This window comes from Adiantum capillus-veneris, chromosome 7, assembly GCF_014529385.1.
Source record: "Adiantum capillus-veneris isolate H3 chromosome 7, ASM1452938v2, whole genome shotgun sequence".
NCBI classification, from domain to species: Eukaryota; Viridiplantae; Streptophyta; class Polypodiopsida; order Polypodiales; family Pteridaceae; genus Adiantum; species Adiantum capillus-veneris.
In genome coordinates, this window is record NC_140937.1 from 166,468,673 (window position 1) to 166,540,761 (window position 72,089).

Below are 72,089 nucleotides of genomic sequence, written 5' to 3' on the forward strand. Positions count from 1 at the left end.
GCGGATAGTTTAAAATTTAGGCGGGATATTAAGATTTGGGAGGGATATTTTAAAATTTAGGCGGGAAGGTTTTGAATTTATAGCGAGATCTCCCTTACATAAGAGAGTATAGGTTGGACAAGTGGTGGACCTTCAAGCTAGAGCATCCATGCTACTGGACATGATAGGTAGGGAATCTAGTTGAATATTGTATGTATAATATATATGTAATAGATCTAGCTTGGACAAGTGGTGGACCTTGGAACCAAACCCCATGTAAAACATATCATGCACATTCCAAGTGGTCAAAAAAAATATCATTTAAGAATGTAGCCTTATAGGTTGGACAAGTGGTGGACCTTAACACCCAGATATTCTTCATATAATGACATAGAGTGGAAAACTGGTGAATCTTGAGACCAAACCATGCTACTAGCGATAATAGCTTGGACAAGTGGTGGACCTTGAATGTAAACCCCCCATCTACGAAATATCGTGGGTTTAAGGTATTTTCGATGGAGCCTAGCATCTTGGAGACATGGTGCACTTGCTTCTCTTCATGTTTCAATGGAGCCTATCTTGGACAAATGGTGGAGCATCCTTCTCTCCATGTTTCAATGGACCCTAGCTTGGACAAGTGGTGGACCTTTACTTCTCTCTATTTTCAATAGAGTTAGCTTGGACAAGTGGTGGACCTTGGAACCAAACCCCCATGTAAAACCTATCATGGTCACTCCAAGTGTGAGAAAGAATAACCTTTAAGATATAGCCTTATAGGTTGGACAAGTGGTGGACCTTAACACCCTAATATTCTTAATATAATGACATAGAGTGAAAAAGTGGTGAATCTTGAGACAAAACCACTCATGCTACTAGCACTAATAGCTTGGACAAGTGGTGGACCTTGAACGTAAACCCCCCATGTTTCAATAGAGTAGCTTCGACAAATGGTGGAGCATCCTTCTCTCCATGTTTCAATGGACCCTAGCTTGGACAAGTGGTGGACCTTTGTTTCTCTCTATGTTTCAATAGAGTTAGCTTGGACAAGTGGTGGACCTTGGAACCAAACCCCCATGTAAAACCTATCATGGTCACTCCAAGTGGTAATAAAGAATAACCTTTAAGATGTAGCCTTATAGGTTGGACAAGTGGTGGACCTTAACACGCGCATATTCTTAATATAATGACATAGAGTGGAAAAGTGGTGAATCTTGAGACCAAACCACTCAGGCTACTAGCAATAATAGCTTGGACAAGTGGTGGACCTTGAATGTAAACCCCTCATCTACGACATATCGTGGGTTTAATGTTTTCAATGGAGCCTAGCATCTTGGAGACATGGTGCACCTTGCTTCTCCTCATGTTTCAATGGAGCCTACCTTGGACAAATGGTGGAGCATCCTTCTCTCCATGTTTCAATGGACCCTAGCTTAGACAAGGGTGGACCTTTGCTTCTCTCTATGTTTCAATAGAGTTAGCTTGGACAAGTGGTGGACCTTGGAACCAAACCCCCATGTAAAACCTATCATGGTCACTCCAAGTAGTAAGAAAGAATAACCTTTAAGATGTAGCCTTATAGGTTGGACAAGTGGTGGACCTTAACACCCACATATTCTTAATAAAAGTGGTGAATCTTGAGACCAAACCACTCAGGCTACTAGCAATAATAGCTTGGACAAGTGGTGGACCTTGAATGTAAACCCCTCATCTACGAAATATCGTGGGTTTAATGTATTTCGATGGAGCCTAGCATCTTGGAGACATGGTGCAGCTTGCTTCTCGTCATGTTTCAATGGAGCCTATCTTGGACAAATGGTGGAGCATCCTTCTCTCCATGTTTCAATGGACCCTAGCTTGGACAAGTGGTGGACCTTTGTTTCTCTCTATGTTTCAATAGAGTTAGCTTGGACAAGTGGTGGACCTTGGAACCAAACCCCCATGTAAAACCTATCATGGTCACTCCAAGTGGTAATAAAGAATAACCTTTAAGATGTAGCCTTATAGGTTGGACAAGTGGTGGACCTTAACACGCGCATATTCTTAATATAATGACATAGAGTGGAAAAGTGGTGAATCTTGAGACCAAACCACTCAGGCTACTAGCAATAATAGCTTGGACAAGTGGTGGACCTTGAATGTAAACCCCTCATCTACGACATATCGTGGGTTTAATGTTTTCGATGGAGCCTAGCATCTTGGAGACATGGTGCACCTTGCTTCTCCTCATGTTTCAATGGAGCCTACCTTGGACAAATGGTGGAGCATCCTTCTCTCCATGTTTCAATGGACCCTAGCTTAGACAAGGGGTGGACCTTTGCTTCTCTCTATGTTTCAATAGAGTTAGCTTGGACAAGTGGTGGACCTTGGAACCAAACCCCCATGTAAAACCTATCATGGTCACTCCAAGTAGTAAGAAAGAATAACCTTTAAGATGTAGCCTTATAGGTTGGACAAGTGGTGGACCTTAACACCCACATATTCTTAATAAAAGTGGTGAATCTTGAGACCAAACCACTCAGGCTACTAGCAATAATAGCTTGGACAAGTGGTGGACCTTGAATGTAAACCCCTCATCTACGAAATATCGTGGGTTTAATGTATTTCGATGGAGCCTAGCATCTTGGAGACATGGTGCAGCTTGCTTCTCGTCATGTTTCAATGGAGCCTATCTTGGACAAATGGTGGAGCATCCTTCTCTCCATGTTTCAATGGACCCTAGCTTGGACAAGTGGTGGACCTTTGTTTCTCTCTATGTTTCAATAGAGTTAGCTTGGACAAGTGGTGGACCTTGGAACCAAACCCCCATGTAAAACCTATCATGGTCACTCCAAGTGGTAATAAAGAATAACCTTTAAGATGTAGCCTTATAGGTTGGACAAGTGGTGGACCTTAACACGCGCATATTCTTAATATAATGACATAGAGTGGAAAAGTGGTGAATCTTGAGACCAAACCACTCAGGCTACTAGCAATAATAGCTTGGACAATGGTGGACCTTGAATGTAAACCCCTCATCTACGACATATCGTGGGTTTAATGTTTTTCGATGGAGCCTAGCATCTTGGAGACATGGTGCACTTGATCTCCTCATGTTTCAATGGAGCCTACTTGGACAAATGGTGGAGCATCCTTCTCTCCATGTTTCAATGGACCCTAGCTTAGACAAGGGGTGGACCTTTGCTTCTCTCTATGTTTCAATAGATTAAACCCTATGTAAAAACATATCATGGACATTTCAAGTGGTGAGAAAGAATAACCTTTAAGATATACCCTTATAGGTTGGACAAGTGGTGGACCTTAACACCTAGATCTTCTTTATATAATGACATAGAGTGGAAAAGTGGTGAATCTTGAGACCAAACCACTCATGCTACTAGGGATAATAGCTTGGAAAGTGACTGGCCTTGACGTTACAACCCCACATGTAAACAATATCGTGGGTTTAAGGTATTTCAATGGATCCTAGAATCTTGGAGACATGGTGTAACTTGCTTCTTTTCATGTTTCAATGAAGCCTATCTTGGACAAATGGGGAGCATCCTTCTCTCCATGTTCAATGGAGCCTAGCTTGGACAAGTGGTGGACCTTTGCTTCTCTCTATGTTTCAATAGAGTTAGCTTGGACAAGTGGTGGACCTTGAAACCAAACCCCCATGTAAAACATATCATGGTCATCCAAGTGGTGAGAAAGAATACCCTTTAAGATCTAGCCTTATAGGTTGGACAAGTGGTGGACCTTAAAACCTAGATCTTCTTAATATAACGACATAGAGTGGAAAAGTGGTAAATCTTGAGACCAAACCACTCATGCTACTAAGAATAATAGGTTGGACAAGTGGTGGACCTTGAATGTAAACCCCCATGTACGAAATATCATGGGTTTAAGGTATTTCAATGGAGCCTAGCATCTTGGAGACATGGTGCAGATTGCTTCCCTTCATGTTTCAATGGAGCCTATCTTGGACAAATGGTGGAGCATCCTTCTCTCCATGTTTCAATGGAGCCTAGCTTGGACAAGTGGTGGACCTTTGCTTCTCTCTATGTTTCAATAGAGTTAGCTTGGACAAGTGGTGGACCTTGGAACCAAACCCCATGTAAAACCTATCATGGTAACTCCAAGTGGTGAGAAAGAATAACCTTTAAGATATAGCCTTATAGGTTGAACAAGTGGTGGACCTTAACACCCATATATTCTTAATAAATGACATAGAGTGGAAAAATGGTGAATCTTGAGACCAAACCACTCATGCTACTAGAGATAATAGTTGGACAAGTGGTGGACCTTGAATGTAAACCCCCATGTTCAAAATATCATGGGTTTAAGGTATTTCAATGGAGCCTAGCATCTTGGAGACATGGTGCAGCTTGCTTCTCTTCATGTTTCAATGGAGCCTATCTTGGACAAATGGTGGAGCATCCTTCTCTCCATGTTTCAATGGACCCTAGCTTGGACAAGTGGTGGACCTTTGCTTCTCTCTATGTTTCAATAGAGTTAGCTTGGACAAGTGGTGGACCTTGAAACAAAACCCCCATGTAAAACATATCATGGTCACTCCAAGTGGTGAGAAAGAATAACCCTTAAGATATAGCCTTATAGGTTGGACAAGTGGTGGACCTTAACCAAATATTCTTAATATAATGACATAGAGTGAAAAAGTGGTGAATCTTGAGACCAAACCACTCATGCTACTAGCGTTAATAGGTTGGACAAGTGGTGGACCTTGAATGTAAACCCCCCATGTTTCAATAGAGTTAGCTTCGACAAATGGTGAGGATCCTTCTCTCCATGTTTCAATGGATCCTAGCTTGGACAAGTGGTGGACCTTTGTTTCTCTCTATGTTTCAATAGAGTTAGCTTGGACAAGTGGTGGACCTTGAACAAACCCCATGTAAAACCTATCTGGTCACTCCAAGTGGTGAGAAAGAATAACCTTAAGATATAGCCTTATAGGTTGGACAAGTGGTGGACCTTAACACCCAAATATTCTTATATAATGACATAGAGTGAAAAAGTGGTGAATCTTGAGACCAAACCACTCATGCTACTAGAGTTAATAGGTTGGACAAGTGGTGGACCTTGAATGTAAACCCCCCATGTTTCAATAGAGTTTAGCTTCGCCAAATGGTAGAGGATCCTTCTCTCCATGTTTCAATGGATCCTAGCTTGGACAAGTGGTGGACCTTTGTTCTCTCTATGTTTCAATAGAGCTAGCTTGGACAAGTGGTGGACCTTGGAGCCAAACCCCATGTAAAACATATCATGGACATTTCAAGTGGTGAGAAAGAATACCCTTTAAGATATACCCTTATAGGTTGGACAAGTGGTGGACCTTAACACCCAGATCTTCTTAACTTAATGACATAGAGTGGAAAAGTGGTGAATCTTGAGACCAAACCACTCATGCTACTAGAGATAATAGTTGGACAAGTGGTGGACCTTGAATGTAAACTCCCCATGTACAAAATATCGTGGGTTTAAGGTATTTCAATGGATCTTAGCATCTTGGAGACATGGTGCAGCTTGCTTCTCTTCATGTTTCAATGGAGCTATCTTGGACAAATGGTGGAGCATCCTTCTCTCCATGTTTCAATGGACCCTAGCTTGGACAAGTGGTGGACCTTTGTTTCTCTCTATGTTTCAATAGAGTTAGCTTGGACAAGTGGTGGACCTTGGAGCCAAACCCCCATGTAAAACATATCATGGACATTTCAAGTGGTGAGAAAGAATACCCTTTAAGATATACCCTTATAGGTTGGACAAGTGGTCGACCTTAACACCCAGATCTTCTTAATATAATGACATAGAGTGGAAAAGTGGTGAATCTTGACACCAAACCACTCATGCTACTAGAGATAATAGGTTGGACAAGTGGTGGACCTTGAATGTAAACCCCCATGTACAAAATATCATGGGTTTAAGGTATTTCAATGGATCCTAGCATCTTGGAGACATGGTGCAGCTTGCTTCTCTTCATGTTTCAATGGAAGCCTATCTTGGACAAATGGTGGAGCATCCTTCTCTCCATGTTTCAATGGACCCTAGCTTAGACAAGTGGTGGACCTTTGCTTCTCTCTATGTTTCAATAGAGTTAGCTTGGACAAGTGGTGGAACTTGGAACCAAACCCCCATGTAAAACCTATCATGTCATTCCAAGTGGTGGTAAAAAATACCCTTTAAGATATAGCCTTATAGGTTGGACAAGTGGTGGACCTTAACACCCAGATCTTCTTAATATAATGACATAGAGTGGAAAAGTGGTGAATCTTGACATCAAACCACTCATGCTACTAGTGATAATAGGTTGGACAAGTGGTGGACCTTGAATGTAAACCCCCCATGTACAAATATCATGGGTTTAAGATATTTCAATGGAGCCTAGCATTTTGGAGACATGGTGCAGCTTGCTTCTCTTCATGTTTCAATCAAACCTGGCTTGGACAAATGGTGGAGCATCCTTCTCTCCATGTTTCAATGGAGCCTAGCTTGGACAAGTGGTGGACCTTTGATTCTCTCTATGTTTCAATAGAGTTAGCTTGGACAAGTGGTGGACCTTGGAACCATACCCCTATGTAAAACCCATCATGTGCATTCCAAGTGGTGGTAAATAATACCATTTAAGATATTGCCTTATAGGTTGGACAAGTGGTGGACCTTAACACCCAGATCTTCTTAATATAATGACATAGAGTGGAAAAGTGGTGAATCTTGAGACCAAACCACTCATGCTACTAGGGATAATAGGTTGGACAAGTGGTGGACCTTGAATTTAAACCCCACATATACAAAATATCATGGGTTTAAGGTATTTCAATGGAGCCTAGCATCTCAAAGACATGGTGCATCTTGCTTCTCTTCATGTTTCAATGGAGCCTATTTTGGACAAATGGTGGAGCATCCTTCTCTCCATGTTTCAATGGACCCTAGATTGGACAAGTGGTGGACCTTTGCTTCTCTCTATGTTTCAATATAGTTAGCCTATATTAGACAATTAGTAGACCTCGAATCTCTCCATGTTGTCTAGAGCTGAGCTTGGACAAGTGGTGGACCTTACTTCTCCCTTCCCTTAGTTTACTAGCTTAAATGATCACTATGTATACTTGCTTAGATCTAGCTTGAACAAGTGGTGGAACTTGTATTCACACAAACTTAATCCATTACAAAAAAGTATATGTTAAAATAACATTTGGTTTTTTTTGTTTCAGGAAAGATGGCTCCAAAAAAACAGGTTGCAAGGGTTGCTGTCTCAGTTGACTATACTTGCAATGATCTTAGGAAATGGTATTTGGACATACATGGTATAGAGGGTGCACAATTTCATAAGGTGCATCTATTTATTGCCAAAAAGGAGAATGACAGCTTGTTTGAAGATGTTGGACAAGTTGTGGAAGCATCTGTCTCTGTAGTTGATAGTCATCCAGAGGTGGAATGCATTGACATTCTAGTTCCAATGAATCTAGAATTTCAACTATCTCCAGGAGCATATGCATTGGAGCGCATGTCTAGAAACAAAGAAGAGACAATGTTTTCTCGAGGATGGAAGTTTGCAGAATCAAATCCAAATATCACAGCAGATCAACTTCAAAGCTCCATCATTGCCACACTACAACGAAAAAAGGTGAAAGCTTCACGACCACCATCCACAAAGAAGCAAGCAAAAGTGCAGAAAGTAGAAGCTAAGCGAACTAGTTCCATTTTGGATGTAGACAAGGCATCTTTGGCATCCTCATCAACAGAGGGTTCAATGTCAAAGATGAGAATTGTGGATCCAATGTTTTAGAAGCTGAGGCCATGAAAGGACAAGAAAAAGATACAGGTGGAATGAATAAGTACATAAATTATTTTCCTTTCCAATATAGGGAATTTGATATCCCTATTCAAAATTGTTGGCTTGCTCCTGATCACTATAATGCACGTATTATGGATAAAAAACACGCTGAAAGTGTGTTATTTGGATTTTCACGGAGTACGACCAAGCCTGCAGCATGTGCATATTTGATGCCTGTTCGAAATGCAAAATCAAAGAAGGGGACTCCTTTGGCAGTAGAAGAGGTAGAGGAGCAAAAAATTAAAGATTATCATTATTGGATTCTTGATGGGCAGCATTCAATCTATGCTGCAAAAGTTTTGCTTCACAATGAACAAAACAACAAAGAGATCTTTGAAAGACTGATTAGCGTGTATAAATTTAGAAAGGCTCGCATTGTTGTGAATGCTCCTCCATTTGTTGCAACTGCTATATCTGCCATTGCAAATGAGGAGGCTCAGGCATTGTATGTCAAGCAACCTTACAGCCAAATATTGAGACATTTACGGAGTCAATGGATCTTCTCAGGACGACCACCAAAGGTAGCAAGTGGAATTGCAGAGGGACATGCATCTCGTGCCGGATGGGATGTAAGTTATTTTCTTTGTCTTTTTGATAGTGTTTAATTAACAAATCTTGCTCAATAGTTTAATTATTTCTCTATTTCTTTTTAGGCTTTTCTTCGATTGGCAAGAATGAGTGCAGCAGCAAGTTGGATTGCTAAACAGGCACACATGGTCACGCACTCTGATTTAGTTTATGATTGCTGGATAGAAATCATTGAAAATCTAGAAGAGGAGAATAAGAAACCCCCAACAACTGTATTTAGATACCTTTGTGGCCTTGAAAAATCAGAGGTAAAGACTATTCAAGAAGAGATTAGAGATGAGAAGATTTTACTGTCAAAGAGTGAAAAGGATGGTGATGCAACTGACATGTATGATCGAATCAAGCAGTTGAAGCAAGACAAATTGATTCAAGATGCACTTCTTGAAGGCTTCAACAATTTGAATGAGTCTTCACCATGTAAAGACTGGGAGGAGGTGGTCAAAATGTATAACATCAATGATGTTGTTTATAAAACAATTTTAATGCTATGCGAGGAATGGATCAGATCTAGTTTGACGCGTGGAACAAAGAAAATGGCTTTTCCAGATGGAGCAATAAAATACATGCAATGGGCAATTCACCTTCAAAAGGAGAAAACTGAGCCTAGAGATTTGCCATGGTCAATCTATGTGGTGAGCCTACAAATGGAAGGCAATCTCTACTTGATGCGCCACTTCAATAATAAAGTGCCTATTGGCTTATGTGTTTTAGATATGACAAAAAACGTTGGAGGCAATTTGAAGTGGAGTGAGGAGACATTTAACAATGCTTTGGATGGGATCTTGGCTATTGCTGGAGGGTCAACAGATCCTGGATTTGTCTTTCTTGCATTTGTGGATTTCACTAACTTCACAAAATTGCAATGTGCCTTTGACGCCATGGGAGATAATCTGAGCTACCATTGTTGTGGTGCATTGCATCACTTTCCATCAGCTCCTTGCAAAGGAGCAATTCAATTCCTAACAGTTATTGCCTTCTTGGGACAAGGCAATGCATTTGAAGACCTGAGAAGAAGATTAGAGGAACATCCCATGCCAATTGATTGTTCTCTTCTTCAAGTAGCAGATAACGATATGTCAGATTTGCAATATTTGGAGGCCAAAAAAAGAGCTTTGGTCAAGCACTACATTCGTACATATTGTTTTGAAGACCGCAAGCTTGTTGATGTTTTTGGTGATGGCTCCTTGGTTGCACAAGAAGGAATACAACAGAAAAAAGAAGTTATCTGCTTAATTGATAGTGTGGAGGAGGCAAAAAGCGTGGAGACCATGCTGCTAGACTTTGTTAAGTCTCATGAAGATATAGAAAAATGGGCTGGACTTCAACAATCCACTTCGCAATCAGGCGACATTGTGCCTGTTACAGAGGAGTGCTCTCCACAAAGAGAAGAAGAACAACAACAACACCATCCTCTGTCAATGGAGGACTTTTTGGAAATGGAGACACGTATGTTTTGAGTTTCTTGTGCATGTTAGTGTTTCTTGTTACTGATTTGATACTCTTAATGTTAGATTTTGCTTTATATAGTATTGATTGAGTTTGTATTTTGTATCTCAAGCATTCAAGGTTTGAATGTAAATAGTAAATTACTTGAGTTTTTGAATGGTGGATCTGTAGACTAAAACTATAACATTTAATACTCACAAAGACTTAATTACTTAAGAGCTTGAACTCAATAAGTTTTGGACCTTTTATCAATACCCCCTTGATATGATACATTAGATCGTAGCATGGTTAAATGGTGATGCTTCATAAATTGAACCTAGCTTAGACAGGTGCTCGAGCCTAAATTTAAACTAACCTTGCTAGAAGGGAGCTTATGTTTGGACTTTGAGAACTAGCATAAGTAATCAATTAGAGCATAGATTAGACATGTGGTGGTGGCCGGCCTTAGAGACCAAAATCTTAATGAGCTTGGAAAGGTATTTAAGTACTGCAATTTACTTAGTTTTAGTACTCATTAAATGCATAGCTTGACAAAAGGTGGACCTTACATGGATCCTAATTTCAAGAGGTGTGGTAGACCTTCAAAACAAGCTCATATAGCTTGGACATGTGGTAGACCTTGCATGAAGACTAGTTTAGTCAAGTGTGGTACACCTTGTAACCAACACCCATTTGTTATATTAGCTTGGACAAGTGGTGGACCTTGCTTTTATGTTTCAATGGAGCATATTTTGGACAGGTGGTAGACCTTGTTTCTCTCCATGCTTCAATGGAGAGAAACTTTAGCTTGGACAAGTGGTGGACCTTGTTTTTATGTTTTAAAGGAGCATATTTCGGACAAGTGGTAGACATAGTTTCTCTCCATGGTTCAATGGAACCCACCTTAGACAAGTGAAGTACCTTGAAACCAAACCCCCATAATACAACCTACTAAATAGGTTGGAAAATTGGTGGGATATGAAACCATCCATGATAGAGCATAGTATAGGTGAAAACGTAGTGGTCCTTATATCAATTACCCATGCATAGCTTGGACAAGTGGTGGACCTTGATTCTCTCTATGTTTCAATGGATCCTATCTTGGACTAGAGATATATCTTACTTAGTTCCATGCTTCAATGGATTGTAGCTTGGATAAGGAGTGGAACTTCAAACAAAACTCCACAGCATAGCATATATTAACAATTCATGGGTTTTATAGAGATTGTCTTGCCTATTTTGGAGAGTTGGTACACCTTTATTCTCCATTCTTCAATGGATCTGAGGTTGGACAAGCGGAGCTGGAGAAGTGGTCAACCTTAAAATGAAACCTCCCATGCTACAACCCATCATAGATCGTATATGTAGTGGACCTTGAAACTCTTTTATGTCCCTAGCTTAGAGAAGCATTGCACTCTTGATTATCTCCATACATGAAGGCAAGGTTGGACAAGTGGTGGACCTTCAAACCAGAATCTCTATGCAATAATAGGCAAGTGGTGGAGCTTGTTTTCTCCATGTTCCAATGGAGCCTAGCTTAGACAAACAATGGAGCTTGCTTCTCTCCATGTTTCAATGGATCCTAGCTTAGAAAAGTGGTGGAGCTTTGCTTCTCTCCATGTTCCAATGGACCATAGCTTAGACAAGTGGTAGACCTTGAAAAACACCCCCCGTATACAACATATTATGGGGTTTTCATGTTTCAATGGCTCCTAGCTTGGACAAATGGTAGAGCTTGCTTCTCTTTATGTTTCAATGGATCCAATCTTAGCCAAGTGGTGGACCTTGAAACAAGAATCCCCCCCCCCCCATGTACAACGTATTATGGGTTTTGAAAGCACTGGGAGAAAATAATAGCTTTGATAAGTGGTGGACCTTGCTTCTCTCCATGCTTCAATGGAGCCGAGGTTGGACACATGTTGGAGAGAAGATGGTTGCCCATGAAATAAGACCATGCATGCTATAATCAATCATATGTTGTACACATGGTGGACCTTGCAATTGTTTTATATGCCTAACTTGGACAAGTGGAGGACCCTTGATTACCTCCAGATATCAACAACAAGCCAAGTTTGGACAAGTGTAGTACCACCAAACCAGAATCTATATGCTACAATAGAGTATAGGTAGGACACGCGATGAACCTTGATATCAAACCATCCATGCTACTAGAGATGATAGGTTTCACATGTGGTGGAACCTTGTATCAATGTTCTATGTGTAGTTTTTGACTAGTGATAGACCTTGAAACTAATCCCTCTAGGCTACAAGAAAAAAGAGATGGATGAGGAGGCTAGACTACTTTTGTTGCATCAATGCATCCCATGTTACCACATATACTATAGGGTTCTTGGATAAGTGTTGGATCTTGTGTCAATGCTCCATGTCTAGCTTGGACAAGTGGTGGACCTTGGTTCTCTCTATGCTTCAAATGGGCAATAGATTGGAGACACAGTGGCCTTTTTTTTCCAATGATTTTATTTTTTGGAAACCTTGGAGGCACCATGTAAGAGGCACTCTAAGTCTTCCATACAATGGACCTATTGGACTATAAAATAATGATATCTTTCTTTGATATTGTCATTATTTTATGCATAATATTTTCTTCTTTTTGCAGACACAAAGGAGTTAAGTGATATAAAAACTAGATGTATTTCACACTATGATTGGCATGAAGATCCTTTTGGGACACCAACTTTTCCTATTCCCAAAGATGTAATTTTCCATATTAACGGTGTGGATTTTGAAGTGCGACTTTCATGTATTGAAGGAGCTGGTTATGGGCTATTTGTGCATACTACCCTGGAAAGTGGTTTGACTATTCTAAACTATGGAGGGCATAAGTATAGATTTCAAGACTGGAAAAAGATATGCAAAATATTTCCAAGAGCTTATAAATATTCTCTTCTAGAGGATCCAAACATAGAAGAAGAGGAAGATCAATCATACATTATTGGTTGTGTAGAAGAAGGAAACGTGTCGGGCTATATAAATAGTTCTCACAGTACAAATGTCTGTCCCAACGTACGCTATACATTTGATCCAAATTTGCCACCTTGGCATAAATGCACCTCTTCACACATCAAGTCAGAAGAATATGGCCATGTATGCATTGAGACTATTTGTCAAGTTGAAGCAGGAGAAGAGTTGTTTGCTGACTATAACTTTACTTGACATTGTAAAGTATTGTACATGGATGGAAATCTCAAGTACATGCATCATTTTCATTTTTCATGGATGAAATCTCAAGTAAATATAACATTTGATTATTGTTTAGTTTATGCTCAACGAGAATCTAGAGTGCTCTTATGCTTTGTGTGTTGTCTAACATATTTGACTACCTTGGCCATAGAATCTTGATTCTACTCTAGATTTGTGATAAATCTTACCAAAATTTAATCAATGTCTAGGTTGGACAAGTGGTGGGGCTTCAAACATTACTGTCTTAAACAAGTGGAGTTATCTTACTTGAATAAGTGGTGGCCTTTGAATCCAAATCTAAGCCAAATCTCTAATTATTTTCTTGTAGTCTAGGTTGGACATTTGGTGGACCTTGTATCCATGTTTCCTCAACAAGGGTGGCTTTTAGTTTTCACTTTAAGTACTCATCTTTAATAAAGTGTAGGATGGAAAATGTTGAGTTAGTAGATTGTATTTTAGACAAGTGGTGTTTGGTGTACGAATGCTGAAAATGGTTGCAAGGATTCTAACAACGACTTTACCTTAAATAAATTTCTTACTAGGAGTTCTACATATAAATATGGTGAATAAAATTCTAGTGGTTTTGAGATACCATTTGTGTGTGTGTTTTCTTAGATTCACAAACTGGGATGGATAATGCTCCTATGGTTCAGTCAACAACTATAGAATCCATAGATTCTATGGTTTCTAAAGTGCCCAAGATGGATGATATTTCTATACTAGAGTCTAGTGTTGTGCAACTTGAGCAAGCTTCCAATAATGAGAACCAAGAAATCGATGCTTCAAAAATGCAACATACATCAAAAGAGACTGAAAAGTCCACTCACGAGCTATTGCCAATTGGTACTACGTCATGTAGCGTAGATGTTGAGAAATCCATGCTTACAATTATATTGGATTTAAATGGTCTATTGTTGAAACGTTCCCCTCAACCATCCTCACACCACAACTCAGTGCAAATGGATTCAAAAAGATATATTATACTCAGGCCAGGTTGCATCCAATTCTTGAAGACTATTTTACAAAGGTTTAATGTTGCAATTTGGTCGACAGCTACTAGGAATAATGTGTATCAAATCCTTGCAGCACTAAACAACTTAGCTGAGGATACATTGCCTTTCTTTGCAATTTGGTCGCAAGATGTTTGCTACACCGCTCAAACTCAAAAATTGTTTAGACCCGACAATCCAAACGTTGAGGCAATGTTCAAGCCTCTAGCCAAAATTGCCATGGGGTTTGAATGTGATCCACAAAGAACAGTGCTTATTGATGACTCTCCTTACAAGGGATGTATTTCACCAGCAAACAATTGCATTTTTCCACCACAATTTGATGCTGAGAAGATGGTTGACAATATGCTCTTGGAGGAGCTACTGCCATACTTGATTCAGCTTGATGAGAGAAGGGATGTGCGTGATTTAATTGCTTCTAATCGTTATGGACAACCTATAGTGACAAATGATAGTGAATACAAACAAATCATGGAGTATTGGAAGCAGAAAAATGATGTTTGGTCAGCTAAGGTGTTCTTTACAAGAAGAATACCACCTGCAAAAGGTGACAGAGATGAAACTATCATTGAAGATGCAAGTGACACAAGCCACCGCAATGAAATGAGAAGAGCCCAAATACAAGAGATCTTGGCAAAGGAGCGTACACCCATTGAAAGCATGAAGGCGTCACAATTGACCACTTTAGCTAGGCAATTGGGTTGTAACACAAAAGGAGTTTTGAAGGCAACCACAGCAAAGGCTTATATAAATAAGGTGAAAGCTGAGAACAATCTTCTAAGGCTGGATAGAAAGCAACCCTAAGGTACTAGTGACATGTCATATATTCTTGATACACATGCTTGAACACTCATGTGCATGGTATCTAACAAATCTTTCTTTTTATTCCTTCTTGCAGGATCTTACAAAGGATACTACTAGATGGAGCTCAATCAATAGAGATTTTGATATTTTTGCTCAAAATAATGAAGCAGTCACCTACATTTTTTGTTTATCAATTTCTTGAGAGACTTTATTTTAGTTTGTAATCATCAAATGAAATGAAAAGTATCCTTCTTATTAAGATTGTTGATCTTTTTCTTGTTCAAACCTTTCAATTGTGATTTATAGTTTTGTTAGCATGAGATTGTGCTTTTTTAGTTTGAAAAAAACTGTCAAAGATCCAAGTCTTTTTGGCTTTACTTAAGTTATTAATTGTGAAAGATCCAAGTCTTTTTGCTTTACTTAAGTTATTGATTGCCTATGTAATAGTCCTTAAAACAATATCGGATGGCTTTCTTGCTCCCATGTCTCACATTGGTCTTTAGGTAAGACAAGTGGTGACCTTGAAAGTATGGTCTCATATCTCGATCAAGTGAAGAGACATGAAGCTTAAATATCACTACTATGTATCTAGTGTTAAACTCCATCGAGACAAAGACTAGATAGCCAAATTGCAGTCGAGTTTAAGTGAAAAATCCATTTGAGCTAAGGTAAAACTTATAGTGCCTCATTTTTCTAGGATTCTACCCCATCAAGGAAGTTAGAATCTAGCACAAACCAATTAAGACTCTTTTGGAGCCTAGATAGGACAATTCGTGGAACTTATGAAACTTATTATTGAGTTAGAGTCTAGTTTAGATAAGCAAAAGATCTTCAAACCAGCACTTGACTTTCTTACTATTCAATATTCAAAGTCCCTTGAGGCTAACAAATTACATACCCACTTGTAACCTAACTAATGAGTAATTATATAGATCTAAGCAAGTATATATAATGAGTCTTCAAACTAATAATCCAAGGGAAGAGAGTAGCAAGGTCCACTACTTGTCCAAGCTCAGCTCTAGACAACATAGAAAGATGCTAGTTCTACTAATTGTCTAATTATAGGCATGGAGAAATGATAGAAGGTTGACCACTTGTCCAACCTATCATCTCTAGTAAGATGGGAGGTTTGGTTTTAAGATTCACCATGTAACCAACCTATACATCATTGTATTATGAAGAGTAAAAAAGCAAAGCTCCACCACTTGTCCAAGCTAGTTTTAAAATCCACATGGAGATAAGCAAGCTCCACCATTTGTCGAATCTCTCTTCCATTAAAACATGAAAAAACTCATCTATGTTGTATAGGGGGACTTTTTTCCAAGGTCCACCACTTGTCCAAGCTAGGATCCCTAGTAGCACGAGTGGTTTGGTCTCAAGATACACCACTTGTACACTCTATGTCATTATATTAAGAAGAACTATGTATTAAGGTCCACCACTTGTCCAACCTATAAGGTTATATCTTAAATGGTATCCTTTCTCACCACTTGAAATGCCCATGATATGTTTTACACGGGGGTTTCATTCCAAGGTCCACCACTTGTCCAAGCTAACTCTATTCAAACATAGAGAGAAGCAAAGGTCCACCACTTGTCCAAGCTAACTCTATTCAAACATAGAGAGAAGCAAAGGTTCACCACTTGTCAAAGCTAGGCTCCGTTGAAGTATGGAGAGAAGTAACCTCCATCATTTTTCCAAGATAGGTGCCATTCAAACATGGAAAGAATCAAGATCTACCATGTCTCCGAGATTCTAGGCTCCATTGAAACACCCTAAAACCATGATATTTTGTACATGGGGTGTTTACATTCAAGGTCTACCACTTCTCTAACGTATTATACCTAGTAGCATGAGTGATTTGGTCTTAAGATTCACCACTTATCCACTCTATGTCATTATATTAAGAATAACTGGGTGTTAAGGTCCACCACTTAAAGGTCCACCACTTGTCCAACCTATTATCCCTAGTAGCAAGAGTGGTTTGGTATCAAGATTCACCACTTGTACACTCTATGTCATTATATGAAGAAGAAATATGTGTTAAAGTCCACCACTTGTCCAGCCTATAAGGTTATATTTTAAATAGTATCCTTTCTCACCACTTGAAATGCCCATGATATGTTTTACATGGGAGTTTCATTCCAAGGTCCACCACTTGTCCAAGCTAACTCTATTAAAACATATAGAGAAAGAAAGGTCCACCACTTGTCCAAGCTATGCTCATTGAAACATGGAGAGAAGGAACCTCCACTGTTTCTCCTAGATAGGCTCCATTGAAACATGGAGAGAAATAAGCTCCACCATGCCTCCAAGTTGCTAGGCTCCATTGAAATACCCAATACCCATAATTTTTTGTACATGGGGGGTTTACATTCAAGGTTCACCACTTGTCCAACCTATTATCCCTAGTAGGTTTGTTCTCATGATTCACTACTTGTCCACTCTATGTCATTATATTAAGAGGAATTAGGTGTTAAGGTCCACCACTTGTCCAACCTATAATGTTATAGCTTGAATGGTATTTTTTCTCACCACTTGTAATTCCCATGACATGATTTACATGGGGGTTTTGTTCCAAGGTACACCACTTGTCCAAGATAAATCTATTGAAACATAGAGAGAAACAAAGGTCCACCACTTTTCCAAGCTAGGCTGCATTGAAACATGGACCTTAATACCAAATTATTTCTAGTAGCATGAGTGATATTTTGTACATGGGGCGTTTACATTCAAGGTCCACCACTTGTCCAACCTATTTTCCTAGTAGGTTTGGTCCCAATTTCACCACTTATCCACTCTATGTCATTATATTAAGAATAATTGGGTGTTAAGGTCCACCACTTGTCCAACCTATAAGGTTATATATTGAATGGTATTTTTTCTCACCACTTGTAATGCCCATGATATGTTTTACATGGGGTTTTTGTTCCAAGGTCCACCACTTTTCCAAGATAACTCTATTCAAACATAGAGAGAAACAAAGGTCCACCACTTGTCCAAGCTAAGCTCCATTGAAACATGGAGAGAATGATGCTGCACCATTTATCCAAGATAGGCTGCATTGAAACATGGAGAGAAGCAAGCTTTACCATGTTTCCAAGCTAGGCTCCATTGAAACACTCTAGGGGGTTTTATTTCAAGGCCCACCACTTGTTTAACCTATTATCCCTAGTAGCATGAGTGGTTTGGTTTCAAGATTCACCACTTGTACACTCTATGTCATTCTATTGTGTTAAGGTCCACCACTTGTCCAACCTATAAGGTTATATCTTAAATGGTATCCTTTCTCACCACTTGAAATGCCCATGATATGTTTTACATGGGAGTTTCATTCCAAGATCCACCACTTGTCCAAGCTAACCATATTCAAACATAGAGAGAAACAAAGGTCCACGACTTGTCCAAGCTAGGCTCCATTGAAACATGGAGAGAAGGAACCTCCACCATTTCTCCTAGATAGGCTCCATTAAAACATGGAGAGAAGTAAGTTCCACCATGTCTCCAAGATGCTAGGCTCCATTGAAATACGCAAAACCCATGATATTTTGTACATGGGTGATTTACATTCAAGGTCAACCATTTCTCCAACCTATTATCCCTAGTAGGTTTGGTCTCACAATTCACCACTTTTCCACTATATGTCATTATAATAAGAGGAATTGGGTGCTAAGGTCCACCACTTGTCCAGCCTATAAGGTTATACCTTGAATGGTATTTTTTCTCACCACTTGTAATGCCCATGACATGCTTTACATGGGGGTTTTGTTCCAAGGTTCACCACTTGTCCAAGCAAATTCTATTGAAACATAGAGAGAAACAAAGGTCCACCACTTTTCCAAGCTAGGCTCCATTGAAACATGGACCTTAATACCAAATTATTCCTAGTAGCATGAGTAATATTTTGTACATGGGGGGTTTGCATTCAAGGTCCACCACTTGTCCAACGTACTTTTCCTAGTAGGTTTGGTCGCAAGATTCACCACTTGTCCACTCTATGTCATTATATTAATAATAATTGGGTGTTAAGGTCCACCACTTTTCCAACCTATAAGGTTATATATTGAATGGTATTTTTTCTCACCACTTGTAATGTCCATGATATGTTTTACATGGGGATTTTGTTCCAAGGTCCACCACTTGTCCAAGCTAAATCTGTTCAAACATAGAGAGAAACAAACGTGCACCACTTGTCCAAGGTAGGCTCCATTGAAACATGGAGAGAATGATGCTCCACCATTTATCCAAGATAGACTCCATTGAAACATGGAGAGAAGTAAGCTCCACCATGTTTCCAAGATGCTAGAGTCCATTGAAATACCCAAAACCCCTGATACTTTGTACATGGGGGGTTTACATTCAAGGTCCACCACTTGTCCAACCTATTATCCCTAGTAGCATGAGTGGCTTGGTCTCAGGATTCACCACTTGTCCACTCTATATCATTATATTAAGAAAAATTGGGTTTCCATATCTAAATGGATCTTTGCTTGGATAAGTGGTAGACCTTGAGACCTAAATACCCATTCTACACTAGAGCATTGGTTAAGCCTTATACACTTCAAGAATACCTTTAACAACAAGTAGTAGTTATTAGTTGACTTAAGTCTAGTTGAACTCCATGGTATTGAAACTAAGAGAGAGTGTAGCATAAAAAAGAGTCAGGATTTTAATTTGACTTTCTTTCTATTAATGAGTAGATCATAGATGGATTTTGGTATCTAATAAAACCTTAGGGTAGACAATGTAAAACTCATGTCTATTGTTGTGTTTTCATTAAGTGTTCTTGTTCTTTAATTTCAGAACCATTACAGAAAAATGGATTGGCTATATGCTGGCATAAATTGAAGAAAACTATTGAATTACCCATCCAACCTCCTCCAAGACCTTGTCCAAGGAATGAATCACCTCCTTATCACCTACCACTTGCTTTAAAGGACATCAAAAGAGTACTTATCTTGGATCTAGAGGGGTTACTTCTCAAGACAGTTGAAATGAAACATGGAGATTCTATGCCATCTTGGGCTCAACACATGCGACTTGTGGAGGACAAAGATGAAGTTTATCATGTGGTGCGACCAGACGCACAAAGTTTTTTGGATTTTTGTGCTGAATACTTTGAGCTATGGATATGGAGTTGCTATAACTTAACAAGGGTGCAACGCATCACACAAAAGTGTTTTCCTGAGCAGTATACCAAGTTCAAGGTGTTTATGAGTAACAAAAATTGCCAAAATCCAAATATCATGTTAGGATTTACAAGGGTTTATCACAAAAATCTGAGTGATATTTGGAAGATATTTGAGGATTTGGATGCAAACAATACCTTAATTTTTTATGACACTCCATATAGGGTGATGTGGAACATGCCAGGGACATATCTTATATTTCCAAAGATGTGGAGGCAAACTTCCGAGCAACTTCAAAACTTCTTGCAGAGAACCATAATTCCATGGTTGGTAGGATGGTTGTATGCAAGAGATAAGAGAGTCTATACATACAACACAATTGTAAATCAGTATAGTGATTCTGAGACAAATTATGTCCTTGGTGTGTACTTGTCAACACGAAAGTATTGAATAAATATGGCTATAAGATGCTTTTTTTATTCTAGTGTGTATCTTTCAACATTTGTATAATTTGATATAGTCTTTTTTTTTAAAAAAAAAGGTGTGTCAATTTTATGAACACTTGAATGGAGTGCACCCTACTCTAAGGGGACTTCAATGTACTATTGGAGTGCATCCTATTGTAAGGGGACTCTGATGTATTGCTAGAGTGCACCCAAATTTTTGGGGACTCATTTTTTATTTGATTGGGGCCTATGTTGGGTCATATAGTAAAAGAAATTCATTTTTTGTCAATTCATATCGAGGTTGCATTTATTTGGAACTATGAAAGAATTGATGTTGATGTCAAAATAAAACTTGTAAGTGTGGATCAGAGAATTCATGGACTTTAAATATGTGAGAGGGATCTTTTTCTTGGGCACAAATGTTTGCTTCAAGAATTTTGTCATTACATACTTTATGTGAAAGAGTTTTAGAACCTAAAAGACTTTGAAAACAAAACTATGGAATCTAAGTGCATGTATTCTTGAATGGCTTGAAAGTTGATGTATACATGCATGTCGCCTTGATGAAGATTTAGATCTGACAAGATGGAAAGATATAATTCTTGGACGTTACCTTTGTCAATTTGGTAATAACATATTTAACTTTCTTTTAATATGGGTGGAAAATATATTATTATGTGCATTTGGAACCTAATTGCTTGACCTTCAAACCAAGATTCCTATGTTATTTTTTCATATACTTTTTTGTACTGAATTAAGATTGTGGATGCAAGGTCCACCACTTGTTCAAGCTAGATCTAAGAAAGTATATATACTGAGTCTTCAAACTAGTAAACCAAGGGAAGAGAGAAGCAGGGTCCATCACTTGTCCAAGCTCATCTCTAGACAACATAGAGAGATGTTATGCCTACTAATTGTCCAATATAGTCATGGAGAAATGATAGAAGGTTGATCCACTTGTCCAACCTATCATCTCTAGTAAAATGGGAGGTTTGTCCTTAAGATTCACTATGTAACCAACATATACTTCATTGTATTATGAAGAGTAGAAAAGAAAAGCTCCACCACTTGTCTAAGGTAGTTCCAAAATCAACATGGAGAGAAGAAAGCTTCACCGTTTGTCCAAGATAGGTTCCATTAAAACATGGAAAACCTCATATATGTTGTACATGGAAGCTTTTTTCCACGGTCCACCACTTGTCCGAGCTAGGATCCATTAAAACATTGATAGAAACAAGGCTCCACAACTCGTCCAACCTTTATAGCTACAAAGTGTACCAATTGTCTAAACTAGGCATGGGAAAATAATAGAAGGTCCACCACTTATCCAATATATTATCTCTAATAGCATGGGAGGTTTGGTCTCAAGATTTAGGAATTGGCTGACCTGTATTTCATTGTATTATGATGAATTTGGTTTTAAAGTCAACTACTTATCCAAGCTATAAGTTTATATCTTGAATGGTATTCCTTCCCATCACTTAGAAAACCAATGATATGTTGTACATGGGAGGGTTTGTTACAAGGTCCACCACTTGTCCAAGCTAGTTTCATTGAAACATGGATGAAGACAAGCTCCACCATTTGTTAAATCTAGACTCCATTGAAATCTAGAAAATCCATTCTATGTTGTACATGGGGTTTTTGTTTTAAGGTCCAACACTTGTCCAAGCTAAGATCCATTGAAACATGGAGTAGAGAAACACTCCACCACTTGTCCAAGCTAGGCAACATTGATAGTAGTTGGTTTATTTTGAAGATCCACCACGTGTCTAAGCTAACTCTATTGAAACATAGAGAGAAGCAAAGGTCCACCAACTATTCAAGCTAGGCTCCATTGAAACATGGACAGAAGCAAGCTCCACCATTTCTCCAAGATAGACTCCATTGAAACATGGAGAGAATCAAAGGTCCACCATTTCTCCAAGCCAAGATCTAGTTGTCCAACCTATAAGGTTATATCTTAAATGGTAATCTTTCTAATCACTTGGAATACCCATGATATGTTTTACATGGGGGTTTTGTTCCAAGATCACCACTTGTCCAAGCTAACTCTATTGAAACATACAGAGAAGCAAAGGTCCACCACTTGTCCAAGCTAGTCTCCATTGAAACAAGGAGAGAAGCAAGCTCCATCATTTCTCCAAGATAGGCTAGCATGGATAAGTGCACCTTGAAACCAACCTTCCTATGAGGCAATAGAGCATATGCTACATATTTTATGTATGCCCCATGCCTCAAATTCAGAAGTTATAGATTAGAAGTGGACCTTGCTTAAATGTCACATGCAATAAATTAAGGAAAAATAGCCAAGTGGATTGTATTCCTCAATGGATCCTTGCTTTCACAAGTTGTGAACCTTGAGTCACTTTTACATTAACTTGGACAAGTGGTGGACCTAGAAACCAAGCTCTCCATGTTGAGATAAGTTGTAGGTAGGACAGTAGAACATAGACAACGATAATGGATGCAATATACTCCTCTCCTAGTAATCCAATTGATTGAAACCATGATATTTTAGTTGTTTTCATGGTGTATTGTATGTGCATAAAGTGGAATGAGACCTTAAGAAAACTCAAATTTTTGACAAAATCTCTATATTTTATACATGATATATTGAAAGTTGTCCAACCTGGGAATTGGGATTTTCCCACTTTACCTAATATGGTCTTGTTTTCCCAATCTTGGATAAGTTGTACCTGTTGCATGAAAGGTTTTCCCAATATGGTTTCATAATTGAGTTATTTTCCAAAGTCTACTATCGCAAAAGTGTGTTGATATTCAATTCCACAGGAGTTGATTATCACTTTTTCTAGTAGCCCTAATGGTCTTTCAATGTGTCCGTCAGCCAAGTGCAATTTCATTCACGTTTGTCTAATGGCAGGCTGTCCCCAGGATTCCCATACTGCTTTAGTGGCTATGGCTATGCTAGCTCCATTATCCAGTATTTCCATGGTTTCAATGTCATTATATTTCAATGGGAGGGTAGTGTTTCCTTCTTTCCCTTCATAATATTCTCCGACCTTGTTCATAGGAACTGATCGAATCCCTTTGTATTCCTTTCCATTTTTCAAGTTTCCCAGATTCTTAGAGATTAACCCCGTTATCCCACCTTTTCTAGGGTTTGCTGTAAATCATTCCATAAGTATGTCCTGAGTTTCAACAATTCTTCCAAAATAAGAGTGGATTGGATAGGTGTAGACATGATTGAATGAACATTGTCTACTTCTAGGGTCTATTTGGCTCTTTTGACTTGAGTGGTTTTGCAAATGATAGATTCATCTTTGTTATCTCCCAAGTAAGAAGGTAATGTTTTTAATGTCATTGGTTTATATATCCCTAAAGCCTCTGATCTGCAATCCCCATATAAGGATTGTATATCCATGTTTATATCAGATGGTAGGTTATCCAACCAGACTTCCTCTATAGGAGCTATCTTTAAAGTTAGGCTCCCATCATTGATCTCCCTTACCTTTTCCCATAAGTGTCCTGGCTAGTCTTCCTCCACGAATGGAATTCCTTCTAAGGCATCTTCACTGTCGATACTATGAGCTCTGGTTTGTTTCAAGGTGGGGTTCTACCACCACATCGGATTTTGCTTTCGTTTCTTCTATCGCAAGCTTTTCCGGTTTTGCAATACTTTCAAGATTGGGTTTCTGTTTATCCAGCATTTCTGCATGATTCTTACCAAATTTTGCTAAGCTTTCAGCTTAGCTGCTTCCATGTCTAAAGATGGATAGTTTTTCCATTTGTTTTTCATGTTTTGGCCCACTTTAAGTCCTGCTTGGTAGGCTTCCAAGGCGGCACTGATAGGCTCAAAAAATTTATCAACCAGAATGGATCCTCCAGATTTCACAGATGTTTCCTTGAATTCACTACCAGTTTCTTTCGACTTGTCTTGGGCTAGAATTTTTGCTTTCTCTTTGTTTTCAACCCGTTGTTTTTGTTTTCTTATCTCATATCTTTTGCTTCTACTCCTTTTGATTCTTTGAGAAGAAACTTTCGTGTTCTCCGAATCATCAGAGGAATTGTGTTTCTTTTTCTTTGCCTAGGCTCTAGTGATTACCTTGATTGGAACAATCGGTTCACTCTCTGATGAGCTACTAGGCATCACTTGGACTACATTGACTACAGTTTTTCCTTTGTTCAAAGGATTCTTAGGAAAATCTTTTGGAAAGTGCCCTCGCTTTTTGCAACATTGTATGCAATAGGCTTCAATTGGTATGAGGTTTTTGTCAGGCTCTGGACATTCGTTCTTCCAATGGTCATCAGCACCACAGTTATGACAGCTTTCTATTCTGGGCTTCATCCTCGGTCTTCCCATGGGAGATCTGACACCTTGATCAGCTACATAATACATTGGTGCGAGCTCTGGTGGAGCATAAGTCATGGTTTCCTCCATTGGTGGTGGATGTGGGCTATACCAATCTCCCTCTACCATTATTGTAGATGGACTAAACTTTGCATAGGGTGTAACGGGCACTAATGCTTGTTCATCAATGACTGCTTCTAAGTGCATGTATTTTACGGGCACCGCATTATGTCCTAGATAAGGAGGTTGTTGTCCCAACATAGGTTGAGGTCTCTCCATACCCATTGGTGGTATTTGAACTTGAGCCATATTAAGATGATATCTATATATGGGTTGTCCTTGTAGCCTCATGGGAACGTACTGAACATTCCCATCATATTTTGGTTTGAAGTAGCACTCATGGGTCTCGTGGTTGGTCCATTTATCCTCGATTGCACACCATTTTTGTGGCCTAATTGGTTGTCCTTGTGGGGATATCCCCTGTCCTGGTCCTCTCATAGGTGCTTTTTGCATATTGTTCATCATGTCATTCATCCTCTTTAGCATATCTTCTATGGCTGAGAGTGGTGCCGCAACAGCCATTCCCAATTGTGCTGGTTTTGTGGATGCAGTCTTCTCGCTTTGGTTATCCTTAGGGACATCCTCTTCATTAAAGATCTCACAATTGTCTCGTAGGTCGATAGCATCAGACACACACACCTCTAGGGTTGTATACTTTTTACTATAGAGTATAGCATGAAGTTCTTTGTTTAGCAGTCCCTCTAGAAACAATGAGACAAGTCGCTCCTCTACAGGTATCTCCATCTCTGGGCATCTGACAATGTATTGTTTCATTCGAGTTGCACAATCCCTAACAGACTCACCATGTTTCTGTTTGAAGCTGTAGATTTGACCTACAGTGTTATGTTTAATCCCTGTTTTAGAACAAGCAGCTACAAATCCTTGAGCTAATGTATTCAAATCCATGATTGACCTTGGTGGAATGTTTTGGAACCATGTCAAAGCTTTTACTTCTAATGTCATTTCGAACCCCTCGAATTGAGTATGAAAATTGAATATACGCTCTGCTCTTAGCACTTGCTTGAAGCTTGCTAAGTGGTCATATGGATCCCTTGATCCGTTGTATTTTTTGACCCATTTCTAGAAATCAGCTGGTCTGACACGTCTATTTGGTTCAACTCCAGGTCTTCTGGGAGTTGGTCCTGTTTCGAGTCCTTCAAACCAGTCTGTCGGAAATAGTGGCTCATGTAGCCCTAGACTGTCCTTAGTGCACCCGTTTTTCTACGTGATGAGGTGGTTTCTGGTTTCTTCACATTACTCTCAGATGATCTCTCATGATGTTCGTCTCTTGGAGTGGTTTCTGGTCCTTCACCCAATATCCACTCCCGTATGGAATACCCCTAGTATTTGGTTTGTTCTACCTCCTCAGGAATCATCATAACAAATTTGTTGTTATAACAATCCCTAAACAAGTAAATTGGTAGATCTGCAGATCCCTTATCTTTGATTTTGAAGATATAGATGATCTTCATGGCCATTAATTGTCTTGGTCTAGCATGAGAAGTCCACAAAAGATCTTTTATGTTTCTATGTTCCCAACAATAGACTCCGATCCTAGGATTATCCGTACTAAGCCGTTTCAAAGGCTTCAAGTCTGCTTGATCGTATCCCTCAAATTCCAAAGTTGGTGGTCCTTCTTTTGCTGACATATCTGAGATTATAGTATTTACTTCTAAGCCCCATTTTTCTACCACATCAAGATTTTCAACTTGAATATATTGAGTTTCGTTTCAATCCATGTACATTTTTCCTTGTTTATTTGTCCTAATCTCTTCTTCAAACTCAATACCATGATCATCAATGCGAATAGCATACACTGCGTTAGGATCCAAGTAAACTTGGGCTCCATGACGATTAGTCTTGTAAAAAGAGAGGATATGCTTGTAACGCATTGTTGTTCCGGTTTTCGAGTGAGTCGAGTAAGAAGACATTTCGGATGTTGAATCTGAAAAAGTGTCCGAGACTTCTTCAGGAATTGTGTGCAAGGAATTGCCTTGATTTATGCTTTCTTCAATGGATACTCTACTGGTGTTTTCTCCAAATAGGCCTTGATTTCCTATTACACAACCGGATCTAAGGTTCATATAGACTTATAAAGCCCTGGTTTGAGTAATCACCTTAGATTGACTTGTCGTCAATTTCCACTGGATTCAATTGCAACTTACTGTCAAGCCACTAATTCCTCGTCTGCAACCTGATTCCTGTACAAAATTTGTCAAATTAGCTATTTTTCTATAAGGACAGTAGAGCTCTTGAGAACTCCAGTGATTGGTCTATGTATTTCACTTCAATTCGTGCTATGGAAGTCAAAATTTTGACTTTCAAATTCAGCTTAGCAAAATCAAAGGTTTAATCTGCAATCTGTAAACTGAGTGTATCTGTACCAATTTTGATTCGATTGAACCCAAAATTTCCCTATGGCCTTAAATTATGCTGGTCTAACACTGTATAAGCCCAAAAGTCAAATTTGAAGTCTCTGGATAGCAGAAGTAATATTTACTTTTGTCACTTTTTGCACTTTTTGGATTGGTTTGGCAAGTATACAACTTGTTAAAGCCCTTGGGAAATTTTCAACAAGTTTGGACAAATCTTGATCAAGTTTACCCACTGTTCCGTGTCCGCAAACTCTGATTTCGAGAATTTGGCTTAAGTCTCACTTTTGTGGTCCAAATTTCACCAAAATTGATTTGTGGGGTCCAATTGATGTGCTTAACCTTGTGGTATACTCAAATTTGCAAAATCACCAAGTTTTGAAGCAAATGTAAATAATCGCGATTATTTACTCTTGACAATTTTTTGCAAATTTTTGTCCCAATTTGACACAGATCTATTAAGCACCTTATGTTAAGGTCACTAGCCAATTTTCATCAAGTTTGGACAATTTTTGGTCAAATGGTAATCAATTATCTGTCCGCAGACTAACTTTGCAATGTTTGTCTGTGAGGTCCCCACCCCGTCGTTTCAAACGATGGATCTGATGGTAAACCTGGTGGCCACTAGATCTACAAAGGAAGCAAAAAAAGTGGTTTATGGTTCATCTAGCGGACGATCTCTCATCACAAAGTGAGTCGAGTTCGAGCCTACTAGCATCGAGATCTAGTTCCACCCCGCAGGGGAAGCGTGATTAACTTATCTAGAGATCCTAAGACCCACCTTCCAAGAGGAGAGAAGTCCCGAGTGCCTTTTTCCCCATGTTTCAGAGGCACGTACACTTGAGGCTTTGCCGCTCTTGGGGCAATGAGTAATACTAGCGTCGATTTATAACACTATGGGGACGAAGAGTTCCCAACCAATCGGGACCATCCTTCTCATAGGCATTGGCAACCCGAGCCAAGCCCCCACTTTCCACCCCATACTCACACTTCCTTTGTTACCTAATTACTACCACAATGGTTGTTCAACATATAAGTTCTTTGTTTATTTTTTTGATTCACAAGTTCTTTAATACAGCCCTTCAACCAGTATTGCAAAGCGGCACCAAGACAGTAACTCTAGTAAAAATTTTACTCAAAACTTATTCATTAATTCCAATGTTCTGGAGGTACAACATCCCCCCTCCAGCGAGATTTTACTCCTGCCGTTGTCGCCTAGCTGCCCATACAACTAGGTTGTCCACCGCTTAACCAGCAGTCGTGGATATCCACCGCTTAACCAGCAGACGTGGATTCAAGATCCCTTAACCAGTAACTCTAGATCTTGCTAATAACTTCGCGAGCTGCCCCCTGTGATCAAGAGGGTGTTCGGACTAGATCAACATTGGAATTAGAAATGAACAAGCCGAGCTAAATTTTCCTTAGCAGACATTCTTTCCTATCTCAAACAGTATATCAAACAACCATTCTTTCCTACTTAGAATTTAATATACATTTCAATTCAAATGACGAGGTTTCCGTTGGACTTCTCCAACATGTTTAGGGATATGTTCTTTCCTAACTTAGCGTATGCAATGTTAAATTAAACAAGCTTGAATTAAAATGTGACCTACCTCCTCAATTTCCTCGTCGTTACTTCGTAAGATAGCCGGTGCTTTCTCGTCCATGGGAGCTTTCCCCTTCCCGTTAGAGTTGCTCGTGCCAGCCTCACGGTCGTGAGATCCACCAAAACGAGTTCTCTTTGTTGGGGCCATTTTATACTTACTACTTTAAATTGATAAGTTCGGGAAAAAGAAGAACTAGTGTTCGAGAATATCATGACAACCAAGATGACAAGATTAGTCTCAACGAGCAATTCTTCTTATGCGAGAGGATTAGATTTACTTCAAGACATGGCAATCGTTCATAGCTACATCAAATTTAGGATAGCATCTCAATTGTTCTTATGGGAATTGACCCTAGAATTAATTACTCGGTCTAGATAATTAGCTCTTGCTTAATTAGAGTACTAGAGATGAATTAGGTATAATAATTGCTTCACTAATGCAATGCAGAATTACCATGTGCATAGGTGAGAGAGTTTCCTTTCTAGAGATAACCATAGGGAATTAATTTCTCTAATTACACCTTAATCATATGCAATTTGAATTTAAACTTAGCTAATTGATTATTCTGAAATGATAGATTGAATTTGGTTGTTTAACCACATTGCTAGATGTTGGTTTAATTCTATTATTCATTCACTGTGATGGCTAGCGGTTAATTCCTTTTTGCTAATCATGCATTAATTTATCATCAGGAAAGCTTAATTACTTGCATAATTGATAATTGAGATTGAGATTATGCAATAGGCTAATCATATAGTGAATTAGAGAGTAGATTAGCTAGGATTATGATTAATACAAGCGGGATTAAGAGAATAATAGTGAGAATAGCAGCATAAGCATGAAAATTTACCGTAGGTTGGGCTAAATTTTACTTGATTTTCTGATCCAATGGAGTTCTTGTGGCGAGAATTTGGCAGCAGTTCCGTCCTTTGATCCTCCTCTAAAAGCTGTGTGTGTCGGTAGCACCTCCTTAATGTATGTGTGTGTAGGAGTGTGTGTGTGTGTGTGTGTGTGTGTGTGTACTGAGTATGTGTGTGTGAGCATATGAGTGCTTGTGTGTGTGTGAGCATGTCCTTATATAGTGCTCATCCTCATGCAGGTCGATTTCTACTGCTATATGCATTTTAGTGAGCAACTTAGTCTTGCATGGAAAGTTGAGTGCATGCCTTGCAAGGTGTCCAATTAACTTAGTCTAACTGACTCTCACACTCTCTCTCAAGCATGGCAAGCCTCCCACAAGCCCCTTAAGGTGTGAGGGCACCCTCTAGCTGCTAAAGCAAGCTCTCAGTGGCCTGGGACTTGTTCCCGTACAGTCCCTGAGCCCCGGTGCTCCCCGCACAAACATTCAAGTCAGATTTTAATGCTGAAACTTGTTGTACTAAGCTGGAGCTAAGGTGCATAATCCCAAGTACCTGCCATATTTCGCAGCCTCTGGCGTCCGCAAATGCATTTTTTCAAATTCAGGGTACAGGTGCAGTTTTTTGAGACGATCAAAACTGATGGGTCGGGTGATCAAGAACTTACTATTTTTAGAAAATTTTCACACAAATTATTTTAATTCACTTTTGGAAGCTTTATGAAATTCTAAACATCATGGCAACGACAAATTTTGGAAAACTGCTAAAAATAGTAACTTTTTCCATTATGATTGTTTCATGGTACAATGGTGTTCTTTTAGCTCGGGGTCGGAGACCTTACATCCTCCCTAACGTGAAAAATTTGAGATGTCCTCATCTTAAGAATACATCTGGATAAACTCTATGCTAACTACTTAGGTACATATATCCTTTGTCTAAAGTAAAGACATCCTTTGATAATAGAATAGTCTTTAGCTTTATGCATTTTATTCTGCTGAACTTTGATGAGATCCTGGTGCTTGAATTATTGCTCACTAGGATTAGCAGTTGCAGCATACAGAGCTACTCTCTCATCAGCTTCGTCACCCACAGTTGGTTGTCTCACTGCGGCATTAGCGAAAGCTCCACTTCCTTGTCCTATGTTTCCTCTTCCTCGGCCTCCTCTTCCGTTTGGTTGACCTCGCCCGTTGACGTTCAGAGGTACATTATTAACACTGGATGTTTGGGAAACCCTTTTTGGACATCGGCTTTTGTAATGTCCATACTCCTGGCACTCAAAGCATCTTATATTGGGAAACTTGGTAGCTATCGTAGTAGCTACTACCGAACGATGGTCATATGCAGGGTTGATTGGTCTGTTACTCCAATTGTCTGGCCTAGCCCTCTTTGACAAATAGTATTGACTATCTTGGGTAGTCCTCTGAATCTCTTTAGCTAATGGTTTGGCCCTTAGAAAGGCATCTTGTAGAGTTGCTGGCCTGAGAGCTTCTAGTCGGTTGTTCAAGGGGTCGATGAGTCCTTGGCAGAACCGTGCTACTTGCTGTTCCAATGTCATCCTAGGAGCATATCTCCAAAGTGTGACGAACTTTGAGTAGTACTCTTTGACGGAAGAAGTCAGCTGTCAAAGTGAGAAAAACTCATTCATCTTCAAGGCTTTGTGAGCAGGTGGTAAGTATCGCTCCATCACAGCATCCTTGATGTCTTCCCATGACTAGGAAGATCCCTTGATATCCAATTCCCTGCAATGTTGTTTCCACCAGATCTTGGCATCACTAAACAAGAGTAACATCGCAAGCATGGTTTGGTTCTCGGGTTGAGTTCCCGCAGCTTCCAAATAGTCATCCATTGCTTCCATCCATACTTCCGCATCTCTCTCCACATCAACCCCTTCACCTTTAAAGGTTGGAGGCTGAGCTTGCTTAAGGAGAAGCTTTTTCTCCTGAACAATGGTATATAGCGTAGTAGACGGTACCTATCCAATGGTATAAAACTCATTACTATAGCACTTTTCTCAAATGAACCTAGGCTTTTCCATACTCAAGAAGAAATTTAACTTTTTGGGCTTAACCAGCCTACTTAATCTGTACAGCTATCACAAAGGATTTAACCATTATACCATTAGTTCAAATTCCATTGAATACATCCAAAATTGTCCGATAAATAATGGTAAAAACTTTACTCGAGAGCTTTGATCCATACTTATAACTTTATGTGCATCAATAGGCTACCTGCCCGCAGCACTAGTCGCACCAACGACTTCTCAAAAAACATCATGTGGAACCCACTGAATCCCAACAAGCTTAACGAGTAAAACTCTTTAACATCACTCACGAGAAAATCCACTAGACAAATACAATGTCATTATTCTGGGAAACATCATGCGCAAGCTTTGAGTACGAGCTATCCTACTATCCCTTACCTAAATTTAAGTTTGAAGCTCACCTACATATGCTATTGTAGCAAGTCTGGCTTAATGACATCCTTGTGGCTACTTAGGGAAAGAGGCTCGAGCTTAAGTTTGGACCTTGCCTACGTATGCTAATATAGCAAGTCTACCTTGAACTTAAGTTTGAGCCTCAATTGTATATGTTACTTTAGCACTAGGGTGTAAGGTTAGCCTCATGACATCTGTGTGGCTACCAATGCCAGTAGGCTCAAACTTAAGTTCGATCCTCACTTTCATATACTAGAGTAGCACCATCATGTAGGGATTTTTGCTACCAAGGGCATAGAAGAACACCTTTAGGCTCGATCTTAAGTTCGAGCCTCAAGTGCATATTCCTTAGAACTAGGATGCAAGGCTTGCCTCCTAACATCCTTGTAGCTACCAATGGAAAGAGCCTTGCTTGCAGTCTATGCAAGGGCACAACCTCATGACATCCTTGTGGCTATCAAGGACATGGCAAAATATCTTTAGGCTCAAGATAAAGTTTGAGTATTTCATACTATAATGCTAGGGTGACAGGTTAACCTCGTGAAATCCTTATAGCTACTAAGGTCATAGAATAGCATCCTTGTGGAAAAAAATGGGAAAAAGCTTGCACTTAAGTATAGACCTTGCCTACAAATGTCAGTATAGCACTACGATGCATGTATAGCTTCATGACATCCATGTGGATACCAAAGGAAAAGAAAAACACTTTGCGGCTCGAACTTAATGCGGCTCGAGCTTAAGATTGAGCCTCAACTGTATAAGCTATTGTAGCACTAGGGAGTAAGTCTAGACTCATCCTTTGGAGATACTAATTCCAAGAGGCTCGAACTTAAGTTTGATCCTCACTTGCATAGGCTAGTGTAGCACTAGAATGCAAGCCTAATGCCATCCTTGTGGCTACCATGGGTATAAAATATCACCTTAAGTTCAAGCCTCATTTTCATATGCTAGTGTAGCACTAGGATGCAAGGCTTTCCTCATGACATCCTTGTGTCTACTAAGGGCAAGAGGCTCAAACTTAAGTTTGAGCCTTTCCTACATATGCTAGTATAGAACTAGCATAAAAGTCTAGCTTCATGACATCCTTGTGGATACCAAGGGAACAGAACAACACCTTTAGATTCAAGCTTAAGTGCCTCAATTGCATATGATATTGTAGCACCAGTGTGTAAGTCTAGCCGAGGAATATTCTTGTGGATACTTAGGGAAAGAGGTTCAAACTTAAGTTCAAACCTCGCCTACATATGCTAGCATAGAAAGTCTAACTTAATGACATCCTTGTGGATACTTAGGGAAAGTGGCTCAAATTTAAGTTAGAACCTTGCCTACATATGCTATTGTAGGCTAGCTTAATGACATCCTTGTGGCTACTTAGGGAAAGAGGCTCAAACTTAAGTTTGAACCTTGCCTACTTATACTAGTATAGCAAGTCTAACTTAATGAAATCCTTGTGTCTACTTAGGGAAAGAGGATCAAATTTAAGTTCGAACCTTGCCTACATATGCTATTGTAGCAAGTCTGTCTTAATGAAATCCTTGTGGCTACTTAGGGAAAGAGGCTCGAGCTTAAGTTCGAACCTTGCCTACAAATGCTAATATAGCAAGTCTGCCTTGAACTTAAGTTTGAGTCTCAACTGTATATGTTACTTTAGCACTAGGGTGTAAGGTTAGCCTCATGACATATGTGTGGCTACCAATTCCAGTAGGCTCAAACTTAAGTTCGATCCTTACTTGCATATACTAGAGTAGCACCAGCATGTAGGGCTTGTTGCTACCAAGGGCATAGAAGAAAACCTTTAGGCTCGATCTTAAGTTCGAGCCTCAAGTGCATATTCTTTAGCACTAGGATGCAAGGTCTACCTCATGACATCATTGTGGCTAGCATTATTTGCAAATGCTATTGTAGCACTAGGGTGTAAGGCTAGTCGAGGGACATCCTTGTGGCTACCAGAGGCAAGAGGCTCAAGCTTAAGTTTGAGCCTCACCTAGATATGTTAGTATAGCACTATCATGAAAATCTAGATTCACTAAAGTCCTTTTAGGATTCGTGCAAGAATAGAAAAACACTTAGGATTGAACTTAAGTGTAGCCTCATGGCATCCTTCTAGTTACCAATGACAAGAGGCTCAAACTTAAGTTTGATCCCCACTTGCATATTCGAGTATAGCACTAGCATGGAAGGCTAGCTTGATGACATATTTGTGGCTATCAAGGGCATATAATAGCACCTTTAGGCTCGATCTTAAGTTCGAGCCTCAAGTGCATCAGGGAATAAAAACACACTTTTAGGCTCAAACTTAAGTTTGAGCTTCCTCTCCATATGCTAATGTAGCACTAGGGTGCATGCCTAGCCTCATGACATCCTTCTGGCTAGAAAAAATCACTTTTAGGCTCAAACTTAAGTTTGAGCTTCGTCTCCATATGCTAATGTAGCACTAGGGTGCATGCCTAGCCTCATGACATCCTTTTGGTGGCTAGAAAAATCATAGAGCTTCACTTTTAGGCTCAAATTTAATGTAGCAGTAACTTGCAAGACTACTCTCATGACATCCTTGTGGCTAGCAAGGGTACAAAACAACATCTTTTGGCTTGAGCCTTGCCTACACATGCTAGTGTTTTTTTAAAAATGTACTATTTAACTTAAACATATGCTCCTTGTTTAGGTTCTAATATTGTTCTTTTTGGTTGTTTCAGGAATGGAGGCTTCCAATGTACCAAGTATACTAGAGCAGGGTGCAAAAGTCTTCACACTCGATGTTCTTGGAATGTCCACTCACTCCTGGATGTGAGTCTTTTTAATCAATATCTATTTGTAAACTAGAGTCTATCATAGGCTCAAGCAAGACCTCCATGTGCTCATTTAGAACTTAAAGTGAGGTTTTAACTGAAGATTTAGTGTCACATGCATATGAGTCTATAGCACAAACAAGCGAGGCTCGAACTTAAGTTTGAGCCCCACTTACATATACCCATGTATTTTGGACTTTGTATAATTATTCTTTGATTTGACAAGGGAAAATTTATCTTGGGAGCAAGCTTGTGAGAAGTACAAGCTAGGAGAGCATGAGTACAATCAAATGTCAAGCTATAGCTAGTACTATGTCAAGGATTCCCTCAATAGAGCAAAGAATACTCCACCCTCACTTCCAAAAAGTGTAGTAACTCTCCTCAATCATCTTTATAGAGCTAATATGGGCATAATATCTCAAGATGAGTCTATTCCATGGGGGTGGGCTTTGATATGGGGAAGATCAAAGACTTTTGCAATACAAAGCATGTACCTGGTCATCTTGGATCTTCATGGTACTAAAGATAAGCTCTCTATAGATTTTTTGGCAATTTGGCACTCAATGTAATCACATTGAATGCACAATACGAATATGTGCTAGTGTGTTTCATTGATTTCATCAATATCGGAATGCTTGTTGAAGGGGTTTCTAGCCAATCAACTAAGGTCCATATTGAATGTGTAAATATCCAAGCAATAAGGGATGACTCATGGATAGATGGAACTGTGGACTCTCCAATGGTTGCTCTTTTTGTTAGCAAGGTTGATAGATTTGAGGCTATTGGCAAGGCTCATACAAAAAGAGTCTTTTTCTCAGGCTCTTGTGGCAAGGATCATGAATTTATTAGTAAAAACTTCATTGATGGACTTATCACAGGGTTTTGTCCTGAGCAAAGCTATGTTTTGGAAATTTTTTGCGATGGAGTTGTGCTGGAGCAAAGCTTGTCGAAGAAGAGAAGGTCAATTGCTCTATGTAAAGATGATTTTGAAGCAATGGAGTTATAATCTCAATGCTCTAGTATTTTGGAGAGAGATCCGTCCTTGCAGGAGTGGTGTGGTGCCAGACAAGCATCACTTACGAGACAAACAGTGGAGCTGGATGATAAAGAAAAAGAAGACCCTAACAATCTTGACATCGATGAGAAACAAAGGAGTGGAGAGGATGTTGATGAAAATGAAGACAATGATAACGTAGACAACACAGATGATAGTGAAGTTCAAGAAGCTACGAATTTTGATCAACAAGGGAGGGGAGACAATGTTGGAGAAATGAGTCCAGTTGTGGATGTTGAGTGTGCAAAATAAAATGATGAAGATAATGAGGATGATGATGTAGGCAATGAGGATGCACAAGACGATGATAGAGCCCCTCAAGACATTGTAGTAGCCGATGAAAAAGGTGCGAATGCGTCTTAGAGTATTTTTGATACTAGGTTTAATGATGCATGCCATTATCATGTACCAACAGACTCCTAAAGTGTAAAAAGGTAGAATAGTGTATTGAATTGATCAATTGTGATACTTTAGGTCCTTCAAACACTATTTTCTTAATACTATCTTGTGTCTTTATCTAAAAGTATGTCATTTTAACTAGATTTAATTGTTGTTGTTTTAAAAAATGATGGGGGGGATCAAACTGAGTATGAGCCATCACAAAGCACATGTCTTTATTTAAAGTGCCAATTCACAAATCATAGCTAACATATATATGTGTATTAAGAGTAAGAAATTTTGGTTTTGGTGAGACAATAATGAAGCATTACCAAACACTAATGAGGCTCAAACTTAAGTTCAAGCCTAACAAGGAGAGATAGTGAAGCACTTGTGTATGAACTTCAATCACAAAAGTCCTCGCTGAATTGTTCTAAGTGAGAGTTGAAATTCCATATCCTAGTGTAGCACTTGCATATGTTACATAAAACTCATAATGTCTTTGTACCTAACAAGGCATTGAAATTTAGTTTGTAGGCTCGAACTTAAGTTTGAACCTTGACTTCACATGTTAGTATAGCACTACCATGTGAGGCCGAGCTCATGAGCACTACCATGTTAGGCCAATCTCAAGAGCATTGTAGTAATATAATCTTCCAAATAGCAATACTTACGGATCATGAAGTAAAAAGGATCATACCTTGAAAAATTTATAGTTAAGAGGTTTTTTGAATAGGCCCTAGATGTGCACAATATAATAATTTTATACATAGTGAATGTGTTGAGACTAGACATGGCTTGAGACTTAAACCTTATACTTGAAACATAAGCTTAAGGTTAAGACTTAAGCCTTACGCATGGACTTAAGTTTGAGTTTCACCTCCAAATGTGAAATAGGTAGCATGTTAGGTGAGCATCACGTGATCATGTGTATGAGTTTCAGTGACAAAAGTCCTTGTTATAGAATCCTACCTCAGTACTTCCAAGTGAAGCTCACAATTTCATATCCTATTGTAGCAATTACATATGTTAAGAAAGAGTCGTAATCTATAACAAGAAACTGAAATTTATTTTGTAGGATCGAACTTAAGTTCGGGCATGGCCTTTGTATGTTAGTGTAGCACTACCATATGAGTCCAGTCTCATGAGCATTATAGCAAAAAAAAATGTTACAAATAACAAAATACTTATAGATTATGAAGAAAATTGGATGATACCTTGAAAAATTCATAGATAAGGGGTTTTACAAATAGTTCTTGAGTGCACATAATATAAAAGGTTTTCACATAGTGAATGATGAAGAATAAAAGGGGCTTAGAGCTTACATTTTAAACTTCAAACATAAGCATAAATTTTGAGACTTAAGTTTAGGCTTCAAACAAAAGCCTAAACTTTGAGACTTAAGCCTCAAGCTCACTTTCAAATGTGCTTTAGGTATCATTCTAGGTGAGCATTTTTATGTTAATGTGCTAAATGAAGCCTTTCTAGCATAAAACGTCTGGGTTAGATGATGGAAATGAAATGGATTCTATGGTTATTGAAAATCCACTAAAATATTTTCTAAATAGGTAAAAATTTGGCTTTTTTCATCTTTCAAATGAAGACAACAAAATAGAAGACGAAGATAACATATCTCAAGCAGCACAAGTGCTACCCACCATTGTTGGAGAGATTCACTTTCATAAAAGTGATCTTGTAGAGCACAAAAGTGATCTTGTAGAAAAAACCTCTCAAAAAACTTCAAATGACATGACTAAAGAGAGTGAGAACATGCTACCTACAATTGGAGAGGCCCAAATTCATGAAAGTGACATTAGGAATAGTGAAGAGGAGATGGTGGTGGTAGAGCATCAAAGTGATTTTGTTGTGCAAAATTCTCCAGAACCTTCACACGACACTAACAACATGCCTCAAAGAGATGAGGATGAAGAGGGTAGTGAGAAGAAGGGTGAAGCCAATGAAGAGCTCCAAGTGACTCTTGCAACCAAGGACATACAAGAAAAATTTGACAAAGGGACAGGAAAAGCGACACCAAATACAAACAAAGTCCAAAGCATTCAAGAAAGGGAGCAAGGGATTAAAGTTGGTGAGAAAAACAAAGGTACTTTCCAATGTGATTAGTATAGATATGGCCCTTTTTGGAAGATAATTCAAAATTCTATTATGTTGTCTTTGCAGGTGAAATTGACATTCAAAATCAAGGATCCAGCGTGCCACAAGTGGACATTAACATTGAGGAGCTACGTCCTAATGCACGAAAACGTAGGCCACTTGGAAGCTTATATTATTTTGAGAGAGATGGAGATAAACTAGTCTTTCAATCTTCCCACATCAATAGAGAAATGCAATCACTTTTAGGAGACATCATTATAGATGAGTATGGTAGTATGAGACATAAATAAACATGTGCAATTTACAATTGTGTGCTGCAAATATATGGTCCCTTGTTCTGAGATTTATAAGTGCAAAACCTTAAATTGTTATCATTATTTTGTATCGTATGCAAAAAATATTGCTCATGAAATCAGCATGAAGGAACATGCACTCATTCTTGATCTTAATGGAGTTTTACTCAACAAAGAAGACAAGAGGCATCCATGTACAGATTGTGTCAAAGTTGACCTTGGTCACACCACAATTGTTGTTCGCCCGGGTTGTTTTGAATTTTTGGATGAGATATGTCAATAATTTCATGTTGATATTTGATCCACCATGCTACAAAAGAATGTTTGCACTTATGTGAACACTCTTGAAAAGCATGCACATAAAAAATATCATTTCTTTATGGTATGGGACAAGAAGATTGCTACATCCATAATCTTTGAAAAGTGTATAGACCGGATAAGCCTAATGTTGAGGCTATGTTCAAGCCTTTGTTGAGGGTTTGGTATCAGTGCAAGAATTTATGCAATACAAAGAATACATTGCTCATTGATGATAGTCCTTTCAAGGGATGTATTAACCCAAAATATAACTGCTTATATCCTGAAAGTTTTCAAGGGAGGCTTGACTATCTTCTTTGCGATGATCTTCTACCATACCTTTTAAATCTAAATAATATAGATGACATTTGATCTGTTATTTCACTTAATCGTCTAGGAGAATCTCCAGTCACAGAGGTTCATGGCATATTTACAAAGTTTCAAGACATCGTGGAAGAATGGGGTATGTTCAATGTCCAAGTTCTAAGGGAAGAACTTGACAAAAATTCACTCAAAGTGGAAAGCTCATCTTGTGCATCTTCACAACTAACATTGTGCAATAACAAGTTAAGATATGTTCAAGAAAGTAGGGGCAAGAAAGTAGTAAATTCCTTAAGCAAGGATCCAGCTATGTTGGCATCCAAGTTTGGTGTGCCACTTTTATCTTCAAATGAGCTGAACTTGTTAAAATTGTCTCATAAAACAAAAAATTTGAGTGATCAACATGCTATTGCTTATGCTACTAGCTTGGGGTATGGTCGTGGTCATTTCATTAGCAGAGTTGCAGCAAAAGCAAACATATCAAAACTACAAAAGGCATACTTAAGCTTATGGGTAGGACTCACTTTGGATTTATAAAAAAATATAAAAAATAAAATCAAATTGTTATCTAATCTAACATATCTGTTATTGTAGGTGGAAGAAAACAACCAGTAAGGGCTTGGCATGCGCGTTGACTCAATCACCTGGAATGTTCACATACATCTAGAGTGGTGGAAATGTGTTAAGAATATTTTGACCAATATAATGTGTTGGGCTCTAGTATTCCGGCCAAAAAAATGTGTTGGGTCCAATTATTTGAACATGAACCAAATATGTACACTTTTATATTTCATCAACTAGATGTTATTCAAACCTTGGAAAAGAAGTCTCTCTTTTATCTTTGTGGTTGGAGCTCTTTATGCAAGATTTCTTCTGTGTATTGAAGAAAAATGTTTTCTTTTGTTTTCTTCTCAAGGTTTAAGTCGATATATATCATGGATAAAATAAATAATGTTGGTGCATAGTGTGTTAATTGAAAATAATATCTCTTCCATTGACCATCATGCCTTTTTTTTGGAACAGGAGATTCTGAAGCATATAAATTTGATTTCAAATGTACAAAGCATTTACTATTGAGCTGGCACATGTCATTGAGGACGCATAGGCCTAGAAGGAAACGGATTCCACCACCCTCATATACTATACAAAAACAAAGAAGAGTATTGATCCTTGAACTCAATGGTGTTTTACTTAAGACCATTGAAATGCAACATGGTGATGTATGCCTAGATTAGGGAAAGCCTATGTATCTCGTTGAAGAGAGTACAAATGTGTGGCATTTTACTCGCAAAGATGCATTTAATTTCCTTGATTTTTTCATGCAATGGTTTGAGGTGTGGATTTGGAGCAGTAATAGATTGCAAAGGACTAGTCATATTCTTGAGTTATGCTTTCCACAACACCATCAAAAATTTAATGTCATAGCAAGATAGGCAGCATGCCAAAAGACAGATCTTCTAATTGGATATCGATTTGTATACCACAAGAACTTGGATGTAGCATGGAGAATTTTTCATGATTTGGATGGAAATAATACCTTAATTTTTTACGAGGCCCTTTACAATGTAATGTGGAATAGCTTGAAAGTTTTTTGGAGAGAACAATCACTGCATGGTTACTTGGTTGGGTCTATGCAAGGGAAAAACGAGAGTATACTTGCAATATGTTGGTAAATAAAGTAGCTTGTGATAGAGAAACCTTGTACGTATTGGAGCAATACATGAGAAAAGCAAAGTTTAATGATGTATTTATAGTCATTGAGCCTCTTGAGATAGTATCATTTCCTCGGATGAGTTGTAAAATACTTGGATCCATGTAAATATGTGAATTGGATTTTATTTTCTATCTTGGTGTTTCTAAACACCGCACTATTTTAAGGTCCCTTCTATTCTAAAATTTGTTGTTGACTATCGTAGATTCTTTTCATGAGTGTTGATATAGCCAATTCTTTAACGTTAATGTCTCAAATTGAGCTACTAATTCAAAGAACTTTTTCTACATTATAATGTTGTATAATGAAAATTGAATTTAGTGCCATGCTTACCTCATTCTTTTGATGTCATTGTAGTTGATGCATATAAGTATGTATATAAATACACATATCCCTATAGATATGTGTTAAGGGGTATATGAAACATAGAGTGTGATCGTCAATAGATGATAGATCAAACTACACAAAAATACTAAGTTTTTTAATAGCGTTATAAGAAATGGGACTTGAATAACTCCCCAAATTCCTAAATAGGTCTTCATGCCAAAGTTTTGCATCTGAAATAGCCTTTGAATCCACAACTACATTTGCAAAATTCTGCCCACACTTGTCATACAAAGTGAAATTATACAGCCCATGGCATAAAATGCCAGATGCAACAATTTCATCACCAAAATTGAGATCATGTATTGTACATTTGTCATCCACAAATTTGACTACAAGACCAAGTCTAGCAAGTGCAGATCCAGACAAAAGATTCTTCTTGATCCCAAGTACATAAAGTGCATCAACAAGTATGAAAGAACTGCCATTTGCAACAGTAGCACAATCTTTCCAACTCCTTGAGCCGCATAAGAGGCATTGTTGGCACAAGTAACCGAATTTCCCTAAGGGACAAGACTAAAGAGAGGTGACTAAATCACGATGTGAGGTAATGTGCTTTGTAGCACCACTGTCAAAATACCACACATGTGAATCTGTAGCAACTGACATGCATGCATCATGAAGAACAAGATTATAGGTACACTCTACACTAAAAGACCATTCTACATCAACATCAACAGTCTCCTTTCAAAAAACTCAACAATAGCTGCATTTCTAGTGGAACCAGCCTCTTTCTTCTTATTATCTTTGGCCTTCAACTTAGGACACTACTTGATCAAATGATCATTAGCTTTACAATAGTGGCAATGCATCTTCTTTTTTCTCTTATAACCAGAATTTCTAGATGAATTGCTGCAAATAGAAGCATTAGGAACATGTGATTTTCCACTCGCAGAAGAACCATAAGAAGTGGCTGCATTATTGTTACCACCTTTTCTTTGAGTGACTCTTGCAATAGCAATGTGCACAATGCATTAAACTTGACAACTTCACGATTTCCTTGGGTCATAAGTCTCCAAGTCCTAACAAAGTCTGGTAAGAACCTGGCAAGGCATCAAGAACAGTCTGGACAAGGGAACTGTTTGAAATGACTTCACCTACTGAAATAAGTTGCTCATTGATATCCTTGACACCAGAAAGGAAAGTGTCCATATCATCTTCCTCATGCATAATCTTCGACTCCAGCTCTTTACGCAACAATGCAATTTTCGCCTCATCGCGACTTGCATAAAGATCAATTAGAATATCCCAAGCCTGTTTTGCAAGTTTTAGTGAACAAATGTGAGGAGTAATATGCGCTTCACAGACAACACCATTGTGTCCCATGATCTTACAAAGCACATTGATGTGAATTATCATTATGCCAAGGAGAGAATTCTTGCACGAGGTCTCAACTTGGATTATGGCCTCCAGAGCATGACAATGTTGTTGATCTTTTTGCAATCAATGCATGATCCTGCATCCCGACAAGCTTGTTCTGTCAATAGGCAAAACAACTCTAACAGCAGCAATCCTTACAGCAAGACCTACAACATCTCCTACATCCTCAAAACTAGGATGTACATCAATGCCCTGCAAAATATTCTAGACACCCTTTGACACAAGAACATGTTGCATCATGTAAGCCCACAAAGGGTAATTGTCCCCATCCAATGTGTCCTCAGCAACAAACATCTTGAACACATCTGTGTTGTTGTCATCCATGGAAAATTCCTGCACCTGATATGGAAACTGTCCGAAAAGAGGAGAAATGAAGCGGGAACAACATGTGCTATACAACACAAACCGTAGCAGACTATAAGGGACCTGTTATACAAAAAACGGCACTGACAAAAAATTTGCATAATATGAAAAAATAGTGGAAACGAAGCCCGAATTGAGATCACTGAAATCAAAGAAAGTGAGTAAGCGTGTGGTAGAGCTACTGGCGACTAAGCCCGGGAGGACGCAGCCTTCTCTGATACCAATTGTTGGAATTAGGGTTGCAGCAAACCAGACACAGCTTGGAGAAGACGAAGGAAGCTGAAAGCACATAGTAGAGAGTGTTTTACTTGGTGTGCGATGGAAAGATAGATAGCCCTAGAATGATGGGTGTATATATAATGCATGGGGGGAAAAACTCCTAGTGAGGGAAAAAATGCCCCGACGGTCCTAAGTGTGTTCACACACATCACTACCACATGTATATGGTAACAGAGCTCCACTATTTGAGGAAAATTTTCCTCAAAAGAAAATATGCCAATTTAGTTGTTCAATCATAGCATGGTGGCATCACATACACACAAAAGAAAATCTAAATTTCAATCCATTGGAGCGTAGCCCCACTAGGGTGTGGAGGCATTTTATAATATGAAAGATTTCTTCTAATGGAAAGTAGCAAACAAGATTATTGGAGAATGGAAGTCAGAGAAGAGGCATTGCCACTTTTTGTTCACAACCACTCACACATACACACAACTATGTGTGCCTCTTGCTATCATGCCACACACACTCTTCTCTACACACACACACACACACACACACACGAATGAGAATGACTATATTAGCATGTATAGGATCATTCTACACATGCATACACATGGAGGATAATAGCCTCATCATACATAGTAATCAGGCAAGAATCCTCACACAAGAGAGTTAATTAGTAAGAGGCTAGTTAGGGATGAAGAAGGAGATATACACCAATATTGTATCATTTTTTTAAAAATTACTATAGTTTCCTCTGTATGTTGACATTGATTTCAAAATCTTTTCAAATAAATGTGCCTCCTACTCAGTACGATTCTCATAGGGGATTTTAGGCTCCCAAAACTGAAGAAAAACTTAAACCTCTAGTTTGGTAAATTGCAAAGATAACTTTATAATAAGTTGACTTATCACCGCATAAAATCCTAATGTTTTGGGCTGCTATTTTTGTTTCAAAATGTACAAAAAATGATATGAACTAAGCATGTTTATGCATCATTTCAGTTAAACTTTCAAAAAAAAAATCACACACTTGAATATCTCAATCTCTAACAAATAACATTTACAAAATATAGAAGAGCCTACAGCTTATGCCACACACTATAAAGTCACAAGACTAAGCCTAGCACCCTCTCTACATTTTAAATTTTCCGTGCATTGAGTACAATAATGACATGGACACCATTAAAAAAATCACAAACTCTTAAAAATAGTGCCATGGATCTTCAAAGCCCTCCAAAGCTTGTATTAACCTACAGGAAGCCATGAAATTAAATTAAGATTTCTGTTAAAAATATTAAATGAAACCAAATTCCTTTAGATCCCTGGTCTTTTTCATGTTAGTAAGTATACATCTAAATGTATGTTGGAATAAATTTACCTAGGGGTTCACATCAAAAGATGTAAGTGTAGCATGTGAATTCACCTTGATGAGTTTTTAATATTTTGAATAGTTACAAAATTACATGAAGTGGAAATCACTGATTTAAAGGTACACATTGATCATGTTATAATCGTCATGCTAGTGCCTATGCTAGTCGTTGACATTGTTGTCGCGTCATTGGTCCCCTCTTAAGGATGCAACCGTCTTGGCTAATGTCCTAATGCAAAAATACATGTCAAGTATAGTGCTCATCATGTGGGAGTCAAATATATGTGTGCTATTGTGTGAGTGCACTTTCATTCGCCACTTGAGATGGCAGTGTCTAGTCCTCTTAACATATGTCGGCATATTCATAAAATGATCCTCTGTCACACTGATTGTGAAGTACCTCTTCACAAAGTGAAGTCACTCTTCACAATGAGAAAATTGATGATAAAAACCATCTACTTCAGCTTGTGACTCACGAGAATGTCTTGAGACCTTGAAGTCATTGAGAATGAGGCCACTAATGGAAACAAGCTCCTTGCGAATGGCACCCAATATTATGGTGAGACCTTGAGAACCTTTGGTGTGAACGATCTCTTAGGTGGAGAGCACAAGGCTCATGGGAATTATCCCTTGACAAGGTTGTGTGATCAAGGGCGTGCGAGAGACAGAGCGAACAGCAATGATGTCGATTGTGTGCAGAGTGCCAGTAAGGAGCTGCGGTGATGCGGATTTTGGAGCCGGGAGCTATTGTAGATCATGGGTTGGTAAACAGCTGGGCTTTGTACATCTCAAGGCAAGTGGTGGTTGTGCTTTGATGGGGAGTAGGTGCAGTCAGCATAGTCGTCAGCAAGCACGGGATGACAAGCACTGGATATGCTTTGAGCTTCATGCTCTCATGGCCTACACCAATAGAGAAGGAATGTTTGGGGATCCATGTCACATAGATGTGATTAAGACATTGAGTGAACCTGCTTTGTTGAAGGAATATGGGGGAAGAAAGTGGAGCTACAGTACGTGGCTCTCAGGGCCTTATCAACAATCACCTCTAGTGGAAGCTATGAGTACAATTGGTCGTCCTTTTTTTGTGCACACAAAGAAAAGAAATTGATTGAGTCCAAAATGAGCTGCAAACTTAATGTACATCTTTTCCAACATGTGAATAATGCACAAGCCTTCAAGGATAGCCACATGACGTACAAAGCAAAGCTTTGGATGTTTCCAGACCCACAAAGAAATAGTAGGTAAAGCCCACTCTCATGATGAAGTTAAGTGGGATTTGGAAGATGTGGATCTCACTGTTTAGATGTGGAGAAAGTGGATGATATGGTTCTTGTGATTGATTCTCCATATGATGTATGAGCAATTCTATATTGTGGTAGAGAGCTATACTTTTGTAGAGATTATTTTTTGTAACACTTTTGTATATGATGGTTCAGAGAGGCACTCTATTTTTGTAATCACAATAACACTTATGATATGATGTTTCAAAGATGTGTTCCATTTTTTAACCACTATCAAGGTACCAAATAGGCCAAAATAATGCAACACAAGGGAGAGACATGCCTCTTGACCAGTATTGGGCCAATAAACTCATTTACCTCAAAAGAATTGAGCAACTTTTAGATATACACAACCTGTGAAACACTCCCAAACCAAAAATTGTTGCCACCAACTTCTTATTATGAAGAATAAAGAAAGCTCTACGAGAGAGAGAAACTGAGGTATTGCATATGCCAATGAAGGTTATCCTTCTTGGGTAATTACAGACAAAGTTGCTCAGCCATCATACATTGCTCAACCAACAACTAATCACTATACAATGGACGAAAACACACTCATGTTCATAGAAAATTAGAATTACAAACCTAGATATATCTTCCTAGGATAGGACAACAAATGGGGGCTCAACAAGCCTCTTAGTAGAAAGGTCCTTACTATGAATATGAATGTCATAATAATCAATATCTAATTCTCCTAAATGATTTTCTCATATTAAACTGATCATTTAATGTGGGGAGGTACCAGGGGAGAAAAAGCTAGAATATTGGTTAAGCTAGCAAACTGGCCACAGTAGGGATCCAAAGGAGGGAAAATAGGGATCAAAAGGGGGGGCCATCTACAAAAGACCCATGTGCAACAATGGGCTAAAAATACCCTAAGGTTCAGCCCATTAAGACTTCCAAAATGCTAAGGTTCCAAAATTCAAAGGTTGTGTCCAAAGGTCAACCCTAGGGAAAATTGGATGCTTAGTGTGTGTACAAAAGTCGTCATAATAATCAATATCTAATTCTCCTAAATGATTTTCTCATATTAAACTGATCATTTAATGTGGGGAGGTACCAGGGGAGAAAAAGCTAGAATATTGGTTAAGCTAGCAGACCCGCCACAATAGGGATCCAAAGGAGGGAAAATAGGGAACAAAAGGGGGGGGCATCTGCAAAAGAGCCATGTGCAATAATGGGCTAAAAAGACCCTAAGGTTCATCCCATTAAGACTTCCAAAATGCTAAGGTTCCAAAATTCAAAGGTTGTGTCCAAAGGTCAACCCTAGGGAAAATTGGATGCTTAGTGTGTGTACAAAAGTCTTCTTCAAAGCCTACAAAGGAGGGGGCGAGCTCATTTAGTAGGGGATGAGAGAGAAAGCCACACACACACACAGGCTCCCTTTACACAAAGGGAATTAGGGACACATGTCAGCTCCCTAGGCCAGATGCCCACAAGGTGTGCCCAATTCCTATTGGAAGACCCTTGAAGTGGACCAATGAGAATTAAGCTAGAGTAAATCTAGTTTAATTAATTTAAAAACATTTAATAAAAGAAACCAATGAGAATTAAGTCTCCTAGAAGACTATTGGGCAGTCTCCCAAGGGGTCCAATGAGCATTCAGGAGCCCAATGGCTTGCCTGATTCCTATTGGCCAGGAGGCAAAGGGGTCCAATGAGAGTTTAGTTTAATTATTTAATTACCTAAAGCTCTCACAAAAGGGGAAAGGGGGACACATGTCAGAAGGCTATCACTTATGCTGCTGAACACCCATTGGCTTGACTTGGGGAGGTCCAATGAGGCAAAATCCAGACCAATTTAGCAGGAAGGGCTCGCCCAAGAGAGAGAGAGGGGGCTGATTTTTGCTTGGCATTGACACACACACACTCACACTTGACCATGTGTGAAGAAAGAATACTCTATCTCCTCCCAAGCTTTAATGGAGAGCTCATCACCTGCTCCAAGCTTGTGAGATAGAAGCCTACATCAACACTCTCTTGGCATGTGGATGCAAATCCAACCAAGAGCCAAGCTTCAATGCATGCTCATCTTCTCTACCAAGCTAATTACTAAGCTAATCTATGCTAATATGAGTGATTATGTGAGGAGATGTACATCTTTCTCGTAAGATACTCCTTCTTCCTCTCAATCTACTCTCATACCCTGCTAGCTCTCACCATCTTCGAAGGTGTATGAGGTCTTGGGTCTGAGAATGGGGATAACTCAAGTTGTGTTTGATTAAGTGTTTTGCTTAGTGCATGAAGCTTCCATCTTCATTGCACTAGCTAGTCTTGAAGGAACACAAAGAATTGTATTGTACAATGTCTCTCTTGATGGGAGAAACCATAATACAAAGCCTTTTGGAGGGGGGACCGGCTCCATGCAAATCCGTTCCTCAAATGTTGTCAATAGCTTAATTTCTCTCTCTTTTGAAAGTATTGTTGATGCTATCTAACTAGGTGTTATGCTTTTTGTTGCTCTCTCCACCCAAGCACTCTTGTAATTCTCATTGGGAATCTATTCTAATGAAATGTCCACTATGTTCATGCTAATTTCCGCTACACATAAGTTATTAGGCCATTAAATGTTATAGTGAAGGTAATCATTGGGCCAGAGTTTGTTTGCAAAAGGGTGAGTACAATTTTGTTTTGGTTTTTGTGATGGTTGTGGGATAAATCATATACTTTGGAACTGTCCCAGAAATCTTGACAACAAGGGGAAAGCTATGATGAGCATAATTGGGACTGTGCCATGCTCAAGTGGATAAAAAACCAAGCGAGTAGCTCCTGTGAATGTAGTGACTAGAGCACAAGCTCAAGAAGCTACAAAAAACACATTGATTGAGGAAAAAACAAACTACCATTTCAAATTGAATTTGAAAGTTTGACAGTGCAGACCCAAAGAGAATCATAAAAATCCAAAAGAGGCAAAATAAAAGAGAAAATGCTAAAGGAGAAACCTGCATTAGAAATAGAGCCACAACAAATTGAAGGGAGCAGCTTAAACAAAAAAAGGAAAACAAGCTATGAGCAAAGAAGTGGTGTCTTCCAAAATATCATCGGGAGGTTTGGTCCTGGTGGAAAAAGTTCTAGAAACCTTAGAGGCTCTATTGTAGGCCTACAATGCTAAACTGAAGACCAACCAGACATTGGAACAAAGATGGTTGACATATCCGCATCCTAAAGTTGAAAAACACAAATTAGAAATGTGCAAATGGCTCATAGAGAGTGCTCAAGATCTAATGGAGCTAGAAAAACTAAACATCCCTAAACAAGAAGTGTTAATCCACCAAAGAGATAGGATAATTAAGAACAAGGGAAACAAAACGATTAATCAAATGAATCCTAAAATTGAAACACCATTGGACAAAAGGGTAGTGGCTAATGCCACTGATGACTCCAAGTCACAGATGATGATTCCTATGAACCATGGCCACAAGTCTTATGGGAGACAATCAAGAACAAAAAATATGGTAGTGAAACTTTCAAATCTACACCTATCGCAAACATCAATTTGGAGCACATGTTCTACCTTGGAGATATAGAATCTCTATATGATGATGCAAGAATAGAAGTATCTGCTAGAGCAAACCCAAAACATTGAAGACTTTGCCATCTTTCATTGAAGAGCATAAAACAAAATCAAAGGTCAAGGCTATGCCTTCTCAATGATGATGAACACCAAAAGCCTTAATGAACTAATGCCAACTCTCCTATATACTGCATGTAATTCTCTCAGAGCTTTTACAAATTAGACCTCATCATGGGGGGAAGTGGATAAAACCTTGAAAAAGATGGGACTGGAAATTCCTCATCAAGATCCCTTAGCTAAACACATGGGTAAACAACACAAGAAACACAAATGCCTAAACCACTACCAATGAATAATTTTTGTGATTACTGTGAAGGAGAAGAGGGAAACATCACCTTGCCATTAGAGCACAAACAAATGAAAACCACGATGCGATACTAGATAGCAGAGCTGGTCTAGCCATTGCCACAAAAAAAATAAGTAGGGGATACCAGATCTAAGAAAACAAGAATGAAGCTACAACTTCAAGACGGATACATAGAGAGACCCGTGGGTATGTTGGAACAAATCATAATTTCCTCATGCAAAATAGAGTACAAGCATACCTTTGCTATAGTGGATTTTGGCAAGAGCAAAAAATTTTGATGTCATTTTAGGAAGACCATTCATGCATCAACTTAAGATGGTACACTCTTGGGGCTATGACTATATCTACTTATGTGACAAGGATATTACAACAAGGATTAACGTGAAGGACCACAACTATAAAGAGGTTAGGCAAACTCCTATAGAGAAATTTGACTCAATCACGATCAATAAAATCGAGACACCTGCATGACTACAAGCCAAAGCATATCTTTGGATGTGTGGAGCTTTTGAATGTGAGAGCCTAATTAGAGAGGATTGCATCCTAGAGAGACCAGTGGAGGACAAATCTTACATTCAAGAACCATTTCCAGAGGAGTCGTTTGAATGTTTTAGCTGGGATCAAATACCGACTTCTTTGGATGTACGGATAAATGAAATAACCCCATCAAAATTTTTTAATAACTAAGAGGGCTTTGACATAACACCCTTCTATATTATCTTGGAATCGAGGTGAGAGATTGAGGATCCAGACACTCATAAAGTAGTTGAGTGCAAACACATAGTTGATGAGATTTCCATCAGAGATCTAAGTGATGAAAACAATGACAAATTCCAAATGATGTTCTAGAATTAAGCCCATTCCAAAGCAAATCAGTTGCTCCCAATTGAAAAAATGGCAACCCATAACCATGATGTCTATGGCTTACAAGAATATTTCCAAGTCTATTGCCCTAAGGATTCTCTCCCATTTTGGATAAGGCTATCACTCTACACCAACATGGGTTCATAAAAAAGAAGATTGATCTACAATAACATCCTGCCAGTAATGGTTTGAATTGAATATGCATCATTCTCCAGGCAAGATTATATCTTACTTGAACTTGATCTTGATAAGGCCTATGACAGAATTACATGGCCATTCATTGAGGAGGTCATGAAAGATTTGGGCTTCGGACCTTGAATGTGTCAAATAGTTATCACCCTCAATGTTGGAAGCCACTCAAGCTATTATTTAACAACAAAATTGTGAGTTCATTTGAGGTCAAAATATTGATTAAGAAAGGTTTCCCTCTTGCCCTCTTCTCTTTGCCATTGACTCACACCCACTAGTACCAATGCTAGAAGACATTGTTGTGAAAGGGGAGATCAAAGGCATGGCCCTGCCTAACAACGCCCGACTCCTCTTGCAAAGTTTTTTGTGGATGACTCCCTGTAACATTTAATGGCCTAAAATCTTATTTGTAGCGGAAATTAGCATGAACATAGTGGGCATTTCATTAGAATAGATTCCTAAGGAGAATTACAAGAGTGCTTGGGTGGAGAGAGCAACAAAAAGCATAACACCTAGTTAGATAGCATCGACAATACTTTCAAAAGAGAGAGCAATTAAGCTATTGACAACAGTTGAGGACCGGATTTGCATGGAGCCGGTCCCCCCTCCAAAAGGCTTTGTATTATGGTTTCTCCCATCAAGAGAGACATTGTACAATACAATTGTTTGTGTTCCTTCAAGACTAGCTAGTGCAATGAAGATGGAAGCTTCATACACCAAGCAAAACACTTAATCAAACACAACTTGAATTATCCCCGTTCTCAGACCCAAGACCTCACACACCTTCGAAGATGGCGAGAGCTAGCAGGGTATGAGAGTAGATTGAGAGGAAAAAGAAGTATCTTACGAGAAAGAAGTACATCTCCTCACATAATCACTCATATTAGCATAGCTTAGCTTAGTAATTAGCTTGGTAGAGAAGATGAGCATGCATTGAAGCTTGGCTCTTGGTTGGATTTGCATCCACATGCCAAGAGAGTGTTGATGTAGGCTTCTATCTCACAAGCTTGGAGTAGGTGATGAGCTCTCCATTAAAGCTTGGGAGGAGATAGAGTATTTTCCCTTCACACCTGGTCAAGTGTGAGAGTGTGTGTGTCAATGCCAAGCAAAAATCAGCCCCCCCCCTCTCTCTTGGGCGAGCCCTAGCTGCTAAGTTAGTCTGGCTTTTGCCTCATTGGACCTCCCCAGGTCAAGCCAATAGGGATTAAGCAGCATAAGTGATAGCCTTCTGACATGTGTCCCCCTTTCCCCTTTTGTGAGAGCTTTAGATAATTAAATAATTAAACTAAACTCTCATTGGACCCCTTTGCCTCCTGGCCAATAGGAATCAGGCAAGCCATGGGGCTCCTGAATGCTCATTGGACCCCTTGGGAGACTGCCCAATAGTCTTCTAGGACACTTAATTCTTATTGGTTTCTTTTATTAAATGTTTTTAAATTAATTAAACTAGATTTACTCTAGCCTAATTCTCATTGGTCCACTTCAAGGGTCTTCCAATAGGAATTGGGCACACCTTGTGCGCTTCTCGTCTAGGGAGCTGACATGTGTCCCTCATTCCCTTTGTGTAAAGGGAGCCTGTGTGTGTGTGTGTGGCTTTCTCTCTCATCCCCCTAGCTTTGGGGCTCGCCCCCTCCCATGTAGGGATGTAGAAAGACTTTTTGGGCACACTAAGCATCCAATTTTCCCTAAGGTTGACCTTTGGACACAACCTTTGAATTTTGGAACCTTAGCATTTTGGAAGTCTTAATGGGCTGAACCTTAGGGTCTTTTTAGCCCATTGTTTCACATGGCTCTTTTGCAGATGGCCCCCCCTTTGGATCCCTATTTTCCCTCCTTTGGATCCCTACTGTGGCCGGTCTGCTAACTTAACCAATATTCTAGCTTTTTCTCCCTTGGCACTTCCCCACATTAAATGATCAGTTTAATATGAGAAAATCATTTAGGAGAATTAGATATTGATTATTATGACATTACCTCTCTCTTGAAATCATAGTCGTCCTCGACTATGGTGTAGAGAAGATAAAGCATATGCATGAGTCCTTTTCTTAGCGGGTAGAGGATCCCTATGTTACCCTACGACATCATTCCATAATGGATGACTAGTCCATTTGGCGCTTGAGAGCCTGAGGCTGCCACAAGCATGTCTGCACATTAGTCCTATCAGTCTTCCATAGTAGAGTGACAAGCTCTACTTGGTGTTCGGGAGACGTCGTCTCCGCAAACTTGATCTAAGCATGCATACTACTTCATTTTTGTGCACAAATAAAGAAAAAGAGAGTCTTATAAGACAAAAAATTTTGTTCATTTTTATCATTTTGTACATTTGCTTACTCTTGGGAAACATTGTAAGCATTGACAAGGTTTAGGTTATCCTTTAATTGTATGCCTTGCATCCATCTAGCATCTTCAAAAGGATAATTCTTAAACTTAATAAGATATCGTCGGATAGTCTTACCGCCTCTTAATACCTTGTCTTCATGTCGGAGAATGGACTCGGGCTGCAGCACCTCCTCGTGGTCCTCGATCTCCGGTGGGTCTTCAATAGTTGGTTCTTGAGGTGGCTCTCCTTTGTAAGGCTTCAAGAGGCTCACATGAAAAGCATTGTGTATGAGCCAATGATTGGGCAACTTAAGTTGATAGGCCATCTCATTGATTGGCCTAAGAATCTGGAAGGGACCATAGTACCTTTTTGCTAGTTTAGCATAGTACTTTTGGTGGCCCGTAGGATTCTTGCCCGTCGTGTGCCTTAATCGAGCCTTGGGAAACTTTAACAAGACCCAATCGTTTTCTTTAAAGGCTTGGGCTCTTCTGTGCTTGTCAGCAGCAGCCTTTTGCCTTTGCTGTGAGATAGAGATAGCATCCTTAATCTTTTGGAAAGATTCTTGTAGGTCTCGGCTATACTCATCTGCAGCGAAGATCTTCCCATGTACCTTAAGTAGCAAGGGACTTTTTGATCTTCCCTCAATTACCTCGAAAGGTGCTTTTCCTGTAGAAGTATGTACAGTGTTATTGTAAGCATACTCTACTAAGGGTAAGTACTTCTCCCATTGGGATCTTTGATCTACTTCCGTTACATAGGCTTTTAGTTGATCGAGAATAGTTAGGTTAGCTATTTCACTTTGGCCATCAGTTTGTGGATGATAGGCCGAAGAGAAGTTTAGCCTTGTTCCTAAATTCTCAAAGAGACCCTTCCAGAAATTACTGGTCATTCTAGGATCTCTATCCGACACTATGGACATTGGCAAGCCATGGTACTTGAAAATTTGTGAAATGAAGAGGGTTGCCATTTGATGGGCTTTGATAGTCTTTTTGACAGGTATAAAATGAGCTTGTTTACTGAACCTGTCTACTATCGTCCATATTCCCGTATTCCCATGGATAGACTTAGGCAATCCAAAGATAAAATCCATGGATATGCTCTCCCACGGTGAATTAGGGATTGGCAAGGGTTGAAGCAATCCAAGTTGCTTCCCTCTATCAAATTTTGTCTTTTGACATACCACACATTTGGAAACATACTCATGTATGTTCACTTTCATGGTAGGCCAATAGAAATATGTTTCAATTCCCTTTAGGGTAGACTGAATCCCTCTATGCCCCGCATATGGGGGAGCATGAGATTCATACATTACTTTCTCATGTAGTGAGTTAGTAACGCATAGTCTATTGCCATAGAGAAGATAACCATCTTGTAAAGTAAATGGTTCTTCTTTCTTCCCTAATGCAAGGGCTGAAATCACATCTCTAAAATCGGGATCAATAGCATACTCATCTATCATTGAAGATAGATCATTGTGAGTTGCTATGGAAACCGCATTCACTCTCGGTCGTCTTGAGAGTGCATCGGCTACTTGATTATGCTTGCCAGCAATGTGAGCAATATGAAAATGAAATTGCGAAAGGAAATTTGCCCACCTCATTTGTTTGTCGGAGAGCTTGGTCTGCGTCATGAAGTACTTAAGACTTTGGTGATCCGTTCGCAGAATGAAAGGAGTCCCCAATAAATAGTGCTTCCATGAGTCTAAGGCATGTAGAACTGCAAGGAGTTCTTTTTCGTATATGCCTAGAGCTTGCTCAACAGGGTCGAGCCTTCGACTCTCATAGCCTATGGCGTGCCCTTCTTGGAGCAAAACAGCCCCAAGGCAATCACCACAAGCATCACATTGGACCTCAAATGGTTTTGAGAGATCGGGTAGTGTAAGCACAGGTTGAGAGATAAGCTTTTCTTTAAGCTTTTCGAAAGCATTGTTCTCCTTAGCAGACCACGTATACCTAACATTTTTCTTTGTTAGGTCATGTAATGGTCCCGCAATTTGTGAGAACTTTTCTATGAAGCGTCTATAGTATGCACACATACCTATAAAGCTTCTTAATTCATGAAGATTCCTTGGTTTAGGCCATCCTTTTATTACCTCTAACTTGGATGGATCCATTTGGATTCCATCTTGAGAGATAATGTGACCTAAATATTGAATCTCTTGCAAGAAAAATTCACTTTTCTTTCGATTAACATAAAGTTTATTCTCTCTTAAAACTTGAAATATTACGTGGAGGTGTTGCTTGTGTTCCTCTAATGAATTAGAGTAGATGATAATATCATCAAAGAACACTCCAGTGAAGGTTCGATGAGGTCTGAACAGCTTCTCCATCAAGCGGTTAAATGTGGCTGGTGCATTAGTCAAGCCAAAAGGCATGACAATGTATTCGTAAAGACCAAATGTAGTACGAAATGCGGTCTTTACAATGTCTTGATCAACTATCCTTATTTGATGATAGCCACTTTTTAGGTCAATCCTACTGAAGTAGGTCGATCCTTGTAGCTTATCAAATAGGTCTTCTACCCGTGGAACGGGAAACCTATTCTTGATAGTGATCCTATTTAGTGCTCTATAGTCGACACACATACGATATGTGCCGTCTTTCTTTTGCACTAATAGCACAGGTGAGCAAAATGGAGATGAGCTAGGCCTAACCATGCCCTTCTCAACTAACTCATGCACTTGCCGCATAATCTCCTCTTGTTGAGCTTGAGAAACTCTATAAGGAGGTTTGTTAGGCGGTGAACTTCCTGGAAGAAGTTCAATTGCATGGTCGTCATTACCTCGTTTAGGAGGTAGCTCACAAGGGATGTCGTCAATAAAGACATCTTGAAACCCCTTGAGAAAATTGGATAACTCTAATTCCTTTTGGTTGCTTTTATTTTCTTTTGCTAAAGCATTAGGTTCATTTTGAGAATCTTTAACAAAAATCATGTACACGGAAATAGAGCTCTTTATTGACTTGTTGAAAGCTGGTGTATGTACAATGGGAATGGTGTTACCCATCTCCCTAGCATCTATATACATGTCCTTTTCCCTGAACTTAAAGGAGATTCTCCTTTCAGGAAATTTAACATGGGCAGCCAGACGGTCAAACCATGGTGCCCTAGGATTACATCCTCATGCTTGAGAGGAGAGATAAAGAAGTCCTCTTTGTCCACATAGCCTTGAACATGAAGCCTCAATTTCCCGATTAAGGGAGTGACTGAAGCTTCTTGCCCCTTGAAGGCACTGTCTGCGGGTAGGATATCTCCCATCTTGTAGGATTGTATGCCTAGCTTGGTGGCTAACTCCATAGATATGAAATTGTGAGTAGAACCAGGGTCAAAGAGAATAAAAACATCATGTTCTCTTACCTTTCCCCAAGCATGGCATAGAGGAGATCCTTTGTGGTGAGTTTGATGAATCTCCTCCTCTTGGATTTCAACCAAAGAAGCTCTAGGAGGATCTTGGCGGTTGTTCTTTTGGGGACAAGCGCGGTACGCATGCCCTTGTTCGCCGCACTTGAAACACCGGTTATCTTTACGATAACGCTCAAGCTCTTCAGGAGAGAGTTTATTATTTCCTTTGTAAACTCCCTTCTCTTTAGCTTTGTTGGGATTGCCCTTAGGAGACTTTTGGACGTTGTCCTTCCCCTTAGGCTCATTGGAACCCTTGTTTTCTGGGGGCTTATTATTTCTTTTACCCCCCGTTTGGAAATTGATTCGCGAGGCCACCATAGTATGGTGTATTACCGCCGATATGGTACTCCGCCATTTCTTCGGTTAAGCCCGCACAAAATTGTTGCTTTTGCTCTCCAAAATCCAACTTTTTGAAGACAGTGGCTTTGAGTTGTAGGTCCCAAAACTTGTCTACATATTTGTGGACGGATTCATTGGGAGAGAGCTTTAAGCTTCGCCATTCGGTGAGTACTTTGTCTTTGGCATCGGTGGCCAAAAACTGCTTCATAATGGAAGCTCTTAAAGCCTTCCATGTTCGTGGAGCTTCACCGTTGGCTCGTAGGCTAGACCACCATTGTCTGGCGGACTTTTGAAAGTGCATAGCTACATGGCGTAGCTTAGAGGACTCCGTCAAGCCCTCATCTCCAAACGCCGCATTGAATTGCTGGATAAAGGCCAAAACTTTGTCTGTAGCACCGAAGGTGCCATCATAGGTAAGGAAAGAGATGCTCTTCCCTCCCTCTTTGAATTTCTTCAGCTTGGACGACCTCTTCCATGCGGCATAGGATTTCCTATGGCCTCTTCTTTTTGATGGTTCAAAAGTTGCACCATCACTTTCTTCAAAAGATGAAGAATTTGAAGAAGGTGGAGAAGAGGGTGACCTCTTTCTCGCCTTTTTCTTGTCTTGATCTTTGTCGTCTTCACCATAGCTTTCATAAGAGGAAGAGGATGAAGAAGATGGAGAAGAGGGTGTCCTCTTTCTCGCCTTTTTCTTCTCTTGCTTTTTATCATCCCTCTTTGAATTATGGCGTGGAGAAGAGTGTGATGGTCTTCTCCGCTTTGGTGGTGATGGAGAGCGTTTAGCCCGCCGTCTTCGTGGAGCCATCTCCGCCGAGGTGGCGGGAGACTCGCTTCTTTCTCGTTCCTTCGGTGGAGGCTCTTGAGTTCTCCTTTGGGAAGGAGATGCATCATCAAGAAGTAAGTTCTTGAGCCCTTCATATGGATTCTCTTCTTCTTCCCGAATCGGAGAGAGACCTCTTTTGGTAGTCTCACAAGGAGGCTTCCTAGGTATTCTCTCGTCATGGTGATGAGCTTGGAGAATCCCGTGAGCACGGAGCTGCCGTTGCACTTCACTTTGGAGAGATGGATTGCCCATGGCTTGTTGAAGCCTAGAAACAAGATAATTAACAAGCATTGAAGCATCATTAGTAGCTTGCTCATGAGCAAAATCAAAGTTATCAACATTAATTTCACTCTCTTTAATATTGTCAGCCATTCTAACAACTTTTAGGTGTAAACTTTTTAGGTGTACTTTGGCACTTCAAGCCCTAGTTGCTACTCCTCTTTACCCCTTTAGAAAAAGCACTCAAGCTACTGTACCCGCGGCTCGAATACCATTAATTGCAAGGAATAGAAGAGAGGGTCTTTCGACACCAAAACAGCACCGGCTCCTGTCAAGCTTCTAATAGCTTAATAGTGGTTAAGCCGTAGGCAAGCCCCGTAGGACTCCACTATTAAGACCATAGCTCTCGACGGTGATGCCCCGTTAACTGCACAAAGGCAGGCGCACTGCAAGGCTGAAAAATCCCTATTCTACTTACTCACAGGCAATTAATAATACCAACCATTTGTAGCTAGCTTGAGGACCTCCCTTCTTGAGCAAGAAAAGAGAAACCTTGAGCTCTGATACCAATGTAACATTTAATGGCCTAAAATCTTATTTGTAGCGGAAATTAGCATGAACATAGTGGGCATTTCATTAGAATAGATTCCTAAGGAGAATTACAAGAGTGCTTGGGTGGAGAGAGCAACAAAAAGCATAACACCTAGTTAGATAGCATCGACAATACTTTCAAAAGAGAGAGCAATTAAGCTATTGACAACAGTTGAGGACCGGATTTGCATGGAGCCGGTCCCCCCTCCAAAAGGCTTTGTATTATGGTTTCTCCCATCAAGAGAGACATTGTACAATACAATTGTTTGTGTTCCTTCAAGACTAGCTAGTGCAATGAAGATGGAAGCTTCATACACCAAGCAAAACACTTAATCAAACACAACTTGAATTATCCCCGTTCTCAGACCCAAGACCTCACACACCTTCGAAGATGGTGAGAGCTAGCAGGGTATGAGAGTAGATTGAGAGGAAAAAGAAGTATCTTACGAGAAAGAAGTACATCTCCTCACATAATCACTCATATTAGCATAGCTTAGCTTAGTAATTAGCTTGGTAGAGAAGATGAGCATGCATTGAAGCTTGGCTCTTGGTTGGATTTGCATCCACATGCCAAGAGAGTGTTGATGTAGGCTTCTATCTCACAAGCTTGGAGTAGGTGATGAGCTCTCCATTAAAGCTTGGGAGGAGATAGAGTATTTTCCCTTCACACCTGGTCAAGTGTGAGAGTGTGTGTGTCAATGCCAAGCAAAAATCAGCCCCCCCCTCTCTCTTGGGCGAGCCCTAGCTGCTAAGTTAGTCTGGCTTTTGCCTCATTGGACCTCCCCAGGTCAAGCCAATAGGGATTAAGCAGCATAAGTGATAGCCTTCTGACATGTGTCCCCCTTTCCCCTTTTGTGAGAGCTTTAGATAATTAAATAATTAAACTAAACTCTCATTGGACCCCTTTGCCTCCTGGCCAATAGGAATCAGGCAAGCCATGGGGCTCCTGAATGCTCATTGGACCCCTTGGGAGACTGCCCAATAGTCTTCTAGGACACTTAATTCTTATTGGTTTCTTTTATTAAATGTTTTTAAATTAATTAAACTAGATTTACTCTAGCCTAATTCTCATTGGTCCACTTCAAGGGTCTTCCAATAGGAATTGGGCACACCTTGTGGGCATCTCGCCTAGGGAGCTGACATGTGTCCCTCATTCCCTTTGTGTAAAGGGAGCCTGTGTGTGTGTGTGTGGCTTTCTCTCTCATCCCCCTAGCTTTGGGGCTCGCCCCCTCCCATGTAGGGATGTAGAAAGACTTTTTGGGCACACTAAGCATCCAATTTTCCCTAAGGTTGACCTTTGGACACAACCTTTGAATTTTGGAACCTTAGCATTTTGGAAGTCTTAATGGGCTGAACCTTAGGGTCTTTTTAGCCCATTGTTTCACATGGCTCTTTTGCAGATGGCCCCCCCTTTGGATCCCTATTTTCCCTCCTTTGGATCCCTACTGTGGCCGGTCTGCTAACTTAACCAATATTCTAGCTTTTTCTCCCTTGGCACTTCCCCACATTAAATGATCAGTTTAATATGAGAAAATCATTTAGGAGAATTAGATATTGATTATTATGACACTCCCTTATCTTCCTCAAAGCCTGCCCATAGACAACTGCCCATAGACAACTAAAAGAGATTTGGAGATTGTGCAAACACTTGTCGTAGCCTCAGGGTCAAAATGCAATGTGGTTCTCTTTGTCAGAAAACAATTCTTTTGATCCATTTGTATGGACTGGAGATATAGTTTCAAAAGGTATGATCTTTAGACACTTGAGTCATTTGATGGGGGTTGGCGTAGTGCACAAATAAAGATCTCAATGGGTCTTAGACAAAGTTAGGAGCAAGATGCAAAATTGGGAGTATGTGTTGCTCCCCTTCCTAAGCAGGGTGAAAGTGATAAATTTGTTCTTGATCCCATACATGGCCTTCACTAGCCCTATTCAAATGGCCAAGTGCCATTGGAAGGAGTTCCTGAAACTAGTGAAAAGGTTCTTATGGAAAAATAATCCCAAGGATGCAGTGCCTTGGCAGTGATCACAATGGAATTCTGTTGCAAAGCCTATGGAGCAAGGAGGGATGGGGATCATTAACCCCGCTACCCATGCACATGCCCAATGTGCCAAATTTCTTACGGCATTTTTTGTAAAGGACTAGACATGGGATGTTATGCTAAGGGAAATGGTTGGGAAGGCTAAACTCTTCTCTAAAGGAGGACAGAAAGGCCTACAGGTACACGACAAGCTCATCACCCCTAGGTGGTCCAACCTTAAGCTGGGAGGATTAGCGGACGAGTTTTTTTGGAAATGCAATAGGGTAGCAAAGACATTGGAATGGGGTGAACTCACTAGATACTTCCAAAACTCTATCACTCAGTGGTCCCCGTGGCTCTCTAAAGCTGGTAATATACCATTAATCCCTCTATGGAGGGACACAACCAGAAAGATGAACAATAAAGTTCTAAATCATCTGGCCCATTTTTGGGATAGCATTAGTAGGAAATGGAGAGGTATTGATCAAATTGCCTCCCAGTTCAAGATAAGTGGGCCGAAAAGGTTATTAGCAATCAGAGTTTTGGAAGAGTTGGACAAATGTTGTATGCCGGTGTGTGATTTTGAGCTTGAATGGAAAGCTTGGCAATGACCCAAGAATAGGCATTTTGAAAAACCAAGAATTAAGGATTTTTATCGTGCTCTGATGGTCTCTATTGCCTAGCTCTCTCCCCTTGATAAGAAATGGGAAATCAATGGCCATAAGTGAGATGGAAGGAGGAAGTAAATAACATCTAGACCCCCGAATGGCCCATGGAAATGAAGTGCTTTGTATGGAAAGTATTGGTGGGATCTCTGCCATCAAGAATGAAAGTTCAAGCTAGAGGGATCTGCCTTGATAAATGTAGTGGCTGCAATTTGGCGTGTGAGGGCCTCCTTCACCTCTTCAAGGATTGTCCTGCTATCAGTGGCATGGTAGGGAAAATGTGCAAGTGGGTTCAAAGGATATGGAGACTAGGCTTGTAACAACATTTTGATTAGATAGAACTATTTAAGATTGCCTCGTAGGGTAGCCCACCTATTATGTATTGTAACATGTTAGCCCTCAAGGCTTGTCACAAGCTTGAGGTATCTTTGTACATTATTTGGTTAATACAATTCATACACTCATTGTTGTGAGTTTGAGGGAGAAAAAAGCATTTATCATAAGTATTCAATTTTGATAATGCCACTAAAGATGAAAAAAGAACATGTCTTTTGCATGGAGTATCAAAACTTCTTATTTTCAAAGTCACAATTGTGAATGGATGTATTGTATTCTCCGAATGGACCGAATGGAGTATCAAAATTTAATATTTGGATCTCAAGATGTAAAAATTCATACATATTGTGGGTCATCGTAGCATCGGCCTAATCACAACCGACGACCAACAAAATTATCAATCCATGGATTGGCAGCCCGGCCGACTAGCGCTTGGATGCATTGAAATAGAGGATTCAAGGGATCCTTCTACCCATCCTAGAGAGAAGCCATGAAAGGGGATTCCTCCAATCAAACACACAAATCTACTTTACTGATCACTTTATGCACATTATACAATTGAGATTATCTTTACATTAATCACTCTATTCACACAACTCTTAATCACACACATACACAGGAAATGTAATTAACATGCCTAATTCACATTAGTGTGACAGCATTCCAACCTAATCCCTGAATGCTCCTACGTATGCACAAACTCTAATTACACACGAGAGAGAGAACGAGAGAGAGAGAGAGAGAGAGAGAGAGAGAGAGAGAGAGAGAGAGAGAGAGAGAGAGAGAGAGAAGGCAAAGCCATCACACACCATGGCCAATGGTGTAGCTAGTGGAGATTAATTAGAAAGAGATTAGAGATTTAGAACTCAATAATACAATTTTGCATACACATAGTCAATGTTAAGTGGATTAAAAAGAAAGAATGAGTAATATATTAAGAAGAATCAAGAGTTCAAGTGCATGGAGAATGATGGGGTGTGTGTGTGTGTGTGTGTGTGTGTGTGTGTGTGTGTGTGAGAGAGAGAGAGAGAGAGAGAGAGAGAGAGAGAGAGAGAGAGAGAGAGAGAGAATCACATGGATAGTCCACAGTGTGGTTGGGAGAGGAAAGTTCATAGGTCCAAGTCATGGCTGAAAGTATGAGGGAAGCAAGTTCATATGTGAACAAATCATGATCACTCATGTAGTGTGTGGTACTTATACTCTCCAGCTTATAGTGAGCATAATGTACATAGTTGATGTGGATCTTCTCCATTGTCCTAGTGACCCGTCTCTCATCGAAGGGAGTGATAATTCAAAAGGTTGCAATAGTGCATATTGTTAGTAAGGGGATAGGCTCAAGCATATAAGAGTGAGTAGGGTTTCCATTTCTAACAAAGAACATGGTTGTGTAGTTGGAAGAAATATGGGTGGCGTAATGCATGAAGTGCGAGCCCTTGGATTCTTTCACAATTGGAATGCATTTGTGTGTGTGTGTGTGTGTGTGAGAGAGAGAGAGAGAGAGAGAGAGAGAGAGAGAGATAAAATGTAAAGCCTTAAGAGGCCTTTTGAGGTTAAATGAAAGTTTTAAAGCTCATTAAGAAAAAAAAATCATTAAAAAAAGAAAGCTTTTGACATAGCACTAGCGCCGGTGCTTATGTCAAAAACCTTCTTTATATATATATATATATATATATATATATATATATATATATATATATATATATATATATAGATATATATATATATATATATATATATATATAATGAGCTTCATAAGCTCAAATTTAACTCTCTCTCTCTCTCTCTCTCTCTCTCTCTCTCTCTCTCACACACACACACACACACACACATATCCCCCCCCCCCCTCCTTGCCCACTATTCTCTCTCTATTTGACCCCCTCCCACCCCAATTCCCCTTGCCCCCCATCCCCGTTCCCAATTTTCGGCCCACTCCTTGCCCACTACACTCTCTGTTTTTGGTCCCTTCCCATTCCATACTCATCCATCCACCCCCACGCCCTCTCTCTCTCTCTCTCTCTCTCTCTCTCTCTCTCTCTCTCTCTCTCACACACACACACACACACACACACACACACACACACACACACACACACACACACAAACATGACCGCCAATGTATTTTGGCTTCTAAAGAATCCAATGGGTCACGCTTCATACATCACACCACCCATATTTCTCCCAACTATGAAACCATGTTCTTCGCTAAAAAAGAAACTCATACTGGCCTTTATATGTTTAAGTCTGTCCCTTTGTCGATGGTACACACTATCTTAGCCTTTTGGATTAGCTCCCACTCCCCATCGATGCGAGACGGGGCACTGAGAGAATGTAAACGATTCACATCAACTATGAAAAATATGTTCACCGCCTCCCACTGCATATTCCTCCCCCGCTGTCCCCCTCTCTCCACGTCTCTCTCTCTCTCTCTCTCTCTCTCTCTCTCTCTCTCTCTCACACACACACACACACACACACACACACACACACACACACACACACACACACACAAACATGACCGCCAATGTATTTTGGCTTCTAAAGAATCCAATGAGTCACGCTTCATACATCACACCACCCATAATGACCCCAACTATTAGACCATGTTCTTCACTAAAAAGGGAAACCGTACTCATCCTTATATGTTTGAGCCTATCCCTTTGTGGATGGTTGTTAGCAGAAAGCTAACGTAGACATCATTTTTTCGGAGTTCTCCTTGTAAAACAATTATTATTTTGATAAATCGGGAATAGTGTAACTCCCATTTTCTTGGTAAGCTTTGTAATTAATGAGTCGGGGCTACAAGCTTCCAGACTGTATCAGCCAATCAATTCCCAGCTTTGGTAGAACTCCAGATTATCACTTTTGACCACTCAAAAACCTTGGCTAAGGTATAAAAACCAATTTTTGTAAATTTTTTATAAGTGTTTTGGATAAGAAATACACAGCGTGAGCTAACGGCGCTCACTTCTCTCCTTCTCGTGCTTCCTACTCCCTCTCCGATTGTCACATTGTAAATGCGTTTGTTGCATTGCAACCACAAGTAAGAGCTCTACGCGTTGACGTAAACCATTCACAGTATTTTGTAGCTTTTGGCGTCGCCCACCCGCGACCTAATTTCATCATAAATAGGAATTTACATGTTTAAATCAAAAATTAAGTATAGGCGGGTATTGGGGCATCATTTCTAAGTATTTAGATGCATTCTGGGTCGAAAATGACTAGGTCAAAAATCCACTGTTGTTAATAATCGTGATTTTGAAACTTGACAAAAGTGGGGTTCAAAGCCATAGGCATGTGTGCTTAGGTCTTATAAACTTGTCCTAGAAGTTTCATTACGTTTGGATGTCATTTGATACTGTAACGGATGTGATTTGCTTGCCGATGAGCGATTGTCTTTTGGTGATTTCAGTCACTTGAGTGTAGCTTGAGTTAGATGCGAGTTGTTAGTTGTTTTTCGAGAGATTGACAACCTCTTGTAGCCGCTATGCACTAGTCGAGTCAGCTTCGTCCCATGGTTTGACAAATTAATCGTGGTTCTCCCTGGAGTGAAAATTGTGGCTAAAATTACAAAGTTGTTCTGCGAACATATAATTGATAACCATTTGACCAACAATTGTCCAAACTTGATGAAAATTGGCTAGTGACCTTAACATAAGGTGCTTAACAGATCTGTGTCAAAGTTGGGACAAAAATTTACAAAAAATTATCAGGAGTAAATAATCGCGATTATTTTACTACTGCTTCAAAATGTGAAAAATTTACACATTTGAGTACACCACAGGGTTAAGCACATCAAGTAGACTCCACAAATCAATTTTGGTGAAATTTGGACCACAAAAGTGAGACTTAAGCCAGATTCTCGAAATCAGAGTCTGCGGATACGGAACAGTGGATAAATTTGATCAAATTTTGTCCAAACTTGTTGAAACTTGCCCAAGGGCTTTAACAAGTTGTATACTTACCAAACCCAAATTTACTTCTGATATCCAGCGACTTCAATTTTGACTTTTGGTCTTATACAGTGTTAGACCAGCATAATATAAGGCCATAGGGCAATTTTGGATCCAATTGGATCAAAATTTATACAGATACACTCAGTTTACAGGTTGCAGATTAAACCTTTGATTTTGCTAAGTTGAATATGAAAGTCAAAATTTTGACTTCCATAGCACGAATTGAAGTGATATACAAAGACCAATCACGAGGGTTCTCAAGAGTTCTACTGTCCTCATAGAAAAATATCTAATTTGATTAATTTTGTACAGGAATCAGGTTGAAGACGAGGAATCGGTGGCTTGACAGAAAGTTGGAATTGAATTGAGTGGAAGTTGACGACAAGTCAATCCAAGGTGAGTACTCAATCCAGGGCTTCATAAGTCTATATGAACCTTAGATCCGGTCGTGTAATAGGAAATCAAGGCCTATTCGGAGAAAACACCAAGAGAGTATCCAATGAAGAATGCGTAAATCAAGGCAACTCCTTGCACACAATTCCTAAAGAAGTCCTGGACACTTTTTCACATTTAACATCCGAAATGTCTTCTTACTCGACTCACTCGAAAACTAGAACGACAATGCTCTATAAGCATATACTCTCTTTTTACAAGACTAATCGTCATGGAGCCCACGTGTACTTGGATCCTAACGAGGAGTATGTTATTTGCATTGATGATCATGGTATTGAGTTCGAAGAAGAGGTTAGGGTAAATAAACAAGGAAAAATGTACATGGATCGAAACGAAACTCAATATGTACAAGTCAAAACCTTGACATGGTAGACAAATGGGGATTAGAAGTAAACACTATAATCCCAGATATGTCAGCAAAAGAAGGACCACCAACTTTGGAATTCGAGGGATACGATCAAGTAGACTTGAAGCCTTTGAAACGGCTTAGTACAGATAATCCTAGGATCGGAGTCTATTGCTGGGAAGATAGAAACATAAAAGATCTTTTGTGGACTTCTCATGCTAGACTAGGACAATTAACGACCATGAAGATCATCTATATCTTCAAAATCAAAGATAAGGGATCTGCGGATCTACCAACTTACTTGTTTAGAGATTGTTATAACAACAATTTTGTTATGATGATTCCTGAGGAGGTAAAACAAACCAAATACCAGGGGTATTCCATACGGGATTGGATATTAGGTCAAGGACCAGAAACCACTCCAAGAGACGAACATCATGAGAGATCATGTGAGAGTAATGTGAAGAAACCAAAAACCACCTCATCACATAGAAAAACGGGTGACACTAAGGCCAGTCTAGGGCTACATGAGTCACTATTTCCGACAGACTGGTTCGAAGGACTCGGAACAGGACCAACTACCAGAAGATCTGGAGTTGAACCAAATAGACGTGTCAGACCACCTGATTTTCAAAAATGGGTTAGAAAATACAGTGGATCAGGATATCCATATGACCACTTAGGAAGCTTTAAGCAAGTGCTAAGAGCAGAGCGTATATTCAATTTCCATACTCAATTCGAGGGGTTTGGAATGACATTAGAAGGAAAAGCTTTGACATGGTTCCAAAACATCCCACCAAGGTCAATCATAGATTGGAATACATTAGCTCAAAGATTTGTAGCTGCTTATTCCAAAATGGGGATTAAACATACTACGGTAGCTCAAATCTACAGCTTTAAACAGAAACATGGTGAGTCTGTTAGGGATTGTGCAACTCGAATGAAACAATACATTGCCAGATGCCCAGAGATGGAGATTCCTGCAAAAGAGCGACTTGTCTCATTGTTTGTGGAGGGATTGCTAAACAAAGAACTTCATGCTATACTCTATAGTAAAAAGCATATAACCCTAGAGGCATATCTGTCTGATGCTATTGACCTAGGAGACAACTGTGAGATCTTCAACAAAGAGGAAGTCCCTAAGGATAACCAAAGCAAGACGACAACATCCACAAAACTAGCACAAGTGGGAACGGCTGTTGCGGCACCACTCTCAACCATAAAAGATATGCTAAAAAGGATGAATGACATGATGAACAATATGCAAAAGCACTTATGAGAGGACCAGGACATGGGATAACCCCACGGGGACAACCAATTAGGCCATAAAAATGGTGTGAAATCGAGGGGAAATGGACCAACCACGAGACCCACGAGTGCTACTTCAGACCAAAGTATGATGGGAATGTTCAGTACGTGCCCATGAGGCCCCAGGGACAACCCATGCACATACCACCAATGGGTATGGAGATATGTCAACCTGTGTTGGGACAAAAACCTCCTTATCTAGGACATAATGTGGTTCCTGTAAAGTACATGTACTCAGATGGATTCATAGATGAACAAGCATTAGTGCCTACTACACCCTATGCAGATCCTAGTCCATCTACAGTAATGGTAGAGGGAGATTGGTATAGTCCACACCCACCAAAAATGGAGGAAACCATTACTTATGCTCCACCAGAGCTTGCACCAATGTATTATGTAGCTAATCAAGGTGTCATACCTCCCATGGGAAGACCCATGATGAAGCCCAGAACAAGAAACTGTCAAATTTGTGGTGCTGATGACCATTGGAAGAACGAATGTCCAGAGCCTGACAAAAACTTCAAACCAATTGAAGCCTATTGCATACAATGTTGCAAAAAGGGAGGACACTTTCCGGAAGATTGTCCTAAGAATCCTTTGAACAAGGGAAAAACTGTAGTCAACGTAGTCCAAGTGATGCCTAGTAGCTCATCAGAAAGCGAACTGATTGTTCCAATCAAGGTAATCACTAGAGCCCAGGCAAAGAAAAAGAAATACAATGCCTCTGATGATTCGGAGAACATGAAAGTTTCTTCTCAAAGAATCAAAAGGAGTAGAAAAGAGCAGCTTTACACTTGAGCACGTGAAGTCTAGCTTCTTCCTGGGCTTCATCAATAACCTGCTGTCGCTTCAGCTTCCTTTGTTTGGCTGCATGCATTCTCTCTAGAAATTCATCGGTTAGTGGAAAATTGTATTTCTTTAAACGAAATCCACTAATCCAATTAGCCATTGGCTCACCATCTAGGGTTGACAATTTTACTGCTCCATTTGGAGATACATCTTCAATGATAAATGGTCCATTTCCCTTTTTCTTGAACGTGGAAATGTGTTGCTTAAGGGAATAGACTAGAACTAAGTCCTTTTTCTTGAAAATTTTGGTGATTAAGTGGGAATCAAAAAACTGTTTTTGTTTCCGCTTTTGTGCATAGATATGAGCTACAACAATTAGCCTTTGCTCGTCTAGCTTTTCCAAATCTTCAAGTCTTTCTGACAATTCATGTCCAATCCACTCAAGAGTCTATGCTACCCTTAATGTCGGCAATAGAAATTCTATTGGCAGTATGGCATCAAGACCATAAACAAGGTTAAAGGGTGTAGCATTTAAATCTATTTTGAATGAAACTCGATAAGCCCATAGAGTGGCATGGAGATTCATTTCCCAGTCTCTCCTTCCTGAACTAACCACTTTGGTCAGTACCAAGCAAAGAATTTCATTCGTATGCTTAGCTTGTCCGTTTGCTTGTGGGTGGTAGAGGACTGATTTTTTATGGATAACCATAAACTCATTAAGCAAATAATCTATTACCTCGTTGAGGAAATGAGTTCCCCGATCACTAACAATATCTATTGGCAGTCCATACCTTACGTATACATACTCATATAAGAACGCAAGAGTGGTTATGGAATCATTCTTTTGAGTCGCTTTAGCCTTGGCCCACTTGGTCAGATAGTCCATAGCTACAATGATATATTGAGCTTGGGTCCTATAAGCAGATGCTGGAAAGTGTTGGCCACCATATGCCTGCCATCAAGATTGCTCTTGCAGTGGTCTCACTAGAAAAGTGACCTCCATCTAATCCAGCATGTGCTTTGTCCCAATGAGACCATAGTCTCTTGCTTTCGTTTCAATTGCTCTTTGACGGTGTTTACTCATATCCTCAGGAAATGATCGGCTCGATAAGTAAGTAACCAGATAGTTACTCCACTTAGGAACATGTGACATTTGAAACAATGTTACATGAGAAATGGGTACTTGTTTTTGACACTGAGGGCAATATTTTACAAAAGATCTAACATCTCTTCTCATAGTCGGCCAAAATACTCCAAGTCTTAATATTCATTGCATAGTTTGGTCTTTTGCAAAGCGAAGTCCTACTATGGTAACATGTGCTTGACTTAGGTACTGATCCTTTTCTTCAGGTTTAATGCATAAAAGCAATATTCTGTCTCGATTTCTTTTATATAGCCTCCCAGCTAGTAATTGATGCATAGCCGATTGCTCGATTAAATCAACTGCGATAGGAAGTGGTGAATCCACTTAAGCTATTTTCATTAATGACACAATTTTTTCAGACCATCTAGGTATCATTTCCACAGAGAACAAATAGGCATCTGGTAGATCATCATCTACCGCTTTAGGTGATTCCCCTGAAAAAATCCTGGAGAAATGATCTGCTCTTTGATGTGTAGTGCCTTTTTTTACAATCACAGTGAAATCAAATTCAAGAAGAATGATGAACCATCTCACTATTCTTCCTGTGCTGCATGGTTTGTTGACCAAATATAACAAGGCTTGGTGGTCCACGAAGAACACAAACTTGTTGGCTAATAGGTAATGCCTATATTTTTTAATGGCATAGATCATTCCTAGTCCTTCTCTTTCAGTGGTGGTGTAATTCTTTTTTGCCATATTCAATTATCAGCTAGCATAAGAAATAGGAAAGTCAATTTTCCCATCTCCTGGTTGAGACAACCAATAGCAAAGTTTGAAGCATCTACATGTACGTGGAATACCTTATCCCAATTGGGTGCTTTCAATATTGGAGCTGAGGTGAGAGCTTGCTTAAGATTCATGAAGGATTCTTCACATGCCTCGGTCCATTCAAAGTGCGTAATCAAGCCATACATGGGTTTTGCAATTATAGCATACATGTAGATGAACCGTCGGTAATATCCACAATGTCCCATGAAGGCTTGTACCCCTTTGACTGTTGTTGGTCTAAGCAATTCAGCAATGACATGAATCTTTTCAATATCATTAGCTATGCCATTTTTAGACACTAAATGTCCAAGGATTTTCTCTTGTCTTCCCATGAATGTGCACTTTTCAAGGTTTAAGCAAATCCTGTAAATTCTACATTTCTCGAATACCTTTTTGAGGTGTTCAAAATGATCAGCTCGGATTGACGAATGTACGCATAAATCATCCATGTATACTTCCAAGAATTTTCAAAGATACTCTTTGAAAGCATGGCTCATCAATCTCTAAAATGTGGCTGGTAACTGAAACGGCATAACCCGATAGGCAAATATACCCCATTCTATTGCAGAAGCAGTTTTATGTTGATCTTTGGGGTCAACCAAAAGTTGATTGTATCCGAAAAAACCATCTAAGAAGCTGTAAGCTTCTTTTCTTTCCACTCTTTCTAAAGTGCATTCACTTTTTTGAGATTAATGCACACGCGTAATTTCCCATTCTTCTTAGGTACTACCACAATTGGAGACACCCAATCAGTGTTTTCAATTTCATAAATGAATTCAACTTCCTTTACTTTTTCAATCTCTTTTTTTATCTTTTTGGCAAATGTTTCGTTATAAGTGTATGATCTCTGTCTACTTGGTTTCGCATCATCTCTCATGGGTATAGTATGTTGACAGATTTCTAGATCAACACCCTTGAGATCCTTATTAGACCAAGCAAAGATATCACAATATTTCTTTAGCAAGCTCAACAAAAGCTTTTCTTCTTCTTCTGTTAGGTCATTTGCAATATAAGCCGGTCTAGGCTCTTCTCCTGGTTCCAGCCAAGTCTACCCTTTTAGCGTTTTCAGGTCCTTCATAAGACTCGCCTTGTTTCCGTAGTTCCCTAATAGGTTGGTTGATTATGATTTTTTGATCTTGGAGAGTATAATTTTTGTAATGGGATGGAACATGCATTACATCCTTACCATCCTCTTCAGTGGTTTCCATTTCGGTGGTGTATATCTCCTTTGGAGCTTTTTTCAACTCTGGATATTTCTTTTCTCGCTTGACTCTGGTCATGAGTGGTTTTTTATCCTTATGTTCTTTGAGAGTACCCTTCCTTATTTTTCTCGATGTCTGAGACATTTCTGAGTCTCCATTTGAAGGATATCTGCAAGTTATTTTGTCCTTGGCACAATCATTGGCATCTATCTGCATCAGGAATTGTGTTTTATTGGAGACTAATGGCATAGGTCATGCTTTCACAATTTTAGTGTCTCTCTTTCTTCTATACCATTTTTGTCTTCTTGATTTCTGGTTTGGAAAGTCAAAAAACTTTTCCTCCCCTCCCTTTAAGAGTAATTGAGCTCTTGTATGTTCTTTTTCTGATCCCAAATCTTCTGAGGTAGGTGAGTATTCATCTAACTCATCAGTTGCATCATAATAGAGGTCAGAAAAGACTTGTTGAGATTTCATCAAG